This window comes from Lissotriton vulgaris, chromosome 11 (genome assembly GCF_964263255.1).
Source record: "Lissotriton vulgaris chromosome 11, aLisVul1.2, whole genome shotgun sequence".
NCBI classification, from domain to species: Eukaryota; Metazoa; Chordata; class Amphibia; order Caudata; family Salamandridae; genus Lissotriton; species Lissotriton vulgaris.
In genome coordinates, this window is record NC_141699.1 from 460,644,423 (window position 1) to 460,716,511 (window position 72,089).

A 72,089-nucleotide genomic window follows, 5' to 3' on the forward strand; every position below is an offset into this window, starting at 1 on the left:
ACGGGTTGATTCTCTGAGCAGACTGAAAGCCATGCTTTCACAGAAGAATGTGGGCTTAACCTCAGCCAGAGACATTTGATCTCCAGGTTTCAAGGTCTTTGGTGAAGATACAGGTGGTAGTTTGATTGAACTTCCTGATCCATTTCGGAGAAATGGGACATTGTATCTTTAACATGTCTGATACGAGTGGGATCGTGCACCTATTTAAGAGCATAGGTTCTGGACTATTGAGCAATTTTCAGACTCTTCAGAATTATTCCAGCGTTTATACACTTCGCATTGGGAAGTATTTTTGGAGGGCTTCCGCTTGTCCTACCACTTGTAGCAAATACCCTGGTGTTTTAATTTTCCTCCTACGCAATGGACAGCCCAGTTCCACCAGAGATGGAAAAAGTACTCCTTGGGCAATGTTGCAGTGAATGCATGGTACTCCATCTGGGCGCACCTTTGCTTCGGGAGCTAAGTGAGCATAAGTTCCTATTGTTCAGATCAGTCTGGGTTGACTGCATCTTGCCTGTGCTCCGCTGCCTATTCTGCAGATACAAATGCATGTTGCATAGATGTCTAATGCTAACGTTGATGTACTACCTGACCCTTTAAAGGCCCTCGTATTACAGTGTCCTCTGTGTATTTCCATGTTGATGACGGCATTCTTAGAGCCTCCACGGGATGCTTCAGCTCCTGTCAGATTTGACACTGCCTCCACGTCAAGCACACAAGTATTGAGTGTTTCCTTAGCGGCTGAGGTGGAAACTGAAGATGTTCACTTTTGCTCCATTGGCCAGATAAAAGAGGTGTTACAGGGTCTGTCGTCTGTGAATGCGAGCAACAGTGGTGTTGCGTCTCCCACACAAGACACATAAAAATTTAGCTCTCTGTGTGATGGGAACAATTTGGCCTTTTTACCAAAAGAAACCAAATTGGAATTTGAGAACATTGTTTTGTTTTCTTTTTCTCTCCTACTCTCACTGAGCACAATGGCTTTCAATGGCTTTCAATGTTCTCAGTTAGTCTAACAGTATATTGATTATTTAGAGGACTTACAGAGCTTTTTTTACTTTTGCATAGTTTTTTACATAGACCATGTTTTTAGATTCGTTTTTATAACAATATTTTATGCTATTTAGGCAGACATATTAGGATTAGTTAATATTATCGTCCTTCGGATAAGGATTGGGTGTTATGAGCCCCAATGCAGTTGCCCTTTGGATGATCAACAATTCACTGCGGCTAAATGGCGAAAAGACGGAGATCCTCGTATTCTGCGAGAAGGAAGATATTTGGTCGGCGGAATGGTGGCCCGAATCCTTGGGGACCTGTCCGGCTCCAACTCGGGCAGCACGAAATCTGGGGGTTATGATCGATCCCTCCCTTGACATGGCTCTTCAAGTAAGGCGGACTATCTCCACCTGCTGGGACATCATTGCAATCCTGCGCAAAATCAAGTACTACCTGTCTGTGCAAGCCCGGAAACAAACTGTCGTAGCTCTGATAACATCTCGGCTCGATTATGGCAATGCTTTATATGCCGGAGCCAATAAAGGTCTGTTGCAAGGCCTTCAATCGGTGCAAAATGCTGCGGCGAAGTTTGTCCTGGACCTTCCGAAAAGGTCGTCAGCGACCGCCGCCAGGAAATCTTTGCACTGGCTCCCCATTGACGCCAGGATTTCATTTAAAGTGTTATGCCTGGTGTATGGTGCCTTAAACAGGAAAGAGACTGGAGGTGTAAAAGATCTCCTCCTCCCGTATTCTCCTGCTAGGAACCTTCGTTCTTCAGCGAAACTGCTCCTTATTGTGCCTCGAGTGCGAAGAGCTAAATGGGGAGGCAGAGCCTTCTCCAACCTGGCTCCAAGATGGTGGAACACTGTTCCCTTAGAGATCAGGATTTCACCCTCAATGCAATCTTTTAGAAAAGCTTTGAAAACATGGCTCTTTGGTAAAGCATACCCTTAGCTTTTGGTGGCTCTTTGGTAAAGCATACCCTTAGCTTTTGGTTCTGCCTTTTCTTTCCTTTTCTGATTTCCTCTGGTAGGCGCCTTGATGCCTCTGGGCAAAGTTGCGCGTTTATAAGTTTAATTTCATTCAATTTCATTCAATGTACTTCAATGTAGGCCTAGATAGCTACGCAACCTTTTACCTGCATTCCTCCTACCCTGCTCTGCATGATGGTTCTGGCACTGACCTTTTACCTGGTTATGTGCTGAATAAATGTTGATTGGTTTCTCCGAAACTGCCCTCATTTATTATGCATGAGGATTCCTAGTATCATATCTTAATCCCCCGCCAAATACAAATACAGAAGGATTACCATCTTCTTGATAATAACCCTGTACAAAAGTCACTGCTATTGTCATCCTTGGATGACAGGTCCACTATACCTAATGGCAAGCCATTACATATCTAGTAAGAACCCGAAGGTACCTTTTGGGTATAAAAGAACCAAAGTTTGCAGGGTAACCAGAGGAGAAGCTACCATGCTGACACAAGATGCTGGAGTCCCTGCTCATATAAATTTCCAGCATGCAGTGGTCTAACATCCCTTGCGGGGTGTCCAGCTCGAGACTAAGACAGGGTCCTTCATTCTCTCCCATCAGGTAATGGGGTTGGCTTTTTCCTCGGAGTTTCTGGGCTTTACACCAATATACATCCTAGGTACACTTAAGTACACTTAGATAGGGTTTGCATCGTAGGAGTACGCTTGGCTACTGCCATGTATTAAGATGCCTGACTATATTTACTGTTTTAGCACCATGGTAGAATTCTACCTTTTATTTACTCTGTTGATGCTTGATGCACGGAAAGAAATACAGCAAAGAGTAGTTGACTGGCATCTAGCTTTTTCTTGTAGTGGGTGGTTGTGGATGCAGTAGAAAGCACTCACTACCAAGGAGTAGCCAAAAAATTAAAGTACCCACCCCTTGACCCGCAGCTCAAGCGGTGAAGCAAGTGAGCCCGACTCTATCTTGCAGAGTTCCTTTGTCTCTTCCATCCAAGCATCTATCCATTTATCCTTTCCCCTTTCCCTCCACCTGCTGATATACACCATTTCACCTTTACATTGTCATCCATTCATTCTGTTATCAGCCGTTCAGTATTCCAGCAGTTCATCCACCGGGTCATTCCATCCATCCATCCGCCTATGTCCACCATTTCACCATTCCATTCTGTCATCCATTAATTCTTTCAATATTTCACTATTCCATCAATTCAATGGCAATTTGGTCTATCCACTCACACATCCATCTATGCATTCATCCAGCCAGATATCTATCTACCCATACAGCCGTCATTTGACGTACACATCCATGAATAAAGCCTTTCATCTACCAATTGATCCTTTTATCCATTCATCCAGATTTCCATTTACTTTGCCATCCATTCAACTGTCCATTCACTTAGCCATTCACCCAGCCATGCATCCACCCACTCATACATCCACATTTATTTACCTTCTTCTACATTCATACTTCCTATCACCCTTCCTTTATCTTTACTTACTTGCAACTTTCCATCCTTCTTACGTTTTTCTCTCAAACTTTACTTCCTCTTTATCTTAGTTATGAACTTGTGTCTGGCCTTCCCCGCTGTAGCTGCAAAAGCAAAAGGGTGGGGAGGGTTCACAATGCTCCAAGCGCAATACCACTTCAGTAATAGGGGTCTATAAAAATACAATAGCTGCACTGCATGGGCCTATTTATGCAGCACAGCAGGATGTCAGCAGAAGCCTCAATCTGGATCCATATGCCCTGCTGGCCTCACCACCTACTGTTTGGGTATAAATAAAGGTGAGAGCAACTCCTCGCTGATAATCCAATCTGTTATGTTTCCAACATTAAATTTCTCACTTTTCCATAAAGCAGCCAGCTAGCTGGTCATCGTGGCTCTCGTCTGCTCTTATCAACTGAAAAGTAACAGAGTTTTCTTCTGCAAATAAACTGCAGAACAGGCTGAATTGGCTGGCTTTTGCAGTCTTTGCACTCCTCCCTGATAGGCCCCACACTTCTGAGACTAAGTCTGATGCAGAGGGTGTTGAAGGGAACCCCAACTTCCATCGCTCGCAGATCTCCAAGTGGCTCTAGTAACAAACCTGTCTCCTCTGGCTCCTTTTCTTGTCGAGTTCAGTGCTTTTCCGGACAGTGACACGCAGCCATAGGATCACTAACTCTAATGCTAAGGTGTCTCTCCTGGTGACTAGATCAGCCTTTGCGCCCCAAAATTATTTTGGGTGCTAGGAGAATGCCGCATGCGAGGGCACAACCTACAGGGTACACAGGAGTAGGTCACAATTCTGATGGCTGACTCTCACTATTCAGTCTTTTTGATAGACTTAAACAGGGCATCAATATCCTCCACTTCTCAATAATTGCACATCTGATTCTTCCACAATATACAGAGTATAGCCAGGCATCTTAGTTGTGCTTTAGCTCCCAATCAACGGAGGTCACCCATTTTCCTGGCCAGCTTCCACTGACCCTGATCTGTGACCTTACAAATGTCTGACCTCATGGTGAAAGTGAACCCATTACTGAAGTAGGAGTAACCTTAGGCGTAAGATAAGCTATTTTACCGCAGTCAGCCCAAAAATTGTCAGGACCTTCCTAGGCTTTTTCTGTTTAGGACTCCTCCCTAGGGGGTCTCTGTGGGCTCTATATATCTCAGTCTCAAAATTGACATGTGGGTCCATCTTTAAGGACAGTTTCTCTAAGTAATGATATTATAAAACTCTTCGTATCCTCTTCTCCTCTGCTTCTTTAACATTAAACTTTCTGATAATATTTCTCCTAGAGTGGTTATTGAGTCTTTCCATATCCGCCCTCAGAGCATAATTTTGTCTTGCCGACTGGGTGATATCCATAGAGTTTTTCTGGATTTCCTGATTAACCTGTATAATTGCGTCTTCCAATACTTTGGTGTGTTCATTAACCTCATCCAACTTTTAACCAAGGACTTGGCAGGAAGGTTGGATTTCAAACTGATTGGCTTCAGAAACTTCAAACCTGTTTTACATTTCTGCTTTAAGGCCCATCAAAATCAATGCATGCCACTAGTCTGTCTGCACAAGTCCTTCTGATCCCCCAGTTGTCTCACTAGTATTTTTTGTTGGAACATTACTACCAACTGTTGTGCTCCTAGAGAGCCAAGCTCACTCCCTCTCTCTCCCTATGAGAGGGATGTGAAGATCTCAAAACTAAACTATTGCCTATAATTATCTTGGAAGTGGTTTGATTAATAACTGCCACGGAGGGATCGGCCTGCTTGTTTACTAATGTACCTTGTTAATTCATATTTCTAGCAGAAGCCAAACTCACAGCAGAAAAGGTTTTCTCACTCTGAGCCATAAGCACGATGAAGTGGCGGAACGTGTCGTTAGCCTCCAGGGCTTAACGACAAGCTTTACCAATTCGGAAAGTCTGCACCATATTTACAAGAATGTGATGCAGCCTTGCGATTTTACAACTTAGTCCCAACGCAGGCACCCTTGCTCCAGAGCACAAAGGTGTCTGTGTGCAGGGGAGGATTGGTTATGTGTAGGAAGGTGTCCCTTCCTGCACATAAAGAATCCTAAAATGCCATTTTGTTACTTTCATATGTGCTGCTTCATGCAGCACACATGAAAGTTACAAAATGGGATTTTTTTAAAAAGGTTTGTTTATGGACAGGAAGGGACACCTTTCTGTACATGAACAAACCATGGCAGTTTGCTTTTTCCATGTGTGCTGCACAAGGCAGCACACATGGAAAAAGCAAAAACTAGGAGAAATAATGCATTTCTTCTTGTTTCACCACTTTAAGACCAGGGTTTTCCTGGTCTTAATTTTTTGCGCTGCCTCCTATGTATGCCACCCTTGTACATTGGAGGCAGTGTCAAATACAGTCGGTGTTGAGGTAGAACGCCCACCACAACACCCACTGCACGCCCCTTTCACGCTAAACATAGCGTGAAAGTGTGCCTTATGTACAAGGCAGCGTTAGGCCACGTTAAGTGGCTTAACACTGCCTTGTACATAAGGCAGGGCTCCTATCGCCACTGGAACGTCACAAAAAGTGATGTTACCGTGGTGATAGGGGCTTGTACATATGCCTCTCTGTTCTCTTAGGTTCCCATTAGGGAGACATCTCTCTAAACTCTGAGTAGAAGATTAGACCATGGACTTGACGAAGGAGTTTGATAACGGGGTGACATCAAGATCGGCAGGGTCTTTCTATCCCTGCTTTGTCCTCAATTACTAATGGATCTTTTTTATTTTACCAGGCATCTACCCTTGCAGGTGATTTAGGTTTAGCCTGCCCTACACCCTTTCCCGAACCAATATCTATTTTTAATATGCTTTCTGATGCTCTTCAGGAACCATTAAAGTTAATCCTTGGGTGTGTTTTAGTGTCAGCAGTAGGTCTAAGGAGATGTGTACACAGTAATTACTTGTAGCGTAGATCTGATTCCTGGTCTTTTCTCTCCATACGGGCCGGAATTGAACAGGTCGAAGTCTTGGAGTCACTATCAGGCGCGCAATGCCCATTGTACTCAAAGGACTTCAGCCCCCCCCCGTCGTGTATTTCAGCCTGGGATGAGACAGCTTCCTGGGCACACACACAGCCGCACCAGAGTACTTCACAGGTCTTATAAAGACCTTTTGCTTGTTAATGAGGCTTTGATGTTTCCTCCTCCCCCTGCTTAGAGCCCCTGCAGCTCCACTCTGCCTTTTGCCTGAAGAATCAGCCACCCCCCAAAAGAATTCTTAGCTCCCCCAAAATTTGACTCTAGTTGCGCATCTGGTAACTATCCTTTAGACCTGATGAGGGTCCTTCAAAGAAGAAAGCCTAATTAATTCCCTCTCCCGCCGTCGGTGGTATCTAATTACGAGAATTCAGGGGAGAGCAACCTCCTGGACTTCTTGAACCTTTCCTGAGTCCTGCTCTTCTGACTTATGCTGGCCCAGCCACACGGGAAACGTGCAAGCACCTCCCTAGCACCTGTAACTCCTGCGCGTGCTCCTCCCAGCAGGGTATTGAGCGAAAACAGCAGAGACAGAAAAGAGGGCTCGGGGCATATGTGGAGAATGCGTTAGGGTAAGTTTTTTTTAACTTATTTTCGGGGATACCATAACAGGGTGGGCATGTCAAAGGGGGAGGGAGTCAATTGAGAACAGCCTGGATGTGAGCTTCTCTTGTGGGAGCTTGCGGCCCCCATGTTCCCTTTTCACCTAGCCAATAGGTCTAGCTTTTTGGACCTTATTAGTATTTAGTCATGCAGCACAATATCCTTGGTGCAATAACATCAACTGTTGCATGGCTAAACACTTATAAGGTACAAGGTTTAGACATGCAACAGCTGATGTTGTTGCACCAAGGTTATTGTGCTGCAAAACTTAAATATTTATAAGGTCCCACAAGCGAGACCTATTGGCTATGCCAATGCTTGTTAGTTCATGCTGCCAAACACTGACTGCTTACATGAGCTGTTTCATGTTTAAATTTCACTTTGGAATATTCTCCTGTCCTAGTCGCTTTGCATCTGACCTACGAGTACCTTAATTCCCTGATAACCATTCCCTTCATCAAGAGTCTCAGACTTGAACTGAGTCTTCCTCCCTCATGTCATAGCACTGGGCTGTTATGACTTATATTAGACTTAAAATAGTCAAAAGGTGATGGGAGGAAGGGTTGCAAAAAGTCTTCCCTCAATAAACTTAGCTACTGTAAAATGCCCAGTTCTAATTGACTAGCTTCTATTGGTCGTAACTGTCTCAGGCTAGTACCGGTTTCCATAGGGCTCTCTCTAACTTCTCTGTTGAAAGTTCAGCTGCTTCGGACCATAGGAATGCAACATTGTCAGAACAGTAATAATATGGCCTTTTAGGACATTTCTAATGGCATTAGTGATATGGATAACATCTATATAGAGCATTAATTCCCTCAAGTCCACTCCATGGTCACAAAGACATCATGCTGTTTTCTCTACTAGCAAGTGGGGCTACGTTTGTTTCTCTGGACTATGAACACAAATTTGATATTGTGCTCTACTTTAGTGATACACGCTTTCTAAAATGTGTTGGTGGCCCCAAACAAAGATCTATATTGTTTCACAAACTGAAGAATATTTGCAAATTGGCCAAGTTTATGTCTATTTCGTTTTCCTTCGCTGTAACGCTTTGGAAAAGAAAGATACATTAGAGACTATTGGGTATATAATCCATTAGGTTTATGGTCATCAGAAGTTTAAGCAGGATCATCTATGACTTTCACTGAGCTTCTGGGCACTCAAACATTTAGACTGTGAACAGTAGAGTGGGGTTGGGGAAGTTACATTGTATTTATAAAAATGTCCTGATCTGTGCAACGCAACTGGTGCTATGTAAAGTGCTCTGATACCCGATACAGGGTCAGCTTCGCGCTATATAAAACTCCATAAAAAAAACTATGTAGAAATGCTGCTGGCTTTATTTTTTATGTAAAAGTATTAATATGTAAATGTGGTTAGTGCAGATCCTGAGTTGCTGAATGTTTGCACAGAACGAACATCCTATTTGCGTTCTGTATATCTGTGTTCGAAAGGTCGCTCAGGCTGCTTGTCTTGGGAGGGAGGCTGCATCTGTTATGATGGGTAATAAACGGAATTCCTGCAGCTTGCATTGCTTTTGACAGGGTCAGATGATTGTCAATTATCAGGAGCAGCTGGACTGCACACCTGTCCTGCGTTATTAAATGCAGCGCTAATCTTCCAGGCAGAGGACAGCGACCCTGTAGCTAATAACAAGAGACGGCACCGCTGGCACCCGAGACTATATTTAAATGTAGAGGAAGACACAACGCCTACCTGAGAGAATATTTTAATTTAGAGGAAGATTTATGGTGGACCTGACAGAATATTTGAATTTAGAGGAAGATAAAACGCGTACATGAGAGAATATGTAAATGTATGGGGTGGCTAAGGTCTCAATGCGTGCGGCGTGCCTGAGACAATATTTGAATGTAGAGAAAGACACAACTCGTAACTGAGACAATTTTTGAATTTGGAGGAAGGCCATTGAAGTAGACAGCAACAGACACAACAAAAATAAGAAAGAAACCAGAGAACCACGCACAAAAGTGAAAGCAGCGCCACAAGGCGGGGGAGGGGAGGGGCGGAGGAGCGTGAAAGCAATCAAGTGAGAGGAAAGACAGATGGTGCCTGATCGGGCACTGGAAGCTGGCAGTTGCGCGCGTGAACGCAAGAGCTAGGCCAGCCAAAGCAGCTTGTAGTAAGACTTTTTAAAGCCCCTACTAAATGTCTTGCAGAGCAGCACATGCGCTGGCTCTAGCGAGACCTAAAAAAAACTCCAAGAACTGTCTGCAAACAGCGTGGTAATAAAATCCATCCAGCCATCTCGAATGGTAAAAAAAATCATTCCATGATGTCATTGAACTAGTGCATTCATGTATGACGGCCTTCTTGTTAATATTAATTTTTTAATGCTTTATGAAAAAGCATTATGAGATGTCCGCAATACAAACATCTATCTACATGGCTGTCTTGTAATGTTTTTTCATAAAGCTCAAAAAAACATTACAAGGTGGCTGCTGTGCATGTGTGTGTGTGCTTGGCAGCCATCAGGCGAAAATATGACAAAGCAAAGAACTTGGCAGACATGGTTTGCCTTGCAATGCCTGTTTACATTTGCCATTTGACTCATAGGGCCATATTTTCGAGGAAGTGGCAGAGAGAGGCGTTAGCCTCCTCTCTCCGCCACTTCGGAAACGCGTGGCTGCACCCTATTCTCAAGGATATGGTCTAGCCTCGCATTTCCCCCTGTGATGGCGCTAAGTTTGGCAACTTAACGCCAATGCAGGCCCCCTTGCATCAGAGTGCAGGGGTTTCTGCAAGCAGGGAGGTTTGTTTATGTACAGGAAGGTGTCACTTCCTGCACATAAACAAACCTTAAATGCCAGTTTGTAAGTTACAGGTGTGCTACTTCAGGCAGCACACATGTAAGTTACAACACATGTGTGCTGTACATGAAAAAAAAAATGGCATTTTGCTTTTTGCATGTGTGCTGCACAAGGCATGGAAAAAGCAAAAACAAGGAGAAATAAAGCATTTCTCCTTGTTTCGCCACTTTAAGACCAGATTTTTCCTCCTATTTATGTTGCCCTTGTGAAGAGGAGGTAGCTTCAAACGCAATGGGTGTTGTGGCGGAGCACCCACTGCAACACCCACTGCAAGCCCCTGTCACGCTAAAAATAGCGTGAAGGGGACCCTATTCACAAGGCAGGGTTAAGCCGCGTTGAGCCATTTAACGTGGCTTAAGGCGGCCTTGTGACTAGGGCTATGCCCCTATCGCCACAACAACGTCACTGAAAGTGATGTTGTGGTGGGGATGGGGGCTTGAGAATATGCCCTTTAGTTTCTCCATGGGATCCCTGATGTACAAAATCATTTTGTGTTTGCAAACCCTGCGATTCATAAAATCACATGGTTTGCGAATGCTAACTGTTTTTATTACAATATACTGTACCCATTTTGTAAGCTGGAAATGCATTTCCGACTTTTAAAATGAGTTTACCAACCTATACCAAAGCACAATTAGAAAAGGGAGTGAAAGGGGCATTCCTGCCTAACTGTGATTAAGTATGCTATGTCTTAGTGGTTATACAATTGATCAGCTACCAACATCTCAAAGAAGGGGGTAATACATTTGTAAACGGAAAGGGGTCAGCTAAGGAACCATTCATCTTTCGGAATAGTGTTGGCAGACTCATGGAGAGTAGACAGTTTTCCAGGGTAAGACTGCCTGTTACCCCTGATGTTTCCAAAACAAGAACATTTATATTTTTTAAAGCAGCATAGTATCTTTAAGGAACACAGGTTGCTAAAAAAAAAATCCCCATGTGAGAATGATGGTCTGCTGTCCCTCACAGACCACTTACCGTTTGTTTGTAGCCAATCACAGGAGGTCGCAAACTGTGGCTTGCCTATTAAATACACATTAGGCCAGTCGTTCTATGATCTTTTGTGACTAGATATTTTGCAACACGACCAAAACTACATATTTTGTATTATAAAATTAAAGAGTAGTCACAAAAGTTCAGTGAGCAATTTGCACCCACTATGTACAACCGTTTTTAGTGGTTGCAACCTGAAACTCGGGCTGTTTGTGACAGCTAAAAATTGTTGAACCATATTCAAACCCTATTTTGCGAGTATGTCACCTATTACGACTCGCAAAATAGGGTTTGCGAGTCACTTTTAAGAAGGGGGTGAGCCAAAGGCATCCCTTCCTAATAGCGAGCCGCAGGGGAATGTATGATTGTTTTGCGACCGCAAATAGGATCACAAAACAATCGCACTTACCAACAATTTCAAATTGGAGGTAAGCCAGTCACAAAGAGGAAGAGTTTTTTTTTAATTTATATTACCGCATTTATTTAACAGATACATGTGCACTCATATTTCAATGCATGTCAGGTTTTAGCACATTACACAGTCAAAAATAATAAGATAATAAGAACTCATATTTTTTTTTTAGCATATTAGCACAAATATATGTATGTAATATTTTTTTTTTTTGCGTAAGACCTTTATTTACACTATGCAGTTTACAAAGCCATGAGCCTACAACCCTGGGGCCGGCTCGCAACGATATAGTGGTCATCTAAAGAAGTAAAAAGGCAGTCATGAAGGAATCGTGTATAAACTTTAGTCGGAACGCCCCTGCTCCCTTTGTAGGTCTCTTAGCTAGCATTTTAACACGAGTCTTACATTTTGTCATTTTATAGATAAGAACAGTAACATAACTCCACTTAAGACCTTAAATTGACATCACATATATCTGACTCAGTGTGTACATCAGTAACTCTGGTTCTCTCCTTCGGACCGGCCGCCATCCGATCGCGGCTCGTACCCAATATATAATCGCTTTTTGATTTTAATAGAATGTGATCTACTCTTCCATGTTGTCCTGCAATGAGTTAATATAGTCTGTTAAGAAGCACCAGAAGTCCTTTGGCCTAGATTTCCCTGGTAGGTTCTCCTCGTACGTTTGCAGTTTATCCCTACATATGGACATGTCATGAAGCCACGTTGATTTTCTCGGTACCTTGCGGCTATGCCAGCATTGTGCCACCTGTCTTTTTGCTAATAATAAAGCAATAGCACAGATCATACGCTTCAAAGCATGACATTGTGGTACAATACCTAGGGCACAGACCTTTATCGTGCATTGCACCTCTTCCTCCAGCATGACAGTGAGTGTGGATGTAACATCTTCCCAGTACTCCGCTATCTTGGTGCAAGACCAAGCTAGATGTGTGAAGTTTGCACCTTCCCAATTGTATCTGTTGCACCTGTCTTCCTCTTGTAAGCCAAATTTAAGAAGTTTTGTTGGGGTGTAGTACTCCTGGTGAATAAATTTGTAGTGTATAATTCTCAAATTGCCGTTGGGCATGAGAATCTGTGTTAGGGCGCATGTACTCTGCCATTCATCATCTGTTAACGGAGTCTCCAACACCGCATCCCACCTCTCCTTAGCCTTAATTGTGGGCCGTGTTATCTCCGATTGCGCCGCTGCATACATTCTGGATACCAAGTGTGATAAGTCCTGTGTGGTTATCAGTAGCTGGAGTGGTGCTAAGCATTCTGGTTCTGTAGGGAATGTTGGGTAGTGTTCCTTCAATGCTCTAGTTAGTCTATAGTACGTGAAGCGAAACATGGGTGTTTGGTTTTGTATATATGTTAATTGATCAATGCCTAGGTACGTGCCTCCTTTAAACACATCACCCATCTTGTCGATTCCAGCTCTACCCAGCAAAGACATTCCTACCTGTTCACTGGTGACGGACAGTGCCTGATAATGTTGTAATGGCATCGCTGGTGTGTATAACGGGGTTTTATGGGCTAGCTGTCCAAGTTTACGCCAGGCTTTGACCGTGGTATCTATGGTGTTGATGTCTTTTGCATGCAGGGGCGGTCTGGTGTGTGTGATTATTGCTGACAGGGGGACAGGGTTTGCATCTCCCTCCTCTATGGCTGTGTGGGTGAGGTACGGGATCTCATGATACCAATATGCTGCATATTGCGCCTGGGCACAAAGATAATAGAGGTGAAAATCAGGTACTCCAAAACCACCCTGTGCATATGGGAGTGTTAATGTCTGAAGATCTATGCGGGCTTGTTTGCCGGCCCATATCAGGGTCAGTACTAGGGATTTAATGCGGCGAAAAACCTCACCTGAAGGTGTGATGGGAATGTTATTAAAAAGATATAGTATTTAGGTAAAACGTTCATTTTGACTATCGCAATTCTATCAGCTAGAGATAGAGGCAAGTGGACCCAGCGTTGGACTTTATCCTCAAGTTTGGATATCACTACCCCATAGTTAGCGCGCATGACTTCCTCCGGGTCCCTGTGAAACATGACCCCCAGATAACGAATCGGATCCTGCTGCCACTCCAGCGGGTAGTCGATTTCAAAGGGAGTGGTAGTGTCCGTTAGGGGTATTATGGAAGATTTTGACCAATTAATCGTCAAACCTGAGTGACCCCCGAATCTAATGTATTCTCTAAGCAGAGGATTGAGGTGGGTGCTGGGATCGCGTACATACAGCAGCATATCGTCTGCGTATAAGGATATGTGGAGCGGTCTGGCAACGAATTGCAAGGCCGAAGATTTGAAATTTTGCCTTACTATGCAAGCGAGGGGTTCTAACGCCAACGCAAATAGAAGGGGCGAGAGGGGGCAGCCCTGCCTCGTTCCACGCTCAACGTTAAAAGGGGCAGAGATATAGCCATTAATTCGGACTTTAGCGCACGGTTGGGTATACAGTAAAGAGACCCATTGAACAAACCGCTTAGGAAAACCCATCCTGTGTAAAATGGCTATCATATAACTCCATTCAATGGAGTCAAACGCCTTAGCGGCATCGAGCATTACTGCCACAGCTTTAACCGAGGGCTTGAGATAGTGAGAAAGCGCAGACAGGGATCTGGTGTTGTGGGAGGTGGATCTCGTGGGGATAAATCCCGACTGATCCGGTAGGACCAGACGAGTCATCAGAGGGGACAAACACACCGTCAGTAGTTTTGCGAGTATTTTCGAGTCCACGTTAATGAGGGATAAGGGCCTGTAGGAATCGCATGCCTCAGGATCCTTGGATGGTTTTACGAGTGCAATGACTAGTGCTTCTCTTAGAGTAGGGGGAAGTATTGATTTCTCAAAGGAAGCGCCAAACATGTCTACCAAATAGGGTGCGAGAATGACCGCGAAATGTTTGTAAAACCCATTAGTGTACCCGTCGGGGCCCGGCGCTTTACCATTAAGAAGCGACTTGATTACAGCAGTCACTTCTTCCACTGTTATGGGCATAGCTAAGTGTTCCCTTTGTTCATCCGATAGCCAACCAATCGCTACATCCTGCAAATAATCATAAATCTCCTCTGCTGTCGCCGAGGGCTGTGATTTATATAGGGAGCTAAAGGACTCTACAAAGTTTTTCAGAATATCTGTTGATTGCGTCTGCAGCAGACCCTCCTTTGATTTGACTTGAAGTATGGCCGATTGCCCTCTACCCTCACATATCTTCCTCGCTAATGTTCCCCCTGGCCTGCCTCCCTCCCCAAAGGTTCTGGCTATGTGTTTGCGATCTAAGTATTTAATTTCAGCTGCCACAAACTCAGCATGCTCAGTGTGCAATTCGCACAGCTCAGTTAACAGCGAAATATCTTGTGTTGTCTCAAACGTCAGTTCTGTATCCCTTATACGCGTCTCACAGCGGTGTACCTGTTGCCGTATGTCTTTCAGGACCCCTACAGTGGTGCTGATGCAGACGCCTCTTATCGTGGTTTGAAGGCTTCCCATAATATACCCGGGTCTTCCACTGTCTGCAAATTTATTTTGAAATATTCCTTTATTTCCTTCGTTAAGGTGTCGGCATAAACAGAATCGGATAGAGCTTGGGAATTGAACCGCCACTGGAACAGAGGGGGTGTATATTGTGGTATGTCGATCTGCAACATGACGGGGTTGTGGTCCGACAATGTGCGTGGTAAGACTTGTATCTTCTTAACCCACAGGGCTATGTCATTTGTGCCTAGCCAGTAATCTAGCCTGGACCAGCTATTGTGAGACGCTGTGATGTGGGTGGCCCCTGGTGTGTCAGCATGCCTTAGCCTCCAAAGATCCGATAGTGTCAGATCTTTCATCATGTGTCCCACCATTAACCTCGACTGCTTATGTTGTTCTAACGAATTAGAGGAGCAATCTAGCCCATCCTGTAACGTTACGTTCCAATCCCATCCACATATCATGTGCGTGTTTGTATGCGTTTGCAAATGACCCCAGATTTCCCGAAAGAATTCTGGAGCATCAGTGTTGGGACCATAGACGTTAAGGAGTGTCACGTGTTGGCCTCGCAACGTGCCTGACACCAACACGTATCTACGATTGGGATCATGTGTGACTTGCTGTGTCTTAAAATTTACCCCTTTCCTAATCAAAATAAGTACTCCTCGAGAATAAGAGGAATAGGAAGCCCTGTATGTCGACTCTGCCCATCTTGCACCCAGATGTGCGTGTGTGTTGGGAGCTAGGTGAGATTCCTGCAAAAATGCAATATCTATCTCCCATCTGGTGAGGCTCGCAAAAACCTGCCTGATTTTCTGTGGCCGGGAGAACCCTCTTATGTTCCAAGTGAGGACGTTTAAGTGCAGTCTGCCCGCGTGTCTAGAACCTGGTGTCATCTGATAGCGTGCAGTGTCCCATCCCCATGCAAACCACATCCATAGGAGGTGTCTGTCTCTTTGCATTAGGGGTAACACACCTAGTAATGGCAGCCGTCCGCCAGGGAAAACTCAGTAAATTGTCCAATTTCAATGTCTTTGGTCTTTTTAAACATTCATAACCTTCCAACCCCCTCAGCCCACCCACTCCAGCAACCCCAACCTGCCGAAGCCTTAGCCCCTTTAAAGACAAATCCCACAAACTCGCAACAATCAACTCAATACCCATTCTGAGGAACTTGTGGTGGGTATTACCCTTGTGGAGGACCGCAGGGAGCACAACTCTACACCCGATGTTACGGGTATAGGCGATACTATAAAAGCTTACATATATACAATGTATGTGACTATGAACCCACTTTCCCCTCACCCTCCAATAGTCTCTGTAGCATTACCTACAGGATAGTGCAAGAGCAGTTTTATTTCAGCTGGACCCAGTCATTATTTTTTCGTGTGAGAAAGGAATAAGTTCCGCATTATGCAGTATATGACCCCCCCCCACACAATGAGTTTGGCGTCCCTTGTGCTTACTGCAATGTGGTTTCGCGGGAGTACGTGCGTGTTGAGAAAGTCTGTGCCCTGCTGTGGTGCGATTTTTGATTGCTGTGCAGGGACGCACCCTCTCTGTCCTTCGGCCCCCCGGAGGTCGCCATCCGTGCACGACTGTGGGTGAAGTGATGGAGAGTCGCCCAGATCCCCTTGACGTTGCCTCGCACAGCAGAGGAAACATCAATGTTTATTAAACGGGGTATGTGCGGTAAAGAGGGACCAGCCTTAGGCAGTGACGTGTGTCACAGTCTGGAGTACGCCCCAGTCTGCTTGGCGTATAGAGTCGCCAGCTCCACAGTTGTATGGAAAGTCAATTAGAACTGCCTCAGCCGTCCCATTAGGTGTCCCATACCAGCCTGTGCCACCCAGTATGTCCATTTTCAGCTACACTTTGATCATTCATAACCCACACCTGTTGAACAACTCACCGCCGGATGAAGATGGGGCCTGCCAGCGATGTCAATCCGAGTTTTGCTGCTGGTCGTTTTGCAAATTCGACCTAGTCTCCCGCTGCACCTTTTTGACAAAGTCTTGGGCTGCTTTGGGTGTTGGCAGTACAATCGCTTTCTCTTTCCACGTCACTCGAAGTCTGGCAGGGTACAGCATGGAATAGCTGATGTTTAGGTCCCTCAGTTTCGCCTTGACGGATGTATATTCTTTACGTGCCTGCTGAACCGCAATCGTGTGATCTGGATAGAATTCCAGGGAATTGGCCTGATGAGTGATTTTGCCTTTTTCCCTCGCCAGCCTGAGGATTGTGTCTCTGTCTCGGTAATTGAGTATCCTTGCCACTATTGGTCTCGGCGTTGCTCCGGGTGGCGGTCGAGGTACCAACGATCTATGGGCCCGCTCCACTATGAAGACCGGCGACAGGGCCTCCACGCCAAAGAGGTCTTTGCAAAGGTTTTCGACGTACAGTTCCATGCGCCCAGTGTTGGTCGACTCCGGTAGGCCTGTAATTCGCACATTATTGCGCCTCGAGCGCGCTTCCAAATCCTCCTCCTTCGCTTTAATCACTTCGAGGATGCGTTCCATTCCCATGCATTTGGTGGTGGAGGTTCGCACTTCATCTTCAACGGCTGATATGCGCGTTTCGGCCTCGTCTAGACGTTCACCATGTTTTTCCTGCCTTGCGGCCATTCCATCCATTCTGCACGTCAGGTTGTCCAGTTTGCCGTTAATGTCTTGTAGATTCGACTGGATGGCGAGCAGTATCTTCTCCATGTTGCTGTTCGGCGGCAGTTCAGCAGATCCACCGGAGTCCACCATTTCCTCTGCGGTTTTGTTCGATTTTCTACTATCGAACGAGAGCTTTGGTTGTTGTTTATCAGGCTTCCCCATCGCGACAGTCGGAGAAGCTGTTGTTCTGGAAGTGGGGCCTGATGCCCTCGTGACTCTGTCCGCCGTCGCCGTGATGCACTTGTGGGGATAGTGGCTAGTTGCTCGTGTGATCAGCACTATTACTGGCCGGGCGGCTGCTGTGCGCCCTTGGGCCGCGCCTGCTACCTCTGAGCCATCTCGTGTGTTTTGGGGGGGTGCGGCCAGTGGTATTCTCTTCTGTACAGCCTGGGTCGAGAGTGAGTGTGCTCATAACAGGTCAACACCCCACCCTGGACTTTAGGGAGTCAGAGCACGGTTCCCCTCGTTGTCTACGCTGTGGCCGAAGACGCCATGCATGTGCGTGATTCCCCAGTAACATTCCTGTCGGCCAGATCTCCTATGTGGCGGTGGTTAACTGCTGAGGTCTGCCTGGTAGGGTACATCTGCGTGAAAGGTGCCCATGCGGTGGTGATCTTCCGCTCTGCACCCGGAGCCGATCGGCCAATACAGCCTGGCCGAGCCCGCCTTCAGAAGCTCGAGGGTGCCGGCATCGTTTTTCGTTCACTGGGTGCCCCCATTTTGTCAGGCGCGCGGCCCGTGACAATGTCAGTAACGGGCGTCGGAGCCCGGGATCGGATGCATTGCTTAGCGCATACGGAGGCCCGGTGGGCTGACTCTTACCCCTGTTTTGATCCTCCAGCCGCTGCACACCGTTCACATGCAGGCTTCCTCCGTGTTCTCCAGGAGATCGGCGAGTCGGCGATCCGCCATTTTGTCAGGCGCTCCGTGGCTCTTCACAACTGCCCCGAATTAAATCTTTAGCCACGATGGGAGGGCGATTCCCTCCATGCCCGCTGTTGCACCTTGCCTTCCCACACACGTGGAGCTGTTTATAAGGCGAGTTAGCGGGGCCGTTGCGGGGATAGATCACATTGCTGATGATCGCCCTGCGGAGCTGCAGTTCACACAGCTATTCCGCTGTGCGCCCCCTAGCGCCTCCCCAAGAGGAAGAGGTTTAAAAGGGGACCCCCTCCCTATTATTTTTGGAAGTGAAAATATGTTTAGGAGCAGGCAGTGGTCCTACAATCCATTGCCTGCTCTTAAAAAAATTTAAATTAAACTTTTCATTTTTTCTTTTAAACACATCTCGTTTTCCTTTAAGGAAAGTGGGCTGTATTCAAAAAATTTATATTTAAAAAGCAAACACAGGCAATCCCTGTGATTGAAGCCCATTCCCAATGGGGTCGTAAATTGCGACCGGCCATATTAATATTGACAAGCAGGTCATTTGCGACTCCATTGGGAATCGCTAAATGTGACTGAGACACATTAGTACATTCCGGTTTGCGAGTTGGAAATTGTGAGTAGCAAATAAATCGCAATTTGCAACCCGAATAACTAAATGGTCGTACATTTGCCCCCTGGTCGCTACTGATGACATGTTTCTGGAGACAAGCTACTAGAGATCTACTGGCCTTCAGAATTCGTTCCCCCGGTTCTTTATTTATCAGGATAACAAAAATGCTTGTGGTTATCTTTGCACACTGTACTCAAATATCTCCAGTACTCTGAATGTAAAAAAAAACGTCAAGCACCAACGACAGAATAAAAAATAAAGGGTAGGAATCTGCCAAAGGCAGCCGCTGCCACCATGAAGAAAATATTTTGATGTAAAGCATATTAGCAGAAATTTCTTTTTTTAGATCAAAGCATCTGTTCAAATCATGTGAGACAGGGATACGAAAAAGCCCTACCTTATGAGAAATAAATTCCAACAACGGAGTTATTGCACAAAATTGTACTATTAGCTTGCATGACTTAGCTCCATGAAAACACGTTGAATCAATCGATAAGGCGACGGTCCATGAAAATCAAATAATTCTACCTTTGTGTTTTTCAGTACGATTCAATTTAGTTCCGCGTGGTAAGAAACATATTGCTGAGAACATTCTTCTCACCTGCCATGTGAAAAGAAAATGACAGAGATAAAGATTAGGCAACTGAGGCACGTTTAAAAATTGGGAATATAATGGACTGTTAGAATTCCTGTCGGCAGTAGAGCAAGACACACAGTGAAATAATGTTCTCGCTCAAAGAAGAGGTATCACCACTATCAAAAATAGTTAACGATAGATCAAATCAAATCAATAATTCTTTATTCGATGTAGGCAAAGCCAATCATAAAAGTACATAACAAGAAATTAAATGATAACAACTTGCATAAAAATGTAAATTCAGATATCACGGTCCAGAGTGAAAAACTCAAGCTAAAAACCTCGATACAAAAAACAGACTTTAACATTAGATAGACACTGTAAATAGAGCAGTGCTGGCTGGACTTGTTTAAAATCCTTATTTACAAAAACTGGGTGAACATACTTGTGTCATAGGGGTGTATATTTACGACAGATAAAAACTATGGGGCTTATTTACACTTTTGCACAGCTATTGTGTCACTTTTTGTGACACAGTGGCGGCGTAAACAATGTGCCAGGTTGCTCCCTAATAACAAAGTCACTCATCTAGGCAGATGCTTCACCTTGTAAACCCCTGTGCCACATTATACCTGCGTAAGGGATAATGTATGCCGTGTGGGAGTTCCCCTGCAAGAAAGCCTCGTAGAGGTGACGCAATGAATTCAACAAGATTTTTCTGCGCCACTTCTAGATCCCCACTGCATCAAAACCTCCAAGCAGGCGTAAAGAATGATGCAATGCATTAAGAATAGTCCTCCCCATGTATTGCTGGAGTTGTGTCATGCTTACAACACAACTTCAGCTATGTGTGGGTTTTGCGCCAACTGGTACGTTAGAATTTCTGATGCATTTGTCAATCCTTCCGCCATGGTATGCCGTATGGTAAATACGTTCCGCGCATGCGCGAGTGATTAGCGCTGATTCAAACGCTGAAGGATTTGGATGCAGCTAAACGGACCCTTTCAACTCGTAAGGCGTCCTTGATGAGCAAGTTTCTCTGCAACATTGATTAATATCGTGACGATTCCTCCAGTAGTGCGCAGCCCTGGGACCCCTTGGTCCCCTTGCAGATGTCATTTACCCTTCTGCCTCTCAGGACACGTTTACATCCAGGATTAAGGATATTTTCATCATGAATTTGTTTTCCTGGATACACTCCCACTGAATAGCCTGGCCCTGAGGAGAATCCCCCCGACTACTAGGGATTCGAAACGCGTAGGCCCCCTCCCCTTTGGTCTGCTTTTGGTTGTCCTAGTGTTAAACTGTGTTACACTAGTTTTGACAATTTTACACCCACTCTTGTAAATATTTTGAAAAAGCTGATTTAATTTGACCCTAAGTAGGGAATTGCTTTGATTTGAATTCCCTTCAAGTGTACAGCAGACTTATTACTTCCCCCAATGGTGTATCAATTCCCCAGTCTGTGTGAAGTATTCTAGTATGAATGTATGAATGTTTGTGGTATGACTGTGATATGTTTGATTTATGACTGTGTGGTTGATATTTCACCTTGTTCTGTGTCCATTTTTCATTATTGTCACAAAAACCTTTATTGACATTATACACTAAGGTCCAAGTCAATGTACCTTTCAATATGTTTTGCAGAATAAAGCAACTATTAAATAGCATCTCCCAGTCTTGAATAATAATCTTTATCTGGTTGATAATTGTTACATGAATTATAGCATAACTATTGGCATTCCTCCTCTGTTGTTCTGTATGGTAAACACAGCGCATCTATGGTGGTGCAAGGAAATTAGCACATTGCTGCTTTAACGCAGCGCTGCGTCAGTTTCTTGTAAAGAAGCCCCTTTGTGTACGGTATCAATTGCAATGTCCGTATCGCATGAGCAAAATGGCAGCTAATAATAGATCTTGACCAATCTGGAGCATTAAACAATGGGCTACAATACAGCAAGGTTGCCAAACCTCACACAAACCTTTTAGATTTGCCAGTGCTGGGCAAATCCCATTTCAGCCATTAACACAAGCCACCAGTGCATTCAGAATTACAATTATGCAGTAGTCCTGATGCTTTGGTTATTTTTCAGGAGACAGTTCATGTAACAACACTAGGAAAGTTTTCTCTAGAAAAACGCTCCTGGATTTTGAGAAAAAACAGCCGAAATTGCTGCTGTAACACAAATTTCCATGTTTATTCTCCATACCAGGCCCCATTTTTTTAAGCATGTATTAATAGTAGTATTAATAGTAGTACTAAATGTAGTGGAGTGGTGTGGCTCACTGGTTAGAGGTGGCAGACTCGGAAGCAGAGGTCGGCCCGGGACCAGGGTTCAATTCCCGACGCGGCAGAGTCTTGGGCCATGGTCAGCGGACTCGATAATTCTCGCCTCGGTGCCTACTCCAACCATGGGTCCCACTCAGCAACTCTGGGCAACAGCTTGCTTAATCTCTACTAACGGCCCCATAAGCGCTGGGGATGCCTGTCTTCCCCTTGGAGATGCCCAGGAGGGACCAACTCACAGGGAAAGCCAGGATGGGTTCCTCAGCTCTATACAGTGCCGGGACGCCCCTTTGCTGGGCCAGCTGTGTGCTTTACAAGTATATGACATTTAACATTTAATACTACACCTGGTAATTCATATACAGTAGTCCCGTTCAAAAACGAATAACTTCAGTGTTTAGTATATATATATATATACATATTATACATATATATATATATATATATATATATATATATATATATATATATATATATATATATATATATATATATATATATATACGCTCCATCTCCACTTCTCACAGCGGAGCACCTGCGGGTGCAGTATGCAGCAGTGGAATACCGCTAAACATGAGGCTCGTATTCTGCGTAATACTGCAAAATTAACCGCGCTCTCAGGGGGACGCTTATGTAAACTTATTTATTGCAAGTTGAACAGACGCAATTCGGCGTAAAGCCTTCTTCAGTGTTGACAACATCACAAAGTTGGTACGTTAATAACGTTTTTCGATGCAGCCAACACAATCAAAAAGGGACTCAACCACCTTGGCAGAACAAAAGCGCCATCTTGAAATGTAATAGCGCATTATCACAACATATAGCCACAGTACACAATAACAAACATTTTAAGCTAATGTTCTAGCGTATTATAGCCGAAAATCGGCACATCCAAATCTACTAAGGTGTAAAACTTTCATGCCGTGGATCGGCTCTTATCCCTACATATCTCACACGTAGGGAATGACTAGCCATCCTCATGAACCTCACGGTGAGCACCCTATTTCCATGCATCAGTTATGTAAACCAGGTGCATTTACACTCAAATGATGTCAGTGCTCTATTAGCGGGTACCAAAATTATGGCTAAAATTGATTTAAACCATAAACGTAAGGAGGCTTTCAAAATCGTATCTCGCCGTATATCGGCAGGTGTCCCTTCCTGAAATAGCAGCTATATCATTTCTAAAAATCACTATAATCAATTACAGCTTCTGCAGCAGCTATGCAGTTAATTCATCATACAAATGAAAAAGCTTTAAAGGAAAAACCCTTGTATGAAAAGGGAGGGGTTAATTACAGTAAGAAAAATATGAGGAATCCCTTTTCATGTATTTATGGAAAAAGACTACTGTCTCTTAAGGATCCGTATCTAATTAGAATGGTGATACATTAAGTTGTATATAAGGTTGTAACCGGATCGACAAATTTACAATTTCTACAAGAAACATCAATCTCTAGCATACTAAAACATGATTTCAACTAAAAAGAATGTTGGGACAAAAAGGTTTATCTATAGATTTTTCAAAAGTTTATTGTGTATTTCGATTACAAAACATTTAAAAATTCACATTTATTAAAAAAACATTTTCATAAGTTAAAAAACAATATAATAATTCTACAGTGAAAAATGTGTCGACGCGGCGTTTCGGTGATTTGAATGGTCACCTTCTTCAGGACAATTTTTCAAGATTTAAAACCACTAGAAATAAAAACAGAGAAATATATAAATACTTCTTGTAAAAACAGGATTATTGTCACCAATCATTCATTTGTACATTATACATTATACATTATCATCCCTCCATTCTCATTGTCGTTCTTAAACTGCCTCATGTCAGATTTTAAAAGAAAAAACTTTCACTATTCTGTATGGTAATGTTTATGGTCTCATTGTTACCATTGTACAAAACTAAACATCATTTGTTGATCCAACAACCCTCTTGTATCTACCATTCACTCCGGATCCAATCTAAATCCCAATATTTATTGGGATACAATTTTGGTAGATTTCTAGATGTAGTTCTATTAACTCTATTTGCTACAAATTTCTTGTGGGTAATTGCCTCAATTATACATCCACCTGGGTATTTTACCTTATCAAAAATTACCTGGAACATACCTGAATAGGTTGTTACGAAGTCGCTTTGATCAATGGGAGATTTCAGAATCTGGTATTTGTTCCATTCTTTCTAAGATTGGAAAGAACATTCTCATCAGACAGGGAGTTTTGTAAGATTTTAAATTTCCTCAGTCTAGTTTTTTATTGAAATTGCCTTCCTATTGTAAAGGTGGTTCCAATAGCAAGTAGGTTATTTCTTTTCTTCAGTTAATTTACAGACCCACTGGGTGAGTTCTCAATCCTCACTGTTTAAGAGAGACAATATTTTCATTTATCGTCATATATTATATCCATCATGACTCAATTTCATTATTTAATTTATTTTAGTGTCTAACTCCAATTAATTAGGGAATTCTGACTCTCCCCAGTTTGTCCCTGTTTGTTCCCTTTACAACTGGCTCCCCTTCTTTTATCTATTTTACTTTGAGGGAGGCTGAGCCTTTTATTGTTCTTTTCGTTTCACCCGTGAAAGTTAAACTTGAGCCTCTATTGTTATTCAATTTAAATTACCTTCCCAGTTCCTGTTTTTCTCTTAAGAAGGACGGCCGTTTATTGTTAACTACACCATATCGGATTCTCTAGCTGGGAATATAAATAAATGGGTATTTAGATAATGTTTTGTTTCTACAGGCTGGTTTTATGTATTCCTGTTAAAGCCCTCTCTTATCTGGCAATTTCCGAATCTGCAGTGAGGTTATTCGTAGGTTTTTAAACCTTAATGGACTGCACGGTTCCTAGTGGCGCTGACCTGTAAGAGAAGGTACATAGGGCTAAATTATTACGCCACCCAAACTAGCTACGGGTTAGAATCTCTTTCTTACGGGATAGAATCGGAGCCGCGTTTTAACTTACTTATTTCCTTTGCAATCCTTTCCGCGGGTGAAGACCTCCCGGACCGTCCTTCGGGGCTGTAGTGACATTTTGCTTTTTTGGGATTTTGCTTTTATACCCTTCCTAATGGGTTGTAATTGATTGGATCCCTAACACCTGGGGTCCCATTTCTCGTTACTGTTGGTGTTTTGAGGGTCCGCCACCTTTTACTTGCCTCGCTTTACTTGAATCATATGGATCCCTGCCATCTGACTTGGTTTTGCTATGCGCTTCCTTTGATATTTGTAGATATTATTCGGGTTTCACCTGTTCGAACCACATGTCTGTGTTCAGGAAAAATATTTTAATCCAGATTGGACTGTTTTCGTTTTTAGGCTGCGTTGATGTTCGTGGTGGCCATCTTTTGGTATTGTATAATCTTTCACGAAGCACGTTTACGTGGCAGCCATGTTTAACTGATCATATTACTGTTGTAACCTCTCATCTTAAATCTACTAATGCACTCCGAGGCAGCCGCCTCGAAGTCTTGATCTCTAGTTCCTCCGTAGTCTCAGAAGCTCCCCGTACGGAATGCTCTGGATCAATTTTGGAGGATGGTTACTATTGGCATAAAGGATCGAATTGCCAGCTGTTGGTTTGCGGAAGAGTGCAGAATGTAGTCTCCCATCATCAATGAACACCTTCAGGTCCAAGTAGTCCACTGCCACTGGACTAATGGTACCCAAGAAGAGCATATTGTAGTCATTATCATTCAGAACCTCGATATACTGGTGTGCCGTGCCCATCGTCCCTTGCCATACGATGAACAGGTCATCAATATACCAATGCCACTGGATTACTCTTCTATTGTCCTACCCCTGATACACCCTGGTCACCCGCTCCTCCCACCAGCCAACGAACCAGTTCGCATATCTGGGGGCAAAGCAGGGGCCCATAGCCGTGCCAGATATCTGTCTGAAGAATTGTTCCTCAAACAGAAAAATATTATTAGTGATGCAGAACTCCACAAACTCAAGTATCATCTCATTATGTTGGGCAAAGCGCAGCTGTCTTTGCTCCAAATAATGTCTGATGGCAATCATGCCATGCTCATGCTTTATACTAGTATATATACTTGTAATGTCTAATACCATGAGCAAATAACTCGAATCCGAGGAGATATCAGTGATTTTGTTCAAAAAGTCTTTTGTATCTTTGGTATACGACTGAAGTTGGACTACAAAAGGGAACAAATAGTTATCAACAAACATAGACATATGTTCCGTTAGACCGTTCACAGAGGACACAATTGCCAGGTGGATCCAGGCTGTTCTTGTGCAGTATCGGAAGATGGAAAAACGTCGGGGTTGTTGGATTATTGCTGCGTAAAAACAGATGTTCATCAGTCCCCAACATTGATCTATCATACCATTTCCGCACAAGCGTGTCATATAGTTTTAAGCTATGTTTGCAGGCCTCATTGTTGGTACTTTGATAGTATTTTACATCCGACAGCTGCCGGATTGCCTCTTTCCGATATTGCTCTCTCGTGAGGAGGACAACGTTCCCACCCTTGTCCGATGGTTTGATGATAACTGTGTCGTCCTTCATGAGATACAATTTTGAAAGCCTCCTTACGTTTATGGTTTAAATCAATTTTACCCATAATTTTGGTACCCGCTAATAGAGCACTGACGTCATTTGATCGTAAATGCACCTGGTTTACATAACTGATGCATGGGAATAGGGTGCTAACAGTGAGGTTCATGGGGATGGCTAGTCATTCCCTACGTGTGAGATGTGTAGGGATAAGAGCCGATCCACGGCATGAAAGTTTTACACCTTAGCAGATTTGTATGTGCCGATTTTCGGCTATAATACGCTAGAACATTAGCTCAAAATGTATGTTATTGTGTACGGTGGCTATATGTTGTGATAATGCGCTATTACATTTCAAGGTGGCGCTCATGTTCCTGCAAGGTGGTTGAGTTCCTTTGTGATTGTGTTGGCTGCATAGAAAAACTTTATTAACGTACCAACTTAGTGGTGTTGTGAACACCGAAGAAGGCTTGAAGCTGAAACGCGTCTGTTCAACTTGCAATAAAGAAGTTTACATAAGCGCCCCCCTGAGAGTGCGGTTAATTTTGCAGTATTACGCAGAATACAAGACCGATTTTTTGGAGGAGTACTGGAGTGCTATGGGGAGCCCCCATTTGGTTGGTCAGGAAGAGGAGCAAGGATGACTGTGGTTGAGGATGCGAGGTCTCACTGCGGGCGGCTTATGCGGCTGCCAGTGTGAGATCGGTGTGTTTACCAGCAAGAAATGCTTTGCCCGGAAGACTGACACCAGCTGGTAATTGGGCACTGCAGAAGCGATATGTGAAAGCGGTGAGGTGGTTCTGGCGTAATCAATTTTGATGATGGGTCCTCCTCAACCCAGAGTTTGTACCATTTTCAGATATTACTTTTAATGTTGAAGTTTAACGCTATTTGAAAGACAAGTGTCTTTGCCCCGGTAAGAAATACCTCTGACTTTCACCCTGCTACTATAACTCCTAGTGATTATTGCATGCTTAGCAGTGACCTTTTCAGCTGCATTATGGGATCGGCAGACCTGATCTGAACTTTGGGTTTTAAACTCTACTCGAAGTCTAGTCTAGTACATACAACCCCGAAAGGACTATGTGTTTATCAAGGCAAGAGCCATGCGCGATTAGGAATGTGACATTAACATTGCGGCAAGCAGCGTGGGGAGTCAGGGTCAGAAGGCAGGTCCTTAGATATCCATCATCAGCTCGGGAGAGCTTTCTGGGACAATGACAGTAATTATGAGTCATGAATTGCAGTGCTTAGTAGCGTTCACTTTTAATTTGTTAATTTTATTAAGGCAACACAGGACGTAGGGTTTGGCTATGGAGGTATAATGCCCACACGTAATCCCACTGTGTTCAATTTTAAATTATTTTTTAACATAATTGTCTGTGCTGTCTGCATTATAGGTATGTTATGCATGTAAAATTATAATCTGGCATTTTGCGCAATATTTTATGATGCTATGATGTACGTGGAGAAGTGTGGCTCAATGGTTAGAGCGGCAGACCCTGATGCAGAGGTCTGGCCTGGACCAGGGTTCAATTCCCGCCTCGGCGGGTCTTGGGCTCAATTTCCCCGGACCTGATAATTCTCGCCTCGGTGCCTATTCTAATCATGGGTCCCACTCTGCAACTCTGGGCAATAGCTTGCTTAATCTCCACAATGACCCCAACAGCGCTAGGATGCCTGGCTTCACCTTGCGGGTGCCCAGGAGTGGGCACTTCACAGGGAAAGGCCAGGAAGGGTTCCACAGCGGTATGTGTACAGCGCCTTGAGACCCCTTTGGGGGTGATTCGTGCACCATATATAAGCACTACATTTACATTTACATTTTACCTGCATTATTATTATCATGGCTGTAAACAGTTTGCACATGACGTAACTTTGGTGTAATAGGAGTGCAGACATGATAGTACGTTTTCCGTGTTTACTTATAAATCCAGTGGGTGGGGCTATATAATACCTATGAAAATTCCCTCCAAACTAGATTGATAAAGACCACTTAGTGGCTGAAACGCATCTCTCCTTGTGCTCAGAATTGAGGGCGACATCAACAAATAAAGAGATGCTGAATACTGAACCACTCCGTATCCGTGTTTCCTTCCATTGTGTCACTGTGGGAGGTGGATGGTTTGGTTCATATATATATGCAATGTTAATGTAATACATCATGATAACTTATACCCTCAGACGCAGGGCAGTCACCACCCTATAGGTTAAATAATCTCTGTTATGTTACTGCATGGATATAACTTGTGTATTTAACACCATCACAATATGGCGCCCACAGTGTCTGAGGGGTTGATGTCCTATGTTTGTGTCCAGGCAATGCTGAGATTCAGCGAAAAAACTTTATTAAAATGCCTGACACTGAGTGCTTTACAAACTGACGAAGGCAGCACTCCGAAACGCGTCTGTGTAGCTCCTGAACGAAAAAAAAAATGTGGTTACCCGTACCCTCTTGAGTGCTGCGACTTTTTCCTATGAATTGGAGGGAAATCCTGAGCGTAGTGTTTTGCGGCGTCCCACGAGCCGCTGGCAGCACCCGCGCGCGAGTTGCACGGGACAACATGGGTAACAAGCGTTTTGGAAAACTATTCCCGAGCACCGCCACAACCGCTAGAAGCGGATTAAAGCCAAGCTAAAGAGGTGATGACCGGAGGACTATACGAAGGAGTGTGCTGGGGTTTCCTGGAGGCTTCCCGAGACTTCTTCCGGTAAGCGAGCCTCTTCCTTTCTCCACCTCACAAATATTTACGAGTTACAGCGGCTATCAGTGGTAGAGCGTCAAAGAGGAGATACGGGTTTCCACAAGCAGGGGGCTACATTTTACACAGTTGTGCCGCGTTAGTAACTGAACGCGGGCGCACACAAAGTGAGGCATGTTCACAGACTCAGAGTGCCGCACGGCGGCAATGGGCATGTTTAAGCGGCGAGACAAGTGGGATAAGCCACCAGAAACAGCGGCGAAAGCAGCAGAACCGCAGAATAACAAACTGAAAGACGACATGTTTAAATTGGAAAGGCTATACGAACGAGAGGTTCGTAAATGATGGGAAGCAACCAGTCTCACCAGTTATATTGAGGAACAGCGTGTACCGCGAGGACTCAGAGTACACACGGTACCGTCATACGAAAATCCAGATCCGCATTTACTGACTGATTGGGCGGAACACACAGTCAGACCAAGTAGCACAGTTAAAGACACAAATAAAAGCTCGCCTCATCAAATACGAGCAAAAGATAAGATCTCGTAAACAAGAAAAATATGAACGAGATGAGGACGATTATTTACAAGGACGTGTGCTAACATACGCAAAGAAATTCGATGCCCCTCGCAAAGCACTCCAGGGCAATGCTAACTCCACAGTGATGGCAGAAGCAGTTACCTCTGAATCGGAAGTTATGGAAAACGAGTCCAGTGACGATCAAGGGGACCCAGGTAACCCCAAAAGTACTCGGAGAAGACGGGCTGGTGCAACTACTGTCACTGAACAAACCCCTTTTCACGAGGAGTTCGAAGTTATAAAGAAGTCATGGCTGCGGGGAGGGAAAAACAAACCACCCGATGCAACCCAAACAGGAGCACCAGGAGTAACAGGAGGACAAGGAGGTCGGGGCGGCAAAAGGAGGCAGAGGAAGAACAAAGTCCTTGAATTGGGCCAACCGAACCTACACCAAAAAGAACTACTGGAGGAAGGGACCACAGGGACGACCAGTCTAACGGTGGTTAATCTAACAGAAAGAACCTTAACTGACTGTGAAACCAATTTAATAAGTCTGGGCTTAACATTCTGCCCGAAAAATACTCTTGAGTACACTCAGACACGCATTGATCTGTTCTGCTTCACGAGAAAACTGAAACTCGACAAATACTTCAAGCTCAGTCCACATTTGAAAGACCAGGAGAATAAAGGCTCTAGAACAACTGCTACGGACGCACTAATAGGGAAGGATATTCTAGCCCTAGAGACTCTCGAAGTTCTTAGAATTGGACAGCTACTCCAAACTGAAAATTTGGATCTTGCCCAAGGTGCGGAATTCCAGGGAATAGAGCAAGAGAGGGAGGAAAGTGGATATAAGCCAACCTCGGTATTCGTCCCTCAGACACCATGGGACGCTTTTGATGTTTTTACAGAAGCGATGAACAATGACCTCATGAAATATAGAAAAGCCAACCATCAAACAATAAGCAACATCACTGAACAACAGAAACTGGTTCTACAAGATCTAATGAATGATAAGAATGTGATAGTGAAACCCTCGGACAAAGGGGGTAACTTAGTACTGATGAGCAGGGAGTACTACAGGGGCGAAGCATTAAGACTACTGTCGGACGATAAATTTTACATTGAATGCAACAATGAACTCTACCAATAAAGCATAAGGGACTATGACATCCTGATACGGAAGTGGTATGATTTCAAAATGCTTAGCACAGATGAACATTTGTTTCTACGAAACAATCAACCACTGACTCCGACCTTCTATCACCTTCCCAGGTTCCACAAAGAAAGTAAGCAACCTCCGGGCCATCCCATTGTCTCTTCTATAGGTACCTTGACAGAGAACATGTCCCGACTAATAGACAACATCTTATTTCCTTTAGTGATGAATTTAAAGTCTTATGTCCAAGACACCAAAGATTTTTTTAACAAAATCCAAGACGTAAAAATGGGACTCGGACTACCTTTTAATAGAATTGGACATAGCCAGCTTGTATACAAGCATTGAGCATGGTCATGGCCTACAAGCATTGCAACACTTCTTAAACTGTCGCCAAATGATATTTGCCAAACATAACATCATGATTTTGGAATTCGTAGAATTATGTCTCAATAATAACATCTTCTTGTTTGAAGATCAACTATTCAAACAAGTGTCTGGGACAGCGATGGGCACCTGCTTCGCCCCCAGCTTCGCAAACTTGTTCGTTGGCTAGTGGGAGGAGCTGGTGCCCAGGAGCTGCTTGGTGGGACAGGACAAAGGTGAAACAGTGTGTTGGCACCGTTATATTGATGATCTTTTCATCATATGGCGAGGATCCAAAGACACAGCTGAAGCTTACATTAAGATACTCAATGACAACGAGTACAACTTACATTTCTCAGCGACAATTAGTCCGGTGGCAGCGGAGTATTTGGACCTGAGGATGTTCATTGAAGGAGGCCAGCTACACACTGCTCTATAGAGGAAAGAGACTGCTGGCAATTCAACACTCTTTGCCAGCAGCAGTCACCCACCCCAGCTAGTCAGGAGCATTCCTTATGGAGAGCAGTTAAGGCTTCGCAGAAATAGTTCAAGAGATCAAGACTTTGAAGTGGCAGCAACTGAATGCATGGCTAGGTTTGTAGCGAGAGGACATGGTGAAGCGTTGTTACAGGACACACTAAGGAGGGTGAGACTTATCCCTAGAAATACATTCTTAACATCCAAGTCATCTAAGGGACGACGAGGAAAGAACAGAGCCACAGGTGAGGGGAAGTTCAGAATGATAACCCCCTTCTCCTCTGGAGCGAATGACCTGAGAGCCATGTTACAGAAAAACTGACACATACTCCAAACGGACAGTGTGCTCAGTAAGGACTTGCCTGCGCACCCGTTGGTGACATTTAACAAAGCCAGATCACTGGGGGACCTGCTAGTTACTAGTCATCTTGAAAAAGCCATACCTAAGAATAACACACTCAAAGAAATGAAAGGTTTTTATCCTTGCGGGTGCTGCAAAGCCTGCTCGGGTAGCAAGCGGGTTCTGTCATATGAGGTACCGGACACAGGAAGAATGATGCACATAAAAAAGTTCATCACCTGTAGTACTCCTTTTGTGGTCTATTGTCTGTTGTGCCCATGTGGCCTTCACTACATCGACAGCACCATCAACCAGTTGAAACTGCGAATTTTAGAACATCTGAGGGCCATAGATAAGGCAGATCCATCATATCCGGTGGCCCGTCACTTCGCAGAGGTGCACAACAGAGACCGGAGCAAACTACAGTACTTCGGCCTAGACACTATTCAATCTAATGTGAGGGGCGGAGAAAGACTGAGACGGCTACGGAGACTAGAGTCCAGGTATTTGGAATTTGGAATTTGGAAGTGGATTTATAGAGCGCATAGCTACCCTTGGGCATCCCAGCGCTAGAGGACCTAGTTTAATCCAAAAGGGGACAGTGCAGGGAGGTAATTTAGGGAAAGAGCCAGGTTTTTAATTTTTTTCAGAAGGATAGTAGATTCTGATCACTCCTCATGGCTAATGGGAGGGAGTTCCAGTGTTTTGGCGCATTGTAGGCGAACCTGCGGCCGCCAGATCTTGCCTTTTTTATTCTAGGGATGGAGGCCAGGGCAAGTGAGTCAGATCTTAGGTGTTTGTTAGACTTGTGAGGTTTCATCAGGGATCTGAGTATTGGGGGGCCCTTATCATGCAGGATTTTGTGCGCTATGCAGAGCGTCTTGAATGTGATGCGCTCCTTCACTGGGAGCCAGGTATATCATAGATTAGTCCACCAAACACCCGAGGGGGCTAAACAGCGGGGAAGAAATGGCTATCCATCTGGGCAAATGATGTTGGAATGTGATATATTGATAATGTTGAACATGCTGATTCATTACTGTGCGTTTTGTTTATCAAGATACATATATATTCCTGAATGTTAATATGAAGAAATATGATGACAAAGACATATACTCTTGCTAATTCTCTTTTAGATTCTAGGAGATGAACTACCTGATAATATATGTACTGAATTGATCTATAGTTAGTTACTGCAACTCTGCCAACTGCTTTTAGCTGATCCGCTTTTTAGAAGTTTCATCGAGTTCTTTTGAGTTTTTTGTGCTTTCTTCAAAGCTTGAAATGTGGAATGGATGGCCTATTTTATTTCAGCCATTAATTGAACTTAATTGAACTTCTACTTGATTTTTTGTCTCAACCCCCCTTCTTTCTCAGTGTATGTTGATGTAAGAATATTAATATGGACCACAATCCAACATAGGACATAGGCCGATCCACGGCTTAATAACAATGTTAATGTAATACATCATGATAACTTACACCCTCAGACGCAGGGCAGTCACCAACCTATAGGTTAAATAATCTCTGTTATGTTACTGCTTGGATATAACTTGTGTATTTAACACCGTCACAATTTGGCGCCCACAGTGTCTGAGGGGTTGATGTCCTATGTTTGTGTTCATGCAATGCTGAGATGCAGCAAAAAAACTTTATTAACATGACTGACACAGAGTGCTTTACACACTGTCGTAGGCAGCACACCGAAACGCGTCTGTGTAGCTCCTGCACAAAAATAAAAATGTGGTTACCCGTACCCTCTTGAGTGCTGCGACTTTTTCCTATGAATTGGAAGGAAATCCTGAGCGTAATATATATATATATATATATATATTCAATGACAAAACCATTGATTATAGAACATATATAGTTAGGAATTTGCATTTACAAAACCTTATTTTACTCGCATAAAACCATTGAAATTCCATATATAGTTAGATGCGCTAACTATATATCGCGCACCCGCAATCCACTGCTGATGATGTCACATATTACATCATTCATGACATGGTCAGTGACATCACTGATGACATCACTGATGACATCTCAAATGACATCACTGATGACAACATCCAGTGACTGTATGTTTCTGTAAAGTTAAAATATGTTTTACATATTGAAGAATGAGTGGATGTATAAATGTCTGAATGAAGGATTTAGTAGGTGCATGACTGATTGTATGAGGGAGTGATTAAATGTGTCTCACTGAGTGCATGGGTTAGTGATTAAACTGTATTAATTTGTGCATCATTATATCTGTTGTTCTGTAAACTGCTGCATGTGTTGATCAGTAGCTATATGAGTAACTATATGGGTTATTGATTGGTTGCCCAAGTATTTGTATGGGAGACTGAGTATGTGTGTGAGTGGCTGGGAGGTGTGTGACTCTGTGCATAGATGTGTGAACAGCTGATTCACTAGATGTATGGGTTCAAAACTGCATGTGGAAACAGCTGTATGGGTGGTTGACTGTGTGCATGAGTGTATTGGTGAGTGAATGGATATCTCAGTGCTACATGTCAAAGTAAGTACATATGTAAAACACAGTACATGTGAGAGTTGACATATATAAATAACTGTGCATAAGAGCCAGTGAATGTGTGAGTGGCTGTATGGATCATTGTGAACTTGTATCAGGGATTGTATAAGAGAGAAAATATGTGTTAGTATATGTTTGAATAAGTAAAGTTTGTATAACTGTATAGTTGAGGAAATGGAGGTGTGACTGATTGTTTGCATGACTGACTAGTTGTGTGAGTAACTCCATGGATGAGTGACAGTCTGTGAGTGTCTGTTTACACTGATTGTATCTAAGGTTATATTAGAGTCTGAAGAGGTTCATTGTATTATCACATTAATGATATCATGAGTGATGTCACCAGTGATGTCATTTGAGATGTCATCAGTGATGTCATCAGTGATGTCATTTGATATGTCATCAGTGATGTCATCAGTGATGTCATTTGAGATGTCATCAGTGATGTCATCAGTGATGTCACTGACCATGTCATGAATGATGTAATATGTGACATCATCAGCAGTGGATTGCGGGTGCGCGATATATAGTTAGCGCATCTAACTATATATGGAATTTCAATGGTTTTATGCGGGTAAAATAAGGTTTTGTAAATGCAAATTCCTAACTATATATGTTCTATAACCAATGGTTTTTTCATTGAATTTTCAAGGCTTTGTAAATGCAAATTCCTAACTATATATGGACTATAACCTATGGTTTTTTCTGTGCATTTCAATGGTTTTTTAATAGCAAATATCAAAAGCTGTCAAATGTCAAGTACGTGATAGGTAAAAACGTTTTCGTGTTTATGCACGCTGATGTGCTTTGAACGCTGCCCCCCCCCCCTCTTTTCTCTTAGTAGTACTCTCTCTTTGCAGATAGTGAACGGTAGTTAACGCAGACCTTTACCCCCGTTGTAATCCGTCGTACCTGCTTGTCTCTCCATTTGATTGATTGTTATCCAAGCATTTACTGTTTTAGAATTGGTTCTCTTTGGATCATTCTCTATTTACAAACAAGCACAAAGTCGCAATACTCTGTTTAGTCTTTGCAGATAGTGAAAAATCGTGTAAAAAAAAAAAAGTAATCGAGCAAAATCAGTAGACCACTAATTCGATCTCTTTTTGACCTCGGTAAAATACAAACATTAGGAACAACCCTTCATGAGAAATATGAAAATAGTGAAATGAACTGAGCTCCACACCATGAGGGCTGCAAGACAGCTCGACTCCGCCACCCACCCCGCCCAAAATAACGACAAACCCTATGCAAATATTATAAATATAGACAACACACCAGCAAAGAAACAGGGTAAAACATTTTATTAAATAACTATTTACATAACTATTTTATACTTTTTATTGCCCATTCCGGCTAGCTCAATCGATCGAGCATGAAACTCATGCACTGATAGCAAGCGTTGAGAGTTTGTAGAACGATGGCTTCAGATTTTCTACATACGGTGTAGTGGCGCGAACTGGGAGGGGGCGTTTGGATCCTGCCCCTTCCCCAAATAAGATTTTCATACGTGAGTGTTCGTTCATGCTTTTGGTCCCTGAGTTGCTTCGATGTCACTGCCTTACACAAATGGCATAAGTTCTGGATGTTGAGTGCCATACTTCAGGGTTCTAAGCAGCGCTTGTAACACTGTCTAAACCTTATTTGCACCTGCTGCAGCTTCACTATTCAAAGTAAGTGGGGTCCGTTTGTGGACCTGACTGCATTGGAAAACAATGTGATACGGTGCCTCCCTAAACCGCTTGACGGAGGCCCCCGAGGGGCGGTGAGATGGCGCGGACTGGGAGGGGGCGCTTGGCTCCTGCCCCCTCCCCAAGTCGTGTTGCCCTGGTGTGGCCTGAGATCGCCCCCGACATAGGCGGCCGGCTCCCGGGGTCCGGCGGAATTTTTTGCCTTTTGATGACTCTTCCATTCTGGACCTTGTCCCACAATCCGTTTGACCTGAAGACACGCTGTAGTGGGGCGCCCCTTTACCGTTTTAGTTGCCATTCCGCCCGCTTTTGGTACTCTGTGCCTCTTCCGCCATTCAGCTGTTTACCGCCCGCTCTTGCGAGTACAGCGTCTCGCTCACCATGTAGTTGAGTTGCTCCCGCTCTTAAGATTTAACCGAACTTTTTGGACTGCTGAAAGCGGTTGTATTCCGACCGCTGGTTGGTGAAGACATTTTGACTATATTCTGGACCTGCGTTGTCACGTAATGCGTCATATGACGCGCCGCGTTAGCGCACCCGGAAGTGCTCCGGTGCGCAAGGCGCAGCTTCCCGGAAACGATCCAGAGCGCGCCGCGCAGCGCGTAACGTAAGCATAACAGGTCATGTGACTTGTTAATAAAACTTTTCATTGGTTCATTTTACATTTGTTTTCCTAATGATGTAAGACTAGGTCATGTGACCTAAAAATAACACTTTTCATTGGATTAAAACATTTTTTTTCCCAAACGATGAAAGCCCCACCTTGTTTCTGGATGTTTCAGACTGAAGCTGGCATCACCATGAGAGCACCACCATCTCGTAGCTCCGTCGTGGCCATTCCGCAAGCAATCATGGCAACCGCTCCTCACCGGAAGCCTGCGGGAGTCGAGGGCCCCCAAGACTTTTGTACAATCTTCAAGGCTGAGGGGACGCTTTCGAGAATGGGACCCAAGCCCTGGCAGACAAGCGTCCGAGTTCCAAGGTGTCCCAGGGCCATTTTACTGGACCAGGCCCAAATCCGAAGAGCCGGCCGCCATTTTAAGAGTCCTGTGGCAGCCGCCTATCGCTGCACCGCAAGAGTGGGAGCAACTCAACTACATGGTGAGCGAGATGCTGTAGCCATAAGAGCGGGCGGTAAACAGCTGAATATTTACAACAAGGGGTGGTGAGGGACAGAGTCTCTGAATTAAGCAGAAAGCTCTCACCCAGTCAAGAGATCAGGGCTAGATCCAAAACCGTTTTTTAGCTCACTGCACCATCCCAGTTTCAGAACCTGGCTGTATGCAAATTAGTCTGTTCCTGTCCCAGTGCATGATGGGAACAGGGCAAACCAAACTACAAAAGCCAATTCTTACACTGGGAAGGAAACAAGCTCCCGGGGACCGGTTTCTGGCATTACAGCCGTCTTCGGCCCGGTTTGCTTGAATCCTGATGGTGCAATGAGCAAGGGTCTCACTTCTGAGAATACCCTTCCACGCTTAGGGTGTACAAAAATATTTACAACAAGGGGTGGTGAGGGACAGAGTCTCTGAATTAAGCAGAAAGCTCTCACCCAGTCAAGAGATCAGGGCTAGATCCAACACCGTTTTTTAGCTCACTGCACCATTCCAGTTTCAGAACCTGGCTGTATGCAAATTAGTCTGTTCCTGTCCCAGTGCATGATGGGAACAGGGCAAACCAAACTACAAAAGCCAATTCTTACACTGGGAAGGAAACAAGCTCCCGGGGACCGGTTTCTGGCATTACAGCCGTCTTCGGCCCGGTTTGCTTGAATCCTGATGGTGCAATGAGCAAGGGTCTCACATCTGAGAATACCCTTCCACGCTTAGGGTGGACAAAAATATTTACAACAAGGGGTGGTGAGGGACAGAGTCTCTGAATTAAGCAGAAAGCTCTCACTCAGTCAAGAGATCAGGGCTAGATCCAACACCGTTTTTTAGCTCACTGCACCATCCCAGTTTCAGAACCTGGCTGTATGCAAATTAGTCTGTTCCTGTCCCAGTGCATGATGGGAACAGGGCAAACCAAACTACAAAAGCCAATTCTTACACTGGGAAGGAAACAAGCTCCCGGGGACCGGTTTCTGGCATTACAGCCGTCTTCGGCCCGGTTTGCTTAAATCCTGATGGTGCAATGAGCAAGGGTCTCACATCTGAGAATAGCCTTCCACGCTTAGGGTGGACAAAAATATTTACAACAAGGGGTGGTGAGGGACAGAGTCTCTGAATTAAGCAGAAAGCTCTCACCCAGTCAAGAGATCAGGGCTAGATCCAACACCTTTTTTTAGCTCACTGCACCATCCCAGTTTCAGAACCTGGCTGTATGCAAATTAGTCTGTTCCTGTCCCAGTGCATGATGGGAACAGGGCAAACCAAACTACAAAAGCCAATTCTTACACTGGGAAGGAAACAAGCTCCCGGGGACCAGTTTCTGGCATTACAGCCGTCTTCGGCCCGGTTTGCTTGAATCCTGATGGTGCAATGAGCAAGGGTCTCATATCTGAGAATACCCTTCCACGCTTAGGGTGGACAAAAATATTTACAACAAGGGGTGGTGAGGGACAGAGTCTCTGAATTAAGCAGAAAGCTCTCACCCAGTCAAGAGATCAGGGCTAGATCCAACACCGTTTTTTAGCTCACTGCACCATCCCAGTTTCAGAACCTGGCTGTATGCAAATTAGTCTGTTCCTGTCCCAGTGCATGATGGGAACAGGGCAAACCAAACTACAAAAGCCAATTCTTACACTGGGAAGGAAACAAGCTCCCGGGGACTGGTTTCTGGCATTACAGCCGTCTTCGGCCCGGTTTGCTTGAATCCTGATGGTGCAATGAGCAAGGGTCTCACATCTGAGAATACCCTTCCACGCTTAGGGTGGACAAAAATATTTACAACAAGGGGTGGTGAGGGACAGAGTCTCTGAATTAAGCAGAAAGCTCTCACCCAGTCAAGAGATCAGGGCTAGATCCAACACCGTTTTTTGGCTCACTGCACCATCCCAGTTTCAGAACCTGGCTGTATGCAAATTAGTCTGTTCCTGTCCCAGTGCATGATGGGAACAGGGCAAACCAAACTACAAAAGCCAATTCTTACACTGGGAAGGAAACAAGCTCCCGGGGACCGGTTTCTGGCATTACAGCTGTCTTCGGCCCGGTTTGCTTGAATCCTGATGGTGCAATGAGCAAGGGTCTCACATCTGAGAATACCCTTCCACGCTTAGGGTGGACAAAAATATTTACAACAAGGGGTGGTGAGGGACAGAGTCTCTGAATTAAGCAGAAAGCTCTCACCCAGTCAAGAGATCAGGGCTAGATCCAACACCGTTTTTTAGCTCACTGCACCATCCCTGATCTTTGGACTGGGTAAGAGTGGTCTGCTCAATTCAGACACTCTGTTCATCACCACCCCCTTTTCTGAATCGATTTTGGCCACTATAGGTGTGGCAGGGTATACTCAGACATGAGTCCCTTTCTCACTGCTCCATCAGGATTCAAGCAAGCCGGGCCGAAGACGGCTGAAATGCCAGAAACAGGTCCCCGGTAGCTTGTTTCCTTTCTGGTGAAGAATTGGCTTGGTAGTTTAGTCTGCCCTGTTCCCATGATGCACTGGGCCAGGGACAGACTGATTTGCATATAGCCAGGTTCTGAGCTGGGATGGGGCAGTGAGATAAATAACGGTGATGGATCAAGCCCTGATCTTTGGACTGGGTAAGAGTGGTCTGCTCAATTCAGACACTCTGTTCATCACCACCCCCTTTTCTGAATCGATTTTGGCCACTATAGGTGTGGCAGGGTATACTCAGGCATGAGTCCCTTTCTCACTGCTCCATCAGGATTCAAGCAAGCCGGGCCGAAGACGGCTGAAATGCCAGAAACCGGTCCCCGGTAGCTTGTTTCCTTTCTGGCGAAGAATTGGCTTGGTAGTTTAGTCTGCCCTGTTCCCATGATGCACTGGGCCAGGGACAGACTGATTTGCATATAGCCAGGTTCTGAGCTGGGATGGGGCAGTGAGATAAATAACGGTGATGGATCAAGCCCTGATCTTTGGACTGGGTAAGAGTGGTCTGCTCAATTCAGACACTCTGTTCATCACCACCCCCTTTTCTGAATCGATTTTGGCCACTATAGGTGTGGCAGGGTATACTCAGACATGAGTCCCTTTCTCACTGCTCCATCAGGATTCAAGCAAGCCGGGCCGAAGACGGCTGAAATGCCAGAAACCGGTCCCCGGTAGCTTGTTTCCTTTCTGGTGAAGAATTGGCTTGGTAGTTTAGTCTGCCCTGTTCCCATGATGCACTGGGCCAGGGACAGACTGATTTGCATATAGCCAGGTGCTGAGCTGGGATGGGGCAGTGAGATAAATAACGGTGATGGATCAAGCCCTGATCTTTGGACTGGGTAAGAGTGGTCTGCTCAATTCAGACACTCTGTTCATCACCACCCCCTTTTCTGAATCGATTTTGGCCACTATAGGTGTGGCAGGGTATACTCAGACATGAGTCCCTTTCTCACTGCTCCATCAGGATTCAAGCAAGCCGGGCCGAAGACGGCTGAAATGCCAGAAACCGGTCCCCGGTAGCTTGTTTCCTTTCTGGTGAAGAATTGGCTTGGTAGTTTAGTCTGCCCTGTTCCCATGATGCACTGGGCCAGGGACTGACTGATTTGAATATAGCCAGGTTCTGAGCTGGGATGGGGCAGTGAGATAAATAACGGTGATGGATCAAGCCCTGATCTTTGGACTGGGTAAGAGTGGTCTGCTCAATTCAGACACTCTGTTCATCACCACCCCCTTTTCTGAATCGATTTTGGCCACTATAGGTGTGGCAGGGTATACTCAGACATGAGTCCCTTTCTCACTGCTCCATCAGGATTCAAGCAAGCCGGGCCGAAGACGGCTGAAATGCCAGAAACCGGTCCCCGGTAGCTTGTTTCCTTTCTGGTGAAGAATTGGCTTGGTAGTTTAGTCTGCCCTGTTCCCATGATGCACTGGGCCAGGGACAGACTGATTTGCATATACCCAGGTTCTGAGCTGGGATGGGGCAGTGAGATAAATAACGGTGATGGATCAAGCCCTGTTCTTTGGACTGGGTAAGAGTGGTCTGCTCAATTCAGACACTCTGTTCATCACCACCCCCTTTTCTGAATCGATTTTGGCCACTATAGGTGTGGCAGGGTATACTCAGACATGAGTCCCTTTCTCACTGCTCCATCAAGATTCAAGCAAGCCGGGCCGAAGAGGACTGAAATGCCAGAAACCGGTCCCCGGTAGCTTGTTTCCTTTCTGGTGAAGAATTGGCTTGGTAGTTTAGACTGCCCTGTTCCCATGATGCACTGGGCCAGGGACAGACTGATTTGCATATAGCCAGGTTCTGAGCTGGGATGGGGCAGTGAGATAAATAACGGTGATGGATCAAGCCCTGATCTTTGGACTGGGTAAGAGTGGTCTGCTCAATTCAGACACTCTGTTCATCACCACCCCCTTTTCTGAATCGATTTTGGCCACTATAGGTGTGGCAGGGTATACTCAGACATGAGTCCCTTTCTCACTGCTCCATCAGGATTCAAGCAAGCTGGGCCGAAGACGGCTGAAATGCCAGAAACCGGTCCCCGGTAGCTTGTTTCCTTTCTGGTGAAGAATTGGCTTGGTAGTTTAGTCTGCCCTGTTCCCATGATGCACTGGGCCAGGGACAGACTGATTTGCATATAGCCAGGTTCTGAGCTGGGATGGGGCAGTGAGATAAATAACGGTGATGGATCAAGCCCTGATCTTTGGACTGGGTAAGAGTGGTCTGCTCAATTCAGACACTCTGTTCATCACCACCCCCTTTTCTGAATCGATTTTGGCCACTATAGGTGTGGCAGGGTATACTCAGACATGAGTCCCTTTCTCACTGCTCCATCAGGATTCAAGCAAGCCGGGCCGAAGACGGCTGAAATGCCAGAAACCGGTCCCCGGTAGCTTGTTTCCTTTCTGGTGAAGAATTGGCTTGGTAGTTTAGTCTGCCCTGTTCCCATGATGCACTGGGCCAGGGACAGACTGACTTGCATATACCCAGGTTCTGAGCTGGGATGGGGCAGTGAGATAAATAACGGTGATGGATCAAGCCCTGATCTTTGGACTGGGTAAGAGTGGTCTGCTCAATTCAGACACTCTGTTCATCACCACCCCCTTTTCTGAATCGATTTTGGCCACTATAGGTGTGGCAGGGTATACTCAGACATGAGTCCCTTTCTCACTGCTCCATCAGGATTCAAGCAAGCCGGGCCGAAGACGGCTGAAATGCCAGAAACCGGTCCCGGGTAGCTTGTTTCCTTTCTGGTGAAGAATTGGCTTGGTAGTTTAGTCTGCCCTGTTCCCATGATGCACTGGGCCAGGGACAGACTGATTTGCATATAGCCAGGTTCTGAGCTGGGATGGGGCAGTGAAATAAATAACGGTGATGAATCAAGCCCTGATCTTTGGACTGGGTAAGAGTGGTCTGCTCAATTCAGACACTCTGTTCATCACCACCCCCTTTTCTGAATCGATTTTGGCCACTATAGGTGTGGCAGGGTATACTCAGACATGAGTCCCTTTCTCACTGCTCCATCAGGATTCAAGCAAGCCGGGCCGAAGACGGCTGAAATGCCAGAAACCGGTCCCCGGTAGCTTGTTTCCTTTCTGGTGAAGAATTGGCTTGGTAGTTTAGTCTGCCCTGTTCCCATGATGCACTGGGCCAGGGACAGACTGATTTGCATATAGCCAGGTTCTGAGCTGGGATGGGGCAGTGAGATAAATAACGGTGATGGATCAAGCCCTGATCTTTGGACTGGGTAAGAGTGGTCTGCTCAATTCAGACACTCTGTTCATCACCACCCCCTTTTCTGAACAGCTGAATGGCGGAAAAGGCACAGTGTAGCAAAAGCGGGCGGAATGGCGACTGAAACGATAAAGGGGCGCCCCACTACAGCAGACGAGCCTCCGCCATGTGCTTCAAAACTGCATACGTATCTCGTGATATCAAGGTTGGGCAACCAGTACACAACAAGCAGTTACGAGACCCATTTACACCGGCGCCATTTTGGGCGCGGCCGGGCAGGTCCAGGATCTAGTCAAACATAAAAATGAGGCTGACGTCTCTGAAGCAGTTGACGCACAGCAGGACATAGCAAATAAACATGAAGTCTCTAAAGCTGTTAACTCACTGCAGGACAAAACAAGTGAACCTGAAACCTCTGGAATAATTGTCGCTCAAAAGAACAACACACAAAACTCTGTAGAGCCTGAAGAAAGAAAAACAGAAGGGCACTGTAGTTTCAGACACACTTAACACTAATGACTTAACAAGGATATCGTCTGTTTATGAAGCAGTTATCATGTTCACAGAATTGACAAAGAAGTGTGCAGACACCAATGCTATTGAGAAACACAAGGAAATCCCTAACGCATCAGCATTCTCGGAAGAGGTTGACACAGATAACATCTTAAGGAACAAAGAAAGACAAAATAAGGATGAGGAAGTTATCGTTAAAGTTATATTATTGTTGTTGTTGTTGTTATGGTTATAGTTCTGGCTAATTTTAGCAAGAAACACATTTTAATGGAGATTAGAGAGGCTACGGATGGGTGGCCCAGGATATCACCACTGTTCCCCATGTCATAAAACCTTAGGATGTTCAATAACTGAAACAGCTAATATGGGTTTACTTACAGGGGACATCTTTTGTTCTGTTTTGTAAAGTAAAACTATTGTGAACGCAAGTATTATACATAGTAAGTGTTTAATATAGCATTTGTCAGTCATTGGTTAAGCAGCTAGGACCTGTTCACTCTTGACACCCCAGGTGCTGTGTATGTTGCACTATAGTGCTGCATCGGGAATACGGACAACCCTATTGATGTTGATTTTTCATTATTGATTATTGTAAAGAAATGGCGACTCCCCCCTTTAGCAGATTAGCTAAATGTTTGCGTAATTTGGGCATAAAAGTTATATTATTGTTGTTGTTGTTGTTATCGTTATAGTTCTGGTTAATTTCCATTCAGAGTGTCCTACACAGCACCACTCTAGGTAAACACTACTTTATGTAAAACCTGGGACATAGCACTCATTGAAACTATAGTTGGTCACCATGGGGTTTAAAGAAGGGATGGTTCTTCACCTGGGTGCCTTCCACAACTCAGCACGTTGTGCTGCCTTGGGACTATTCGCACAAAAGACAGCTTCTGACCATTGTTGTTTTTTTTAATCAAAAAATGTTTAAATATATTTACAGTTTTTGTTGCGTTCGTTATATTTAAAAGTTAATAAAGTTTTATAATCCAACTTTCTTGGAGTACTATATTTTTTTTAAAAATCGGGTGAATGGGGCCTTGAATCAGGTTATTGTCATGTGTGGGCTTTGCAAATGTACTGCTACAGGATCGGACATTTCAAACTCAAATGCACGTTCTTTTTCTTACCTTTCCGAAGCATGGAGCGCAATAGCAGGCAGAGAAAGGGTGATGCACGTGTTGAACACTGCCTGGCCTGGCAAGTTGCTGGCAGTGCCCCCCCGCCCGCTCCTGAAAGAGGGCACACACACACCGCCGCCCCGAGTACTTCACAAATCTTTAAAAGACCATGCGCTTGTTCATGAGGCTTAAATGGTTTATCACCCCTTCTAGAACCCCTGCATCGACCCTCTGACGTTTCCTGGAAGAATTAGCACGTAACACAATACCAAGCCCTGTCAGCTGAAACCCCTGAGGAATCGTGGGGCATATTATCAAGGGGGTTTATTTCCGCTTTTTTGGCTTTAAAAGCCAAAAAAAAGGAGATAAAATTATCTCCCTATTACCAAGCTGTCGCTAACACCAGTTAGTGACAGCTAAAAGGAGATAGCGACCATCTTGGGCCCCGCTTTGCATGTCAGTGATATTTATCACTAATGACATGCAAAGTGGGCGTGCCAAGATGTTAGCGACTGGAAACAGTCCCTAACCATCGCTATCTCCTATTACCAACTTTTGGAGATATTCGCGCTAAGTGCGAATATCTCCAAAAGCTAACACCTGCCCTGAGCAGTTTTTAGCCATGTTATCCAATGGAAGGTGGATAACATGGCTAAGAGCATTTGCTGGATAATGCATGAATATCGCTGACTTTTCAGCGATATTCATGCATTGCGGCCGTTTTTTATCGCATTTGCGATAAACCTTGCTAATAGCAAGGTTTATCTGCGATAAAATTCGCCGATGTGCGGCGATAATTTTTGTCTCTAAACAAGTTAGAGACAAAAATTATCGCTAGTTGTTGGTAATATGCCCCCGGGTTTTTCCTTGCAGGAATCGGGAGGCGGAAGACTAGCACTGAAATCAGTAGTCTCACGCCTAAATCGGGAGGATTGGTATGTCTGGATTCTCTACAGCTGGGGCCATAAACTACATCGGCAGGGCTAGGTGATAGCCTGGGTCCGGCTTGGACAATCGGACACAGAGGAAGAGGAGTGTCAAAGGGTGCGGTAGTGAATAGGGTGAAAGGGAGGTGTCGGGCGGGCACAGGGTGTGATTCTCAAGGAAGAGCAGCGCAGATGGGGGGAAGTATATGGCCCATGCATGAGAGAGAGAGCGGGGGTGACCAGTGCGTGGGGGAGATGCTTGCGAGGGTGGGGAACCGTGCTGAGAATCGACGGCGTGCAGAGAGAGGGTCTGGTCAAGGCATCTAAAATGGCTGCCGTGCACGACAAAATTGTGGCATTGGACAAAAAGGCAAGATGGCGCAGACAATGTTTATCAATAAGGATTCATTGGGCCCCGCTTTGCATGTCAGTGATATTTATCACTAATGACATGCAAAGTGGGCGTGCCAAGATATTAGCGACTGGAAACAGTCCCTAACCATCGCTATCTCCTATTACCAACTTTTGGAGATATTCGCGCTAAGCGCGAATATCTCCAAAAGCTAACACCTGCCCTGAGCAGTTTTTAGCCATGTTATCCAATGGAAGGTGGATAACATGGCTAAGAGCATTTGCTGGATAATGCATGAATATCGCTGACTTTTCAGCGATATTCATGCATTGCGGCCGTTTTTTATCGCATTTGCGATAAACCTTGCTAATAGCAAGGTTTATCTGCGATAAAATTCGCCGATGTGCGGCGATAATTTTTGTCTCTAAACAAGTTAGAGACAAAAATTATCGCTAGTTGTTGGTAATATGCCCCCGGGTTTTTCCTTGCAGGAATCAGGAGGCGGAAGACTAGCACTGAAATCAGTAGTCTCACGCCTGAATCGGGAGGATTGGTATGTCTGGATTCTCTACAGCTGGGGCCATAAACTACATCCGCAGGCCTAGGTGATAGCCTGGGTCCGGCCTGGACAATCGGACACAGAGGAAGAGGAGTGTCAGAGGGTGCGGTAGTGAATAGGGTGAAAGGGAGGTGTCGGGCGGGCACAGGGTGTGATTCTCAGGGAAGAGCAGCGCAGATGGGGGGAAGTATATGGCCCATGCATGAGAGAGAGAGCGGGGGTGACCAGTGCGTGGGGGAGATGCTTGCGAGGGTGGGGAGCCGTGCTGAGAATCGACGGCGTGCAGAGAGTGGGTCTGGTCAAGGCATCTAAAATGGCTGCCGTGCACGACAAAATTGTGGCATTGGACAAAAAGGCAAGATGGCGCAGACAATGTTTATCAATAAGGATTCATTTATAACAAAATATTTACTCGCAGTGACAAAATGGTGGTCAACACTTCCTGATTTCCATCGAATCGAACGTTAACAGACGTCACGCAGCAAAAAAAAAAAAAAAGCTCACGCACAGCCGCTGGAAGACATGTATCAACATATATGAGCCTCCTCAGCCACCCTCAGAAAACATAAGGGGTCAGGATACGTCTCCCGCACCCCCTTATACCTAGTAATTTAATTAAAACGAAACACAAAATGGCGAATTCCCGTTTCGCTACCAGTTTGCGGCCCAGTTCGCGGCCCGGGAAGCGCTTCTACCGTGAAAAATATTTTTTTTTTATTTTCCCCACGGGACCCTTTAATAACCCCAACATCATTCCTAGGGGGTCAAGAGAGGTATACCTTGCCCCCTTTCATTAAATTCCCCCTTCGTTTTTCACCTCTTCTTCTCTCTCGATCCTACCGAGAGATAAGATGGCGGCCGCTCCGGACTGTTTAGAATGTTGACAGACACCGGAGAGCCAATCAGCTTTCTGCGCGCAAAGTTCCGTTTCGCGAAAAGTAAGCGGACCGGAGCGCAGCCCGGAGCGCTGTTACAGATATATATCTTGTTTTGAACGTTAATTTCTCAAAATCCACTGGAGCACATATATTGAGACCTAGCAAAGGCACATCGGGCTAACAGTCCCTACAATTTTGCCAAGTTTCGTGCAAATCCATTCAGCCGTTCGAGCTAAAAGTGAGGCCAAAGGCCCTATGGAAATTAACATGGGAAAAACGCGTTTTGGGACCCCCCCTTTTTTCTCGGCCCCCCCTTGACAAAACCCCCCCAAATTTTCGGGGGCTGCTCAGAAACAAAATGTGCCATTTTCCTGAAAATTTCAGCTGATTCCGTCCACAAACGCCAAAGTTATTAGACATAGAATTTTCAAAAGTTCCATAGACAAATAATCCTAACTATATATACCTACTGGCGATAGCCAGTAGGTAATATATATATATATATATATATATATATATATATATATATATATATATATATATATATATATATATATATATATATATATATATATATATATATATATATATTACCTACTGGCGGTTGCCAGTAGGTAGTTATAGTTAGGATTGTTTTCCATAGGAAATCCTCAACATTCTATTTGGAATAACTTTGGCCCTGGTGGATGAGTCTTTGCGAATTTCTCAAAGAAGATGGCTAGGTTCGCTGCACTTCTTCTCTGAAAGTTTGGGGGGGATTGGTCAAGTGGGGGCTGAGATATAAGGGGGGTCCCAAAACGTGTTTTCTCCATGTTATTTTCCATAGGACCTTTAGACTCGGCTACAGTTCGAACGGGTGAATGAATTTATAAGAAATTTGCCAAAACTGTAGAGTCTTGTTCGTAGATTACGCTTTTTTTGGAATGGTGTAAATCCGTTCAGTAGTTGTTGAGAATATTAAAGTTAAAGTCAATTATATATCTATAGGCGCGCACACGTGCGCGCACCCAAGCGGCTGCGCGTGAGCGGTATTTTTTTTGGCTGCGTGACGTCTGTTAACGTTCGATTCGAAGGAAATCAGGAAGTTTTGTCCGCCATTTTGTCACTGCGAGTAAATATATTGTTCATTTCAAAGCGTTGAAACATGGAAAGGGGAGAAGGTAGAGATTGTCTTCCTGCGTAGGTTTTCTCAGGGTGTGCAGTAAGGCCCTTAAACGCGAAAAGATATAATTTTTCTCCGAAAAAAAATACGGGGTGCGCGCACTCGGTCGCGCACACCTATTTACAAGAGTGTGAAAATGGAGGTAAATCAGAAGTTTGAGTGCTTAGATATAAGGTGGCTCTGAAAAGAGCCCTTGTGTTAATTGAGTGTTTTCTGCATCTATAAGTAAGTACCGATGCAGAGCCTGATGTTGCAGAGGAAAATTCTGTTTCCCTCATTCGTGAAATGAACACCGTCTCTCCTATAGACGTCTTGCATGTGGTAGCGCAAGTTGTTGTGGTAAATAGAACCCATGCTATAATCTCTGAGGAACGCAGAAACAGATTTATTTACATGTCTCCTTGCTTTCTCAAATTGTGCACAATGGTGATTGGACCAATTCCATTTCTGTCTTTGGCACATATTGGAATATACCAAGGCAGATCGAGGAAAAAGTGTCATCAATTGTCGAAAGGTGTCTTTTAGAAGCATTTCCAGACATACCCCAGTGATTGTGCCTAGATCGTTCCCACCACAGTGCACAATTATAAGGTCTGGTTCTGGGAGATGCATAAAAGTTTTCACCAATGGAATTAAATGGTGACATTTCAATCCTCTTTTGGAAATCCATGTTATGTGTACATTTGGTAAGCTGAGGTTGCAAATTCGTCTGCTTACTGCATATTTTTCACTCCAGTGAATATAACTGTGTCCTATTAGCCAGACCTTCATTTTCAAGGGATTTGTAGTCGTCCTCCGATCGGTTCTGGAAGTGGAATGGTAGTTAGAAGTTGAAATTTTAAATAAAGAAAAAGGAAGAGGCTGGGTGTGGTTAAAAAAATAAAAATGATTGGTTGATTGTAACAAGTGGAGAGTGAACAGGTCAATGTCGATATGATGCATTCAAAGTCGAGAGTGGTAAGATGCCGTAGTAGTCAAGCATCCTCTGGCGAAATAGTTCTAAGTGGCCCGGCTCGTTTGCGAAGGCAGGAGGGACATCCATTTTGAATTTCCCAAGATGGTAAAGGAAACGGCGCAGCACCGCTGGTTGTATAGCAACTCCACAGAATTAGGTCGCCGGCTATGCAGTGGAGAGAAGCAGAATGACTTGATACATTTTCAAAGAGTCTAGTCACTTATATATTGCTTAGTGGTTATTAAAAAAGTAGCTTTTTTTGAACTGGAGGATGCGTTAAAAAATAAGGGAGTGATTTGAGGGAGTTGTAAAGCAAGGTCAATTTTTTTTTACATCAATGCTGTTTTCTGTGAATGTTAGCTTAGTGAAAGATATGTGTGTGAGCAGATGCAACGTTCAGTTTTAAATGTGACAATGGCGGTCTTGTTCATGTCTTCCGATTCAAGGTCGGTATTCGCTGCCAAATACAAAGATTAAGAAACGCATGCGTGGGGTACATAGTGTGCATTCTTAAAGGAAAGCAAATGAAGGGTTATTTTTACCGCGTTAGCATTGTCGTACAAAAAGTTATAGTGATTTCTATTATATGTGAAGAAAGTGTCACTGATGAAGACTGAAAATAAATCCTTATAAATGATACGGACTGGTGTATTTTAGAAAAGGTTTGTAACATTACATGAATTGTGTAAAAAAAATAATGTAATTGAAAGTGTATGGTTTGAAAATGAAAAGTAGAGGTTTATAGTTCATGTTTTGAAAGCAGTTCTAGAGGGTCAGAAGAAAGTGTATGGTTTGAAAATGAAAAGTAGAGGTTTATAGTTCACGTTTTGAAAGCATTTCTAGAGGGTCAGATGCATGATAGATTTATTAAAAATAGAACATGTTTTTAAATAGTATTTTGGAAAAAATATGTGCCTTTATGTACTATTTACATTATGTGCCTGTTGCGTATTCTTTGAGTTTTAGTAATCCTGTGTCTTATAAGTTTTCTAGGGGCGGTTTGAGGTTCATGGTGGGTTTGGGCAGGGAGGGTAGGTTGGGGGTTTGTAATAGGGGGTTCGGCTGGGGTGGAGTGCGGAGTTTAGTGAAAAGTGAGGGGGGCGGGGAGTTACGGTGTTTAGTAATGGAGCAGAGTCAGAGGACGCCACATTTGTGTTATGGGCTGCCACGGAAATATGTATTTATTCTCAGAGGTTTATTATATTAAGGATATATATTAGCATGGTGGCTCTTGTCGTTTTGTGGTTCTGTGTATGTTTATAATGCTGGCTCTGTAGTTTTTGTTTATGGACCTTATTACGACACACAGGGTACCTACGTTGCACAGTTGGAGATCAGAGACTTAGGAAATAAAACTTTATAATTGTAAGGGCTGTAAGCGATAGAAATCGCCCGTTCTCGGTGTAAAAAATATCACCGCTATTGGTGGTATTTTCAACGGTGTTAGTACTCGAAGGAGACTTGTAACATATATGTGAAATAAAATTATGTAATAGGCTCAGCATTTTACATTATCTTGGAAAACAAAAGTTGCTTTTACATAGCAATAAGTCTCTTATAATTAAGGGACGGAGTGTATATAGTGCTATTTAGTACTCTGCTATGTGATTGATGTCGAATATTTCATAAGAGGAGGCTTTAAAAGTTTTACGATAAACTGGTTTTCTAGGGAAGTGGGTGGAGTGTTCCGTGTAAATTGCAGAATAGAAACTAGTAAGAACCAATTGGAAGTGTTGTTTTAAAGTCACATGACTGCACATGCGTGTCTCGACGCGATAGGTGGGTGCACGCACCCGGTCGCGCACTATAAGAAAGCGGCGAGAAAATATCAGCTAATATGCTCTTCAAGCTTGTTTTGGTACAAAGAGTTAGTTCTGAAAAGAACTTTTTTTTTTTTTTTTTTTTGGAAACAAGTGTTATGATGCTTTTGATTTCTTAAAGTTGCGACGACATTTTTCAGTATGTCATACTATCCAAATAAAGTGAAGAAATTTTACTTTTCTTGGAGCATTTATGACTCTCAATTATTTGTTTAATTAGAGTAAAGCTTTGATCTCCGTATACAAGAAGTTCTCCACAGTTCGTGCATTTCATGTGCACGTTCGCCAGATATGGTCTCAAGTCCATCTCAGCACTCGATGGAGATACAGGTCGTCCACCAGAAGATGTGTTGATTACTTCTGATGGTAATAGCGTGGCCTCCGTTTTTCTTGTCAAAGGTGGTCGCTCATTTTCATCAGATTCGGAAGATGAATGCGGAACGGTAGCCATTGTACCGAAGTCTTCGGGAAGATGTTCGACGTTGTTGTCTCTTGAGAGTAGAAAAGAAAGTGATGGTAGTGGGTGGAGTGCTGCGTGTAAATTGCAGAATAGAAACTATCAAGAACCAATTAGAAGTGTTGTTTAGAAGTCACATGACTTCACATGGGAGTGTCAGGTCCTGTACGCGATAGGAGGGTGCGCGCACCCGGTCTCGCACTAAAATAAAGCGGCGAAAAAACATCTTATAATATGCTCTTCGAGCATGTTTTGGTGGAAAGAGTTAGTTCTGAAAAGAACTTTTTTTTTTTTTTTTTTGGAAACAAGTGTTTTGATGCATTTGATTTCTTAAAGTTGCTATGATATTTTTCAGTATGTCATACTATCCAAATAACGTGAAGAAAATTAACTTTTCTTGGACATTTATGACTCTCAATTTTGTGTTTAATTAGAGTAAAGCTTTGCTCTCCGTATACAAGAAGTTCTCCACAGTTGTTGCATTTTATGTGCACCTTCGCCAGACATGGTTTCAAGTCCATTTTAGCACTCGATGGAGATACAGGTCGTCCACCGGAAGATGTGCTGATTACTTCTGATGGTAATAGCGTGGCCTCCGTTTTCCTTGTCAAAGGTGGTCGCTCATTTTCATCATATTCGGAAGATGAATGCGGAACGGTAGCCATTGTACCGAAGTCTTCGGGAAGATGTTCGACGTTGTTGTCTCTTGAGAGTAGAAAAGAAAGTGATGGAAGTGGGTGGAGTGCTGCGTGTAAATTCCAGAATAGAAACTACTAAGAACCAATTAGAAGTGTTGTTTAGAAGTCACATGACTTCACATGCAAGTGTCAGGTCCTGTACGCGATAGGAGGGTGCGCGCACCCGGTCTCGCACTAAAATAAAGCGGCGAAAAAATATCTCATAATATGCTCTTGGAACACGTTTTGGTAGAAAGAGTTAGTTCTGAAAAGAACTTTTTTTTTTTTTTTTGGGGGGGGAAAGAAGTGTTATAATGCTTTCGATTTCTTAAAGTTGCTACTACATTTTTCAGTATGTAATAGTTTGAAAATGAAGTGAAGAAATTTATCTTTTCTTGGGGCATTTGTGACTGTCAATTTTGAGTTTAATAAGAACGAGGCTCTGCTCTCCATACAAAAGAATTTCTCCACACTTGTTGTATTTCATATGCACCTTCGCAAGATATGGTCTCAAGTCCATCTCAGCACTCGATGGAGATACAGGTCGTACACCAGAAGATGTGCTGGCCACCTCTGATGGTAATAGCGTGGCCAGGGCTCTTGTCGATGCTTTTGCATAATGTTCAGGATGCCTTTGTTTAACATGCCGCTGCATGGTGTGTGCAGAAAAGGAATATTTTTTATTTGGATTTCCCCTTGAGAGCTCTGAATTGCATATCGTGCAGGTTACTTTTTGCGCATTCACTTTCTTTTGATCTTCAGGATAAGTGAAAAATTGCCAAATGAAAGATTCCTTTTTTCTTCTTAACGGTGGTCGCTCATTTCCTTCAGATTCGGAAGATGAATCTGGTAGGGCAGCCATTTCAGCCAATTCTTCCGGAAGATGCTCGACGTTGTTGTCTCTTGAGAGTAGAAAAGATTGTGAGGAAAGTGGGTGGAGTGCTTCGTGTATATTCCAGAACAGAAACTACTAATAACTAATTGGAAGTTTTGTTTTCAAGTCACATGACTTTACATGCGCTTCTCAGGACGTGTAGGCGGTGACACTATGTAGTTACGAACGTGATTACATACTTAGGAACTAGCATTCAAAAAAACTATGAAATTCACTGAAAAAACCATAGGTTTTACACACGTTATAGTTAGGAAGTAGCATTTGAAAAACCTATGAAATTCACTGAAAAAACCATTGGTTTGACACCAGTTATAGTTAGCTGGAAATTTTACTGACATAAAACCAATGAAATTCCACGTTATAGTTAGTTGGACTCACTATAACTTGCGCGTGTAATGCACTGCTGGTGACATTACATATTACATCACTCATGACATGGTCAGTGACATCACTTATGACACCATCCAGTGAATGTGTGTCTTTCTAAAAAATAAATATGTTTTATATATGTATGTGTAAAGGTCGAGGGAAGAATAAATGTTTAAATTATTGTCTTAATGAATGTTTTTTTCAAAAAGAAATGATTGGATAACTGGCTTATTAAGTGTACCTTAGTGAATACATATATTAGCGAGTAATGTTTAAATATTTGATTATATGTATCAGTGTTTCACTTTGTGAATAACTTGTTGCATGGATTGATGAGTACCTACATGTGTAGGTATTTGGGTTCTTAGATGTTTTTTTAGTATCAGTATGAGTGTTTCTATGGTTTTATGGGGGTATTACTAATCACATAGATGCATGAATGACTAACTCTCTTTTTGTATGTGTTTAGAAGACACCATATGTGCAGGACTGTATGGGTGGTTGAGTGTGTATAGTTTTATATGCAAATAAATGGATGTTCAATAGTTTATTTGCATGTGTGAGTATGTGTGTGAGTAACTTTTGGATGATTGTCGGTGTGTTACAGGATGTACAGGTGTATCACTACATATGATGAGTGAGTATATGTATGAGTGACTATATAGAACTGTTGGTAAATGAGAGAATGTGTATATAGATGGTGGAATTACTGAATTGGTTGTTGTAACTGGTATGGGTATCTCCATTTTTTTGAAAATGTTAATTTCTATTTTCCAATATGTGTTTTAAGGGTTACATTACACTTAAAGGAGGTCTGTCATCAGTGATGTCATAAGTGATGTCACTGACCATGTCATGAGTGATGTAATATGTAATGTCATCAGAAGTTATAGTGAGTCCAACTAACTATAACGTGGAATTTCATTGGTTTTATGTCAGTAAAATTTCCAGCTAACTATAACTGGTGTCAAACCAATGGTTTTTTCAGTGAATTTCATAGGTTTTTCAAATGCTACTTCCTAACTATAACGTGTGTAAAACCTATGTTTTTTTCAGTGAATATATATATATACACACATTCAGTTAATAGAGCAAATATTACATTACATTTAGAAAGATCATCAAAGTGCCGCATCCCAATAAAATTGTTTTTCTTTTCTTTGTTATTGGATTGTATGGAACATTTTTGTTTAAGAACTATAGGTCTTCCTAACTACAGTATTGAAAAAGTTATTAGCCCAAATATTCAGTGGGCATAGTCTTTCAGAAAGCATATGCAGCAGATGTATAATTATTACAAATAAAATTAGTTTAGTTTTCTGTTCTTTGCAAGAAGCTTCAACCCTCCCTGGGGAATCCAGAAAATTATAACTGTTTTCAGGATATAACCTACCCTCTAGGGTTATCTTCTCCCTGGGCAAGGCCATTTCAGCCTCTAGCTTGGCATGCTCTAACCTGAGCGGTTCCAATGCTAGCTGGTGCTCCCGCTCTTCCCTCCTATCTAACCACTCCTCTGGGGACAGGACAAGGGATGAGGTGCTGCACCTGACACTGGACCCAGCAAGGGACTCCCTATCTATGGGGTCTTCACTAACTGCTGGTGCCCATTCACTGTCATCTTCTTCAACTTCATATTCTTTAGGGCTCCCCTCAGACTCCCCACCCTCATGGCGTGCGGACCGGGCCCTATCTTCCTCACTGCGCTCAAGATCCCATTGACCCTTTTGCCATTGGATCAGGCTGTCAATAAGCTGGGACTGAGTATCCGACTCACTCACCTCCATGCCTCCCTTTTCACAGAATCTGACCAGCTCTAACCTACTGTATCTAAAAAGACCACAGAGATCAAAAGCAGGCTCCATTTTGGCGGACGTTCTCAAGAAAAGTTTGACACAGGGAACCTAGGGGTCTGAGCTTAACAGGAGTATACAATTAAAAAAAATTCTGCAAGCTCCCTATCTCAGAGAACTCGCACTCCAGTGTCCAGTGTAACACACCCCCCTCCCTTGGTAAGGCAGTTTCTACCACCCCTGATTTCTCAACCTGACCATAAGTGATACAGGTACCAACTCTGGGAGCAGGGCAGGGAACAAACGTACTGGATACCATTAAAAAAAGACACCTTTCAGGAGAAGAAATACTGGAACTTCACCAAAAAAATCAATAATCCCCAAAATGTGGTTATCTAAAAATGTAGAGTTTTGTAGTGCAGCCTGTTGCCACTGCGGTACAGCGCAAACACAAGTCCAAATCCTCACCGCTTGCCATCAATTTTAGAAACGGAATCCCTGGCTGGCCATGGCTCGCGCCAAAGTCAGTCAGAGACCACCATTCCCAAGTCAGGGCAAGGGAGTTACACACCAAGATAACCTGCTCACCCTCTAGGTAACGTGATGCGAGCAGCAAGGCTAATCTCAGATGTGATGTGTAAAGCGTTTGCGCGTGCACCCAGCAACAACACCCAAGGCCCACTACAAAGGAAACTCCACACAAGGTTATATAAAAAATAGCCTTTGTATTATAGCAAACCACATTAGATAAAACACACACTTTACAGTGTGCCAACAGGCATGGGCAGAATTTACAGGGGATTATGTACAGGACAGGGCCAAATGGACCACTGTCGGGGGTTTGCACTTTTAGAACTAGCACTTGTTGTAATTAGCACTTTGTAGGAATAATAATACTTGTAGGTATAACACTTAGCACATAGAACCTATAATAACTGTAGCATCAAAATAGTACATGTAGCACACAACCAGTAATTACTGGTAAAGGTAAGTAGCTCCTACGCCACCCTAACCACCTTAGGAAAATCACGCAGGGACCTAGGGCCTTACTAGCAGGACCTATGAGAGGAAAAACAATCACCTAAGCAGATAACACATAGCAAAGGGAAAGAAGCAAAACACATGATGCATGAAAACATTCAGAGGTGTAAGAAGAACAATTGCGCAGGAATCACATAAGGCAAGTAAATCACAAATTGCGCATGGTGTGCATAGGCACAACACTAGAACTGTCCATCAGGCCACCTGGCCTCTCAAGGGCTCAAATGTCCTCAGTCCAAAATGTCAGGGCAGGCTGCGCAGGCAGCCAAGAACAAACCTAAACGTGGCAGCTGTTATTTTTTTACAGTGAATATGCGCTTACCACGCATACGTTTTCAGCAAAAATCAAAGTATTTTGCAGGTATGTGTAATATATATACATAGATGGATAGATAGATAGATAGATAGATAGATAGATAGATAGATAGATAGATAGATAGATAGATAGATAGATAGACAGATAGACAGACAGACAGACAGACAGACAGACAGACAGACAGACAGACAGACAGACAGACAGACAGACAGACAGACAGACAGATAGATAGATAGATAGATAGATAGATAGATAGATAGATAGATAGATAGATAGATAGATAGATAGATAGATAGATAGATAGATAGATAGATAGATAGATAGATAGATAGATAGATAGATAGATCAATGTCACCTGTACAGTGCTCGGCTGCTTGAGAGAAGTATCCTGGCGCTCAAAGGAGCAACTGAGAACTTGACCGGACAGATAAACTAATTTTGATACAAAAAAATAGGTTGTTGTATTCTCTCCTGAAACAATGTTCAGACTTGGCCATGCAAAGTTTGATTGGAAGGGCCTTCCAGAGTTTTGTTTTCAGAACTGAGGAAGATTTGCCACCCTCTCAGACCTTAGCAAACCTGAGGACACACATAAGTCAGAGGTAGTTTGATCTTAGCGGTCTCTCCTATTGGTAATGACAGAGTCTTTTTCTCAGAAATTGCAGACTCTTGCATGCAAGAGCTCTGAATGCCGGGGTCAGAGCCTTGAGCTTGATCCTTTATTCCATGAGAAGCCAGTGTAACTGCTTCATATGTGGCAAAATATAATGGCAGAAAGGGACCAGTCAAATCAACCTAGCGGGTGCATTTTGTATCATTCGAGTGATTGCAGCAACAGCAGAAGTTCGCACTGTTACCTTGGCAGTTTCATCAGCCAGTGAATTCCCTTCAACGAGCATGCCAAGAAGAAATCTATTTGAGATATCTAGTGTTGTTTTGTATTTCTTCCACAGAATATTATTCATTTATGGGGCACTGTGTGCATTTTGTACTGCAAATTTTTTCATGCATGTATTCAAATGTCCGTCGTCTAAAACTAGAGAGTATGAATTATCAAGTTTCATTGCAGGAAACAAAGGAATATTCATGAAAGAGGTGCAATTTACAACCACACCTTCGTATTCAAGTTGATCTAAGACTCTCTAGTGTGTTTCTTTGTGTCATGTTTTATTGCATACTGCATCTGTGGTGTAGGAGTAGTTTTAACTGGGATTTCCTGTGGAACCATCATACAGTTTAGGAAAAGTACACTGGAGACTTGGTTAGCAGGAGCCCAGCACACTTTCAGTCAAAGTTGCACCACATACCGGCACACATAAAGCAATCAAACAAATCATAACTCATTTAATGTGACATTCGTAATTTCACTGTACTGGCTGTGTGTACCTACACATGCATTGCTTAATCTTTGAGACAAGCATATGCAACTGCAGGATCAACCAGGTAGCCGCCACTGCTGGATGGGATTTGGGAGCTGCCTACCCATCCCTGACCTACCTCCGTACCCCTCAGGAGCCTGCTGGGGAAGCCCACCCACCTGGGAGGTAGAGGATTTGCTGTGGGGACAGATGCTGTCACATAGGCACTGGCAGGCTGGACCATCTCCACGGAAGATAACGGCAGGCCAAGATGCAGCCTGAGTGAGATGAGGTGGTGCTGGTCTGGGTGGCAGGGACACCCCATGGAGTGGTAATTCTGAACGGCTGCAGGAATGCGATGGGCAGAAAGGGCAACAGTGTGCCATGCAGGACCTGGCGCAACCTGACCCCTTCCACTCTGGTCTGATTACTGGTGGGATCAGGGTATACGGCGCTGGCTGGGCCTTCCCCTAGCAGGCCGCCGTGCACTGCGATTTACGCTTCACGTCCCTGCCTCTTCTCAGGGAAATGCAAAAAGAACAATGTCATTCATTCACCCAAGTACAGAGATCTTGGCCTAAAGCCATCGATTTTTTTGCTCCCCATGCCATTCCCATTTGAACCCAGCCATATGCAAATCAGTCCTGACCCTCCTCCCAATGGCAACAGTCCAGTCCGAACTGCCAGGCCAGGTCCTACCTGTACTAGAAACAAGCATCCTAGGACCGATTTGGGGGTTTCACCCCTCAACAGCAAGGATAGCTTTACTCCAGTGGCATGGAGAGCACAGGATCCACATCTTGGCATTCCCATCCCACTCGGGATAACAAATGCCAAAAGAACAATTGATAGACAGAAAGCAGAACAATGTAAAACATTCACTAGGGGTGGGCAGAATTTGCAAATTATCGCAAAATTTTAAAAAATCTCAGCGAGTACGCGGAACTTTCCCGAAGATGCGGAGATTGCTTTTCCCACCCGTTTGCGATTTGTTTTTGCGTGCTCGAGGGGAAATTTATCTCCAACTTGCCCCTGTGGTCGCTAATGGGCTTGGCCATCTTGCCCGCAATGCTTATTTCCTGTTCCGGGTCAAATGACGTGTTCGCGACCGCAAACTCGCGCAGGATAGCGCGACTGGCTATCAACAATCTAACATCTCGTGGCGAACGTGAACGGATAGGAAAAGTTGTCGGCGAATGCAGGGACCCGGTAAGTTGCTACCACACACGCGAGAACACATTTATAAAGCGCGAACAAGAAAATACTTCAGTTTTGCGGCAGATTACGAAAGTTTTGACATTTTCACGCTCTCCCCGGAACGCGAAAATGTCAAAATATCGCAAATTCCGTAAGTAGAACGAAATTTACCGCCAAGGCCTAACATTCACATTAGTACAGACATCTGGGCCTAAATCCATAGTTTTTACCTGGCTTGACACGTTGGGCTTGACTGTTACCATGAGGCACATGGTCAAGACTGATTTGCATATAGCTGGGCCTCAACTGGGGTGGCGAAGTAAGTTCAAGAACGATGATGGATTCAACCAAGATCTGAGACTGGGGGTGAGTGTCTGAAAAGTTTCAGCACTCCATCCATCATCTCCGTGTGTTTGCTTTGTTTGCACTAAGTTGGCAGGATATGCCCAAACATGGGTCCCTTGCTCACTTTGCAACTGGATTCAAGCTAGCCAGGCTGGCTGGTGAGTGGTGTTACCCAGAAACAGGTCCAAGGATGCTTGTTTCCGGTCCAGGAAAGAGTTGGCTTGGAGCCTCGGGCTGGACGGTTCCCATGGGGAACAGGGTCATGCCTGATTTGCATATAGTTGGGTCTAAACTGGGGTGGTTATGTGAGCTAAAGAACGATGATGGATTCAACCCAGATCTGTGACTGTTGGTGACTGTCTGAAAAGTTTCAGCACTCCGTGCATCATCTCCTTGTGTTTGCTTAGTTCGCTCTAAGTTGGCAGGGTATGCCTAGATGTTAGTCCCTTGCTCACTTTGCCACTGAATTCAAGCTAGCCTAACTGATAAGGGGTGTTACCCCAAAACCGGTCCGAAGGTGCTTGTTTCTGGTCCAAAGAAGACTTGGTTTGGCAGTTCAGGCTGGACTGTTCCCATGAGGCACATGGTCAAGACTGATTTGCATATAGCTGGGTCTGAACTGGGGTATGAAGTGAGCTAAAGAACGATGATGCATTCAACCCAGATTTGTGACTGGGCTGGGTTGGTCTGAAAAGTTTCAGCACTCTGTCCATCATCTCCTGTTTGCTTTGTTTGACCTAGGTTGGCATGGTATGCCTAGACATGGATCCCTTTCTCACTTTGCCACTGGAATCAACTAACCTAACTGATGAGGGGTATTACCCCAAAACCGGTCCCAGGATGATTGTTTCCAGTCTATGGAAGACTCGGCTTGGCAGTTCGGGCTGGACTGTTCCCATGAGGCACAGGGTCAAGACTTATTTGCATATAGCTGGGTCTGAACTGGGGTGCAGAAGTGAGCTAAAGAACAATGATGGATTCAACCCAAATCTGTGACTGGGGTGAGTGTCTGAAAACTTTCAGCACTACATCCATCATCTCCTTGTGTTTGCTTTGTTCTCCCTCATCTCCTTGTTTTTGCTTTGTTCAGCCTAAGCTCGCAGGATATGCCTAGATGTGGGTCCCTTGCTCACTTTGCCACTGGATTCGAGCTATCCTGGATAATGAGGGGTGTTACCCCAAAACCGGTCCTAGGATGCTTGTTTACAGTCCAGGGAAGACCTGTCTTGGCAGTTTGGGCTGGATTGTTCCCATGAGGCACAGGGTCAAGACTGATTTGCACATAGCTGGATCTGAACAGGGATGGCGAAGTGAGCTAAAGAACAATGATGGATTCAGCCAAGATCTGTGACTGTGATTGAGTGTCTGAAAAGTTTCAGCACTCCGTCCATTATCTCCTTGTGTTTGCTTTGTTCACCCTAAGTTGGCAGGGTATGCCCAGATCTGGGTTCCTAGCTCACTTTGCCACTGGATTCAAGCTAGCCTGGCTGATGAGGGGTGGTACCCCAAAACCGGTCACAGGATGCTTGTCTTCGGTCAAGGGAAGACATGGCTTGGCAGTTCGGGCTCGACTGTTCCCATGAGACACAGGGTCAATACTGATTTGCATACATCTGGGTCTGAACTGGTGAAGTGAGCTAAAGAAAAATGATGGATTCAACCCAGACCTATGACTGGTGGTGAGTGTCTGAAAGTTTCAGCACTCCATCCATCATCTCCTTGTGTTTGCTTTCCTCTCAGGGAAGGCAGGCTTATAGGTAAGGCCAATTGGGAAGATTCAGGGAGGCAGGCACAGAATCAGCCCTCTGGGGGCCACGCTAGGCTGGCCCGGGACCTGGCGGCACTCGGCTGAGAACCACTGGACCGCAAGGGGGTTTGTAATGCCTGTCCCAAGTATTCTGAAGGTAGTCTAACCCTTTCTTGTTTCTTGAAATCTGTGTGCACTGACTGACAAAAGGGGACCAAAGGCATGAGTGCACCTGATATGCTGGAGCCCTGACTGGGATTGAGGAAGCAAATTGCCCTCATCAGGCCTTCCATGACAGCTTGGCCAACTAGATGCCCCATTGGAAAGCACGGCGCATGAACAGATGCTCGAGGGACTCAGGGCAACCAGATGCCTTAACAAAAGGGATTTTTCTTCACCTTGGAGAGGAGGGGGACTCTGTAGCCGGGGTACTCTGAGCCCCATCTGGGCCTCAGTCATGGCACTGAGAGGTGACCCCTGATGGAGCTCCAACCCAGGACCCACAGGCACCACAACATACTGGTGAAGGATGGGAGGCCTCCCTGGGCCCAATGGACCTCTGTCCCAGGCCCTTGGCAGTGCAGTAGGCCGTGGCCCAGGTTGGGAGCGCCGACCCCAGGGCCAGGCAGTGCTCCTGGACCATCAGACCCCATCTCAGGTGCTTTGCCACATGTTGAGCCCAAGGGCGGAGCCCAGGACAGTGACACCCCAGGGCCTGCCGGGTCCGAGTCGGAGCTTCTGAATCGTGCCAAACCATGGAAGCCCCCCTTCACAGTCTCTTGGCAGTGCAGCATGCCAGGGGAGAGGGTTCAGGGTGGCAGCACACACCCCAGGGCCTGGTGGAGCATGGTCAGAGCTCCTGAACCTGACCAAGCAGGCGAAGCCTCCATGGGCCAGCAGTACCCCGTCTTGGGTACTTTGCCAATCGACGGGCCTGAGGACAGAGCCCAGGACCGGGTCTACCACTCCAGGGCATTGCTGGAGGCCCAGTCAGAGCTTTTGAACCCGGTCAAGCAAGTAAAGCCTCTCTCAGCCCGATGGGCCCCGTCGAAGTCCCTTCGCTGTACGGTGCAAGTGGCTGGTGGAGACTGGCTCTAGGATGGGGGCTCCCACTCTTGGGTCCAACTGGGGGGCCCAGTCAGGGCTCCTGAATTCGAATAAACAGGAGAAGCCTCCCCAGGCTCATTGGTCCCCTGTCCCGGGCTCTTCATGGTACGGGTCGCTGGGGGACAGAGCCCAGGATGGGGGCTAACACCTCAGTGCCCTCTAGGGACCCATTCAGAAGTTCTGAACCCAGGGAAACAGGGGGAGCATCATGGGTCCATTGGACCCACCATCCATAGAACATCATTGTGTTGTCAGATAGAGGGCAGGGCACAGTGTGGGGGTGGGGGAATCTGCCCCGGTTCTAGGAGGGCCCGGTCAGATCTTCTGAACCCAGCCACACAGGGGAGGCCACCCTGGTCCTGCAGGACCCCATCCTGGGAGCTTGACCATGTAGCGGACCAGAGGAGGGATCCCAGGATGTGGTCTCCCACCCAGGGGCCTGGTCAGAGCTTCTGAACTCTGTCATAGAAGGGAATCCTCCCTTGACCTGATGGACCCCCTCCTTCGTGGTCTGGTAGGCTGGAAGCAGGCCTCAAAGCATCTACTGTCCCACTCGCTATGGCAAGTCACATTTTGTCAGGCCAAGCTAAATTTAGAGTCTACTTAACCGTTCTTGCAAGTTGACAATGATCATACAATTTGAGACCAGTTTACGGGTCAAGTACATTACAGTTAGGTGAAGTAGATTAGAAGCAGTGGTTATTTGCACATCTCTGATTTTGTGGGTACCAATACTAGCATGTAAATTGGAGGGCATTTCTCTAAACCACTTCTTTCTTTCACACTGTCTTACATTTGGAAGGCGCAAATTTAGAGAAAGACAATTGGTAATATCACTTCTTCTACTATTCTGTATTACCCCAGATTTTGGATCATAGCTCAGCCGGCACTTAGGGAAACCTAGCCAACCTGTACATTTCTGAAAACTAGACACCTAGGACTATCCAGGATGGGCTAACTAGTGTGGCTCTCACCAAGTTTTATTACATAGAATCCCTTGCAAACCTCAAAGTTTGACTAACAAAACACATTTTCCTCACATTTCTGTGATGGAATGTCCTGCAATACGCAAATAGCTACAAAATTATTCCCACCCGGTATTACCCCAAGTCTCTCGATATAAAGTTACCTCACTAGTGAGGGTAGACCTAGTACCTGTGACAGGAAACAGCCCAAAATTCAACATGGATGCTGTGCATTATGCCACCGAAAACTGGACGATTTTTACTAATGAACCGATTGGCTAATTTCACTTTAACTTTCAATGTGATGAGGTCAGCGCAGCATGGGTGCCGTTCGACATTACACAAAAAAAAAAAAAATACCTCGGGCAGCAGAGGAAGCACTTCCTCTGCTCCCAAGGCTGAAAAATAAAAAAGAAAATCCCTTTGCTGTGAACGGTTCCGTTCTCTGCACACGACCACCATGGTGAAGGACAGAACAGCTCCGTCCTCTGCACGGAAGGGATTAAAGAAACAGACCACACTAATATATACAACAGAAGAATTCTCTACACCAAATTGCAGTCAGAAATTCCCCCCAAAAAAATATGCTGCTAAACTTCTCCTCTTTTTTCTATGAGTGAAAAAGTTACCCTCTTAGCCAATACAAGGATGAATACTTCAAATATACATTTTCAGATGTTTTCCAATTTCTTATTCACAATATGTTTTCCCCTGTAGTGATTGCCTTATGAGTCCAAAGCTGCACACAGTGCTTAAAGTGCAATAACTGATTTACTGCAGTATATGTATATAGGTCTCTCAGCCAAGTCGCATTCTAAGTGGCAAAGAAATCAAAATTAAACAGCATGCAGCAACTTAACCCTGCAATGATCTGATCATAATATGTGCCTAATTAATAGTCTCATGGTGTTGGAGAGAAGGTAAATCCCCAAATTAAAATAATGTTACTGTGTGGTAACATCAATCAGAACCATGCAACTGCAAGCTAAGCCCCAGGAAGCCCCAGAAATTGCGGTGTGGGACTGGAATTGCCATTCGTAAAACCAAAAGGAATTCACCGTTCTGTGGGCTTTAACACATACATTTACCACCTGGAAACAGCAGGTTATAAATGTATGCCACGATCTGTGTGTGAGGATGGAGAGGGTGTGGAAAGTAGCAGAAGAAAAGGGAAGATAGCCTGCTGGTAGCAGTAGTTGCTTCTCCTGTCCGAAATCAAAACAGGGAAATAGGCTTGGCTGCTGCTGCAACCAAAGCTTCGTGAGATGTATCTGGGTGGAATTAAACCTGGTGAAATTGGGTCAAAGCTCTGATACCTGTGAAAAGCAGATACAGGATCAACAGCCCACCCAGAATGAGGCATGCAGAAATTCTGTTAACTATTCCTGCTCACCTTCCTCTAAATCAGGGCCGAACTCTGCTATCTTTGACAGTAAGAAACTAGGTTATTAGTTAAGAATGATGTGAGCTCTTCAAAAAATGTAATGTGCAACTTCTCTTTAATATAGGCAGTCTCAGGGTAGTGAAGTAGATCACTCAAAAGCCTACTAAGGGTGGTGGTTTGGGCTATCACCCCCAGCTCACATATATTCCTCAACAACACTCAATAAATCATTGTCTATTCATTGCTTTTACTTATAAAAAGGGCAAGTACTTTAATTACACTCATACAACTAAATACAATGAATTAATTACATATGCACAAAATTAGGTTGGTGGAAATAACTTTGGTGACACCCTTATAACACACTAAACACCTGGCAGGTCCTATCCACTATAAACACAATACCCGTAACAACACTAGAAGCAATTACACAATGTGAGAGGGTTTCATTATCAATAAGGCAGGGCTAGTGGCTTTGCCAGAGTGCCAGCTCATTGATAAAATCAGCAAAATGGTATAATCCAACATTGCATTACCATTAAAGTCAGTGGGGATAGTACCAGTATTGCCAACATTCAATAATCAAACCTTGCATCATTATTCACTAACATAGCTATTAGACCTTCCACCTTTAGGGTGCTCTTTCCCATCTTTTTGCCTCCTCACCTCCACTTTTTGCTGTATCTTTTTGTTGGACTTAGGGCTCTGAACACTTTACTACTGTTAATTAGTGCTAAAGTGCATGTGCTTCTCGCCTAAACATTAGTGTATACCTGGTTGGCATGTTTAGTTTACCTGTAAGTCCCTTGTACAGTGGTTTACAGTATACAGAAGGCCTGTAATCTAAATGGTACTGGCGGGCCTGCAGCACTGGCTGTGCCACTAATACAAGCAGCCTTTCAAACTTGTCTCAGGCTGCCATCGCAGGGCCTGTGTGTGCAGTTTACTGCCACTTGGAGTTGGCATTTAAATGAAATGAAATGCATGAAAGGCAACTATGCTATCATTATATATTTACACTTTCGGTATGTATGTCTTTTTGTTTCCTTTCTTTCCTACAGAAACCCTCTCACTAGTACTATACTGACTGGGGAGTTTGATGCTCACTAACCCCGACTCTCCAGTGGTAAATCCTTTTGGCACTACGTGTGAAAAGGCTGAGCCCATGTTTAGAAACCCTTTGGTCCTGACAAATGCTATGTACCCTACGGGGACACGTAAGCAGAAACATGTTGACCAGATTTAGCACGGTGGAGGGACAATAAAGCCCCATATCACCGCTCACTTCTTTTAATACCATGCATTTGCTCCTTGAATAAAATGAGTCTATTGACAAATGTAATGGTTTTTAGATCACCTCTCACTAATTCACGGGTCACCACTTAGCTTTAGAAGTGCATCCCTCTCCCCAGGTGTATGCCCGCCCTCTATCAAACGAAGTTTATAGAGGGCGAGGACAGCCTATGATGAAGCATGACACCAGGTGGTGTGTGTGGCCAGTCCGTCACTTTTTATGAGTCGCCGCCATTGGTGTCGCATCTTGAGGAAACTCTGTAGGGATCTGCAGGAATCCAAACTAGGGACAGCCCCATTTTGTGTATACATTTAAAATCCCTTGCCAACCTTTAAACTCCCCTTCAATTACACAAACATCACCCTTGGGATATGCCATGGGTAGCCATATGGGTAGAATGCCATGCAACTAAAAGGCAGGTGTAGGTACATCATGTGTCATATGTTGGGAAAGTTGGTGATAAATCCATTTTAGAGGAATAGTTGGATTTGACATTACCATTTTAGAATCCCACTGTTAGAAAGTGGACATTTCTCTGCTCCTAACTTTGCTCTGTGTGCCTGCAACCTGTCTTCAATACACTTCTGGGCTGGGAGAAACCTACACTGTGCATTCTAGACAGCGGCCACAAGCACAGGAAGGGCTGGGTGTGGCAGAGGACTTATCTGCATTCTGATAGCCTTTCTGGGACAGAATATGGAGAAGGGAGCTCACAAATACACAAGAAAAGGCTGTATCCTGTCCCCACACAAAGAATTGATTGCCCACACAAATAGCCTGGCAGACAGGACGGGGTCAAAGGCACTTTTAGGTAAAAGTACTGGGTCTCTGGCCCTACCAGATCAGTATACCACTGGAACAGGGAGGAATTCTGCTGGAGTAAAGACTGCTGTGCTCTAAGGATTGCCACCTTGCTGTGACTGCCCATTATGAAACTGCTTTGCTGAGCTGCCCTGCTGCCGGCTGACATGTGACCTGCTGAGGACAGGGACTGGGCTCAACTTACTTGAGCCCAAAGTGACTCCAAGGGCTTGCTGGGGGCTGCTGTGCTCCCTGCAGCTCTAAAAGGCACTTACAAATGTGCTGGTGGTGCCACAGCCATTCCTAGGGCCCCACAAGCACAACATGTAAATACTTTGCCCTGCCCCAGGGGCTTATGGGGCACTTATGAGTCTGGTGTCACTAATATTGACTAGCTTAATTGCAGAATTCTTGTTTTTCAAAAGACAGTTTTCCAATGCAGCTTAAGTAAAAGTTTTCTTTTTTTACAGCCATATGTCCCTGCTCCTATGATTGTGCAGTAGTTCTGAGACAGTGCGAGGAGCATGTGATGTTTAGCCAGCTCACATGACCAGCATAGCCGTGCATAGAGCCAGCATCCTCCTGGTCCTTTGGCCCCAAGCACAGCAGACTTGGATTGTGCGGCTAGGTGCCACTTCCTCCCCCCCGCAGACATGGGCACAGAGAGTGGAGTACATGGTACACAGCAGATTGGTAGCATAGCTGCACTCCCAGTTCTTTGTTTTTTATCCCAGGGGGATGGAGTCCCTTGTATAGCACTTCATACATCATCCCCCGGAAATTGAGTCACCAGGCAAAAGAGGCTCCGTGGATGGAGCACAATCCCTATTAATAATCAGTAATGAATATTGCATCAGTTCTTGAAATTTGGCAATGGCGCACTAGGAAATCCTTTTCCTGCTTGGTTCCCTTGGGTTGCCAAGCTTCTGAGGCCTGTTTCTCCGTCCCATATTGCTAATGTTGGGCTTGTTTCTGTACTAGGTGCGCGTTTTTGCCACCAGCAGCATTTTCCTCAGGTCTTCAGGGCTCTAACTTTGATGTTTTTGTTGGGGAGCTTGATGTTGCTGTTCCCTTGCCAGACCTACATTCTGCCTGGCCTCTTGATGCGCTGTCCTGCGTGAGTTGCATCTTCAACAGCCAGCAAGCAGAACACCCTCCCTACTGTACTCCCCAGGTCTCACAGCTTCATCGCTACTTGAAGGGCACCTTTGAGTCAGCTGAGCCAAATGGCATCCCATAAAAGTATGAGGTGAACCATCCAGGGTTGCACAGCAGGTCCATTTCCCTAACTGTTCTTCAGGGGGCATAAGGGGGGCGGCATTACTTGCTGTCCAGAAACTAATACTAGTCCTGGTGCTAGCTGAAGTTAAAGTCATAAAGTCCACGTTAGAATTGGGGGTCTCTAGTTGGCAGAGGTAGGTACCTTTGTCCAAATAGGGACCCTTGCTTCTTGTGAGGGTAAAGGGTTACACTTCTAAAATGACCCCTGCTCACCCCCTTGGTAGCTTGGAACGAGCAGAGAGGCTTATCTCAGAGGCAGTGTGTAAAGCATTTGTGAACACATACTGTAATACAGTGAAAACACTACAAATGGACACCACACTAGTTTAGGAAAATAGGTAATCTTTATCTAAACCAAAACAAGATCAAACGACAAAAATTCACAGTACAGTATTAAAAATAAGGCTTTCGAATGGTAGAAATAGTTCATTTCAATGCAAGTTGTAAAGGCAACTCTTTTCTCACAAAGTACCTGGGATGCGTCATACAAAACAAACAAAATGGCAGCAGGAAATGAGATGCGTCTGTTCCTTACGCGCAGGGAATGTGATGTGTCGATTTCTTCTTGCATGGGGAGTTGATGCGTCTGTTTCTTACTGCGGCCCCCAACGATGCAACAGTCTTGGCACCTCAATACGATGCGTCGATCCAGACGATGCATGGTTTTGTGCAGACTTGCGTCAGAACGGTTGCGGCTATCTCGGACTTCGGAGATTGTTACACTCAATGTATCATGTGGCGATTTCTCAAACTGCAGCAGGCGCTTTGATGGTTTCTTCGGCGATGCATCAGAAAACAAGTGCAGATGCGGCACGCTTCTCAGTGTTGCGTCGATTTTCAAGCTCCCAGCAACAAACAGACTCCAGAGGCCCTAAACAGCAGCAGGCACCTCTTTGCAGGTTGAAATTCCCAGCAAGAAAATTCAGGGGAGCTGGGGGTGAAGTCTTTGTGTCCCTAAGTCTTCAGAACTGGAGGCAAGCTCAGTTTCAAACCCTTGGAGATCTTCCTCAAGATGACAAAGCACACAGCAATGTTGTTTTCTCCTTTCTTTGGCAGCAAGCAGCCACTGCAGGCCAACCCCAGACAGCAAACAGCACAGAAGCAGCATTACTCCTCAGCTTATCCAGCTCTTCTCCATGGCAAAGGTTCCTCTTAATTTCCCAGAAGTAATCTAATAGTCTGGGCCACTCTTTTTATACACCAAAATCCTTTATTCTCTGAAGGCAGAGAGTGTCTATACCCAGCTAAAACCAGTTCTGTGGGGCACTTTGCAAGGGCATAACAACCTCCATTGTCAGTGTGAGCCCTGGCTCCAGACACACCACAGGGGTTGGAGATATCATTGTGGAAGGCAGGCACAGCCCTATTCAGGTGCAGGTGCTACTCCTCCCACCACTCCAAATTCTGACAAGGCCTATTCAGACCAGCCCTGACTCCAGTGCCGTGCCCGAGAAGGTTTTATACCTTCTCTAACTCATCAACTGGCAGTAACTCTGAGTCCGAAACTGATAGACCATCTACAAGTAACCAGGGTAACCAGGGTAACCAATCTAACCAGGGCCCTTTTTTAGGGGACGGTTACGGCCAATTGAACAGGGGGGGAGGAGGTACTGGAACAAACTGGGAAAGACCAAGAAGATGGGGCAGGGGACGAAACATGCACCAGGGTACATCCCGAGTCAGGTTCTTCCAACCACAGGCACATGGGGAAATATCGACCAGAAGGCAAACCTACAGATGGTAAATCTGACATCACACTCGGAAAATCAGGCAGTGGGTACACATAGAGTAGGTTCCTCTAGAAATGAGCTGAATGAACCAAGCATAGAACGCACTGGGGTTAGTACAGGTGATACCACACATAAGACACATACCCAAGGTATAACTGGCAGTGATCAGAATGCAGTATCAGACCAACTAATACTACTGAACCCAGCCAACATACCACTTCCGGCTCCCCCCAGACCTGACACAAGTGATATGGGACCCCCAGATCCCTTTATACTGGACACTAGGGACATGATACCTCTGGACCCCATCATAAATTTATCTGACTACTTGTTAAGTGATGCAGAACGCAGCATCTTATCGAAAGGACTTACATTTGTACCGACAGCAGCACCAGACCCATTCGGGATGCAACTAGAACTACAGAGATTCTTTCGAAAAGTCCGGCTCAAATACTTCTTCTCGAAAAATACATACAATGCACAGAACATGGCAACGCCATTGAAGCCACCCTCTGAGTTCACGCCTGCCTCATTCATGATGAGTGAACGGATCCTTGCCTTTGAAAAGATTGTGCTAGAGGAGGTATTACAGTTGTGTAAAATCAAAAAATTCATTCCCTACAACATCAGTAAGGCTGAACGCCTGGCATTGTCTGACCTTGGACAGAACAAGTCAATCATCATAAAAGCTGCCGATAAAGGCGGGGCGATTGTGGTGCAGAATAGAGAAGATTATTGTAATGAAATAAAATCACAACCTGGAGCTGTGGAAAGTTATCGACGGACCCCAAAGGACCCAACAAATGACATTAAGAAGGAAATAAAGGATGTCACGAGATGGGGCGAAAATGAAGGCTTCCTGAGCAAAAAAGAGTCTGATTTTCTTAATCAGAAAGAACCGCGTATACCAACGATTTATACTTTACCAAAAGTACATAAACGATTGGAGAATCCCCCAGGGCGACCAATTGTCTCGGGATGTGGCTCTGTGTTGGAGCCATTAAATCAATTTATTGACTATTTTCTGCAGCCATTCATTCCACAGACAAAATCATATGTACGGGATACCACACATATTATCCAACTACTTGAGAACTTTCCATTTGACCCACAAAAGAACATCATGGTGACACTAGACGTATCATCCCTCTATACTTCGATCCCGCAGGATGAAGCTATCCAGACGATAATGAATGTGCTGGGTCAAAGAATCAGACCACACTGGGTCCCGACATCTTTCCTTATTAAGCTGCTGGAAATAGCTATGAAGAAGAATTACTTCATATTTGAAAATCAATTCTATTTTCAATGCAAGGGGGTAGCGATGGGGGCTACGTATGCCCCGAGCCTAGCTAATATCTTCATGGATAAATATGAGGAAGATCACCTATACACTGAGTCAAATCCATACCTAAATAACATCAAGGTATGGAAAAGATTTATTGACGACGTCATAATGATCTGGAAGGGAGATCAGGGATCATTAGACGAATTCTTTGCATGGTTAAACCAAAGGAATAAGGATATTCAGTTCACAATGACAAGGAGCACGGAATCAATAGACTTCCTTGACTGAACTTTCAACATTGAAGATAATACACTATACTGCGATCTCTATCGGAAGCCCTCAGAGAGGAATACCTTGTTGATGTATGGGTCCCATCACCCGCGCAATTTGAGGGATAATTTGCCCTACGGCCAGTATCTTCGCATAAGAAGAAATTGCAGCCAGAGAAAAGATTTCTTCCGGGAAGCTGAAGACCTGACCAACCGTTTAAAGGAGAGAGGATATCCGAGAAGTCTACTAAAACGTGCGAAAAAAAGAGCATGGTACAATCCAAGGAAGAATCTATTGGAGGTGAAAGACAAAAAAGAACACTCCAATAATATTGTGTGTGTCACCACGTTTAATACCAAAAGCAATGATGTGAAGAAAATAATATCTAAGTATTGGAATCTGGTTGCTGGCGAATTGAAAACCACAAAAAAAACAACTTTCGCTTTCAAGAGGGGAAGGAATGTGCAGGACCAAGTGGTACAAGCATATTTGGAGCCAAAAAATCCACCCGATATCAGGAGTATGTTCAACTTTC